The following is a 72,089-nucleotide window of genomic DNA, read 5'->3' as shown; positions in this document are numbered from 1 at the left end:
TAATTTAAGATATAACAGCTAGCCAATAAGAAGCATGAGCTAGTAGGCCAAGAAGCAATGTAATAATACAGTTTCTATATGCTTATTTTGGGTCTGGGTGACCAAGCATGAACAAGTAGCCTCTGACTACAATGTATCACTTATTTTATTTAAGCAAACTATTAAAATCTTAGCCACAGATATTCTGAAGGAAAGTAGTGGTACTTAATAAAGCTTTCATCTTTCTTATTGGGATAATTATTGAAAATAAACACAAAAATAAAAAGTAAAAATTTATAAGATCTTTAAATCTTACCAAGGAAAGCACACAATATACATTTAATTTCTCTATTATGCCCATATGGCATAATAAGCTAAAATTCAAAAAACAATGTTCAGAGTACCTGTGGTTGTCTATCCATTTAAATGATTTTAATATAATTACTGAAGGAAAATACACCTAATAATTTACTCTATTTAAACAATCAAAAAATTCTAAAAGAAATCATTCTCAAAGTAAATTACAGATAAATCTTTGTGTGAATATGTTGGAAATTTTGAAATGAATAATTAACAAGTTGTTTTCCAAACCATTAAACCATATTGACTAAGTAGGAATTTGCCATAAATGTAAAGAACATTGAACAATAATTTATATATAAACTTAATTATATAATTAAGATAAGATAAGCTTAAGCTGGTTATCATGTATAATAAAGAGAATTCAGGCCTAAAATTGTAAACTGAGCAAAATCTTTGAGGCTAGAAACTTTTAGAGGAGTATATGAATTAAAAATCCACAATTAGCGTCACTTTCCTAAGCCACTATACTCTCTGGTTATATTCTAAATGCACCTCACTATGTCTGTAGTAGTATATAGAGTTTAAAATAAGAACTATACATTACAAAAATGCATAGCAAAAACATTTTGAAAGTAAGTAAACTTTGAAGTTCTAAAAACATATACTAATGAAAGAAATCATTAAATAATAATCATGCTCCATCTAAAACAGTAAAAAAAATGCAAGCAAAATTATCACGCCAAGCCTATGGAATTACATTTCAGAACATCACTAGATAGCACTTGATGGCTTGAAACTGAAAGATAAATTCTGTGTGTGTGTGTGTGTGTGTGTGTGTGTGTGTGTGTGTGTGTGTGTGTTTTATGTGATCTTTGTCTAATCTTTTAACGGTCTTTTTTTTTTTTTGCCAAAATCATCTTCCCCTTTGCCTCATTATTTGGGAAGAAGTTTTCTCTACAGAGGTGCTCTCTGTCTTTGTCATTCTGGTATACACTATTCTTCATTACCGCCAATCCTTGAGCAGAAATGTATTAAAGCCACCTGAGCCTATACTTTGATGAATAGTTCCCCACAGAATCTGAGAATTGGTGTTTCATCAGAATATCTAGTTTCACTTTCTTCAAATTTCTATTTCCTTTTTATAATTAGTTAATAATGTGTAAAATTGATTGTTATTGTATTCTTGAGCCTGCATTATCGAGTCTCTGTACTCTAATATTTCCTGCTACTGTGAGTTTAATATTAAGCTACTTTCTCCCTACAAATCATACAAAAATATTATATCTGATGCTCTAAAGCATTTGAGAACCACTATATTTAATAATTATTATTATCTATTTTCTAATACTTTCCAGAATGTAAGTGGTTTTCTGTCTTTAGGTAAGTATTCCACTAATAATTTACAATCATATTATCATAATGTATTGAAAAATGTCACTATATGACTTGTGATGTAATGTATTTGGTTGTGGAAGTTATAATTATTTAAAAGATAAAAGCAAATGTTATAAATATATCAGTATTTATTTCAGTATTCTTTTCTATTGTATGTAATACCAGGCAACTCACAAGCTTTCAGATATGTTTCCTTATCCAGTGATATTGAAATAAACATTACTTCAGAAGTTATAAATAAAAATTTTTAAGAAAATTAACATTTTACTTGAATATACTTAGAATTACTTTGAAAGAAGTAAAAGTTGATGATAAGAATTTTTAAAAGATTAAAAAGGTCCAACATATAAAAGCCAACTGATGGAGTTATGTCTATGCATACACACATGTATCTATATTAATTAAAAGCCCTGATAAAATGACACTTATAAAACAATGGAGAGAGATATTGTTATACCTTGAATCTAAACATCACTCTAAGAAGGCTCAAACAGGGTTGGCTGCCAACTCATAGTACTTTATGAAATGTGGTCTAACTTTAGAACCTGGGACATAGCTGAAGGAAACAGGTCCCTGGGGCTTTAGTTGTTCCCTTCCCCTTAGGATACAGAAACTAGATGTCTTCTCCATTTCCTTCATTGCCTCTTTTATGCTTCTAGATATTATAATGTGGAGATACTCCTCCACTACATATACCTGTCATCATATGATTATATGGCCAACCAGATTCAGAGGTGTCAGAAAACATATGTGATGGAGGTGGGTCTTGTATTAATCTGTTGCTTTCATTGGTTAATTAATAAAGAAACTGCCTAGGTCCATTTGATAGGCCAACCCTTAGGTGGGTGGAGTAAACAGAACAGAATGCTGGGAGAAAGAAGCTGAGTCAGTGAGTCGCCAGGATTCTCCCACTCCAGACAGACACAGGTTAAGATCTTTCCTGGTAAGCCAACTCGTTGTGCTACACAGAATATTAGAAATGGGTTAGATCAATATGTAAGAGCTAGTCAATAAGAGGTTAGTACTAATGGGCCAGGAAGTGTTCAAAAGAATACAGTTTCCGTGTAATTATTTTGGGGCATAAGCCATGTGGGCGGCCGGGTGCCGGGGACGCAGCCCCGCCACTCTTATTACACATATGCCAAAAGAAATTCTCATTCCCTGAAATTGTTCATACCAGGTATTTGTGAGCTAGCAAAACTCTGTCTAGACTAATGGTAGAACTGCAAAATACAAGATAAAGTTAATAAGAGACAATAATTACAAATCACAGTAGTAGGGGAAGGAGCTAGCAAACAGCAAGGTGGAAAAGTAAGAAGGATTTTTCAGAAGCATTGGTATGTCAGTCCCTGAGAATACACTGTCTAATCACATTCAAACTAAGTGAAACATACAAGCACAAAATTATACAAATGCATGTGTGCATATACCCACATATGTGTAATTAAAATGAAATAAATTGAAAATGTTAAGCTCTGTTGAGGAAGTACAGCAATATTAGTTTAAATTGGTACTATAGAAATAGAAAACTGTGTGCCATTATATACTAAATTTAACTCTCTGTATATCCTAGCTTTTGGTTTTTTATTTTTTATTTTTTGAAATAGTTTTGCTGTTAAGTATATATGCAGAGGAAATATACAAACACACACATCAAAATGAAGGTAGATAATTGTGTATAGCAAGTCACTGGACTATAGGCAATTAAAAACAGAATCACATCCCTAATGAAAATTAACTCTTCCTACCCTAGGAACTTTGAACTGCCAACGTTCTTCAGCTATAGGTGGGAAATCTTGCAACTCTCTTGATCTATGACGGATCTTTGGTAGGCTTGTTGTTGTGTACTTACATCTTAAGCAGATGTTCTGGTTAGGATTTCTATCATTATGATGAAGCATAATTACCAAAAGCAAAGTTGAAGAAGAAAGGATTTATCTAGCTTACATACACCTCCATAGGCAGGAGCTGATGTAGAAGCCTTGAAGGAATGCTTTTTGTTTTTTATTTTTATTCTTTTTTAATTAAAGAAGGAATGCTTTTTAAAGGCTTATTTGTCATGGCTTCCTTGATTTCTTATATAACCCAGGGACACCAGTCCAGAGGCTTGGCTCTCCCTCATCAATCAATAATTAAGAAAATGCCCTATAGCTGGATCTTATAGAGGCATTTTCTCAATTGAGGTTTCCCACTTTCAGATAACTCCATCTTGTGTCAAGTTGACATGAGGCTAGCCAGTACAGCAATAATTACAGCTGCTGAGTTCATGACTTCAGTGACACTGTCTTCCTCAGAAAAGACTCTTTTCTGACAGCCCTTCAGTCTTTGACACTACAATCTTTCTTCCCTCTCTTGTTCAACAGTCTCTTAGCCATGTTGGAAGGAGGTTGATATCTCATTTAGGTCTAAACACTCGATAGTTGTTTGTTCTTAGAAATCTAACTAGCAGTGGGTCTTCATAATGATCTCTGCCTACTCCAAAATTAAGCTTGTATGATGAGCATTGAAATCTATGGAAAAGAGATACTGAGAAGATAAGCAATAAGAAGGCCCAGAAAACATAAATATAAATAATGTTATACAGAATGCACAATATTTTGGTACATATGAACATTTACATATACATAAATGAATAAAAAACATTTAATGAAAAGTGGACATGAATTTGAAGGAAAACCAGAATGGAGTCTTTGAAGGGAGGAAGCAGAAAGAAGCAATATTGTAATTACATTGAAATCTCAAAAATAAAATGAAAAAGTTCTGTTTAGTTAAACCAAAATAGGAGGTTCTTTCCCAGGATCTAAACAGCTATGGGTTCTAGGGAAGGTTTACTTATCAGGAGTAATTTATGTCTTCAGATTACACAAATGGAAAGACCATTTTGTTAAATCTGCTAATAAAATTTGGAAAAAAACTCTGCTTATTTAAAGACAAGAAAAAAACTAAAATATAAATTCGTTTTGAAAATTAATGGTAAGTACATATTTTAGCCAACTTTGTTCTAAAAGCAAAATATGAATTATGTTTCTTTTCCATTGTAAGTGAATGATGCCATTCACTTCTTTACCTCCAACAGAGAGTAATAATTATGCTAAACCCTTAAAGTCATTTATTTTATCATCTCTGTGTATCTTCCCGTGAATGTTCCCTTTCGCAAAAGGAGCCACCATCAGATCATTCAATCTCTACAGAGAATCAGGATTGCAAATGAACACTGGAAAATCATCTTGCCATTTGGCCATAAGCAATTTTGAAAGTAGAAAACAGCATATTTACCACACCTGGTGAGCATCTAATCACGATGGTCTATATTCATTGCTTACACACATTTGTCATTTTAATTAATTACTCAGGGCTCAATTCAATCCCTTTGCTATGTTAGAAAATTCCCCTTGATTTAAATATGTGTAATTGTTACTGTAAAGTAGCAGTCTTTGTGGAATCGGGAGTTCTCAGACAATCATAGAATATCATATAAAAGCCATCCCTGATGTGGAATTCAGGTTATTTCCATTTAGAATCATTATGCCTTTCTCTTTTCTGTGACTATGCACTTAGAAAGTCTATTATATGTTATAAACTATTTTTTAAAAGTCTGTCTTTAGTCACAACTTTCATCTTTAACATCGTAAGTTTTAAATTGGGATTTTTATTGCATTACATTAATGGGCATTTCAAGCATATATTAGAACCTCATTTGGTCCTCAGTTTGATTTTCCAGAAGGCAAATCAATCATAGAGAATACAAGATTAGTTTTCAAATATTAGGCAAACACCCTCAGTTATTTTTTCAATATCTTTTGATTGTTAGAGATTTTCACATATACTTATAATGATTCAACGATAAAATCTATCCCTTATTCATTTCCTTACAATTTCTTCCTTATCTCCTATTACCAACACTTCTTTTCCCTCCCAATTTCATGATCTCTTTATTTAAACAACTTATTCTACTTACAGATGTCAATAAGTGTGTGACTATAGGAACTGATTCTCAACCGTCTTAATGCTATGATTTTATAATACAGTTTCTCAAGTTCTCAAGTTTCTCAAGTTCTGACACTCCCTACCAAAAAAGTTACTCTGTTGCTACTTTGTAACTATAATTTTGCTACTGTTATAACTCATAATGCAAATATTTGTGCTTTCCAGTGGTCTTTGACCAACCACTCAATTAGATGCAAGCCAATCCCAATACTGGAAGTTCCATTTGATGATAAGAGATAGCCAGTTGGAATTCTGTGTCCTTCATTATCTGGCAATTTAATTTGTATCACCTTCACAGATGTATATATTTTAGGAAATTCCTACTGACTAAGTTTCTGTACTACACTCAAATGCTTCTTAATTTTAGCTGCTCCTCCCTACGTCCTCTCCCTCAGTCCCCTTTCCCTTCCTACTTCCCACTTTATCCACCTATCTTAGAGGCTACAAATATATCACTTTATGAAAGGAAAATAGAATAGACGCCTTTCTTCTTAGTCACTGCTGAGTTTTCACCTCCGGATAACCAGTATTAATCATCCCCATGAGGCGAAGTTGCCCCATACCATAGTTGTTACAGTATTTAATTAATCAAAGTTGATTTGTCAATCCCAAGTAACCAGAACTATGAATTCTTAACTCAAAATATCTCTGTTAAAGTCATTAAGGGACTCTCAATTTCTCCCTGAAACCTCATAAGCTAGGCCTTCATTGTCTGCATTGCTCTTAACATTCTTATGTTCCAAAGTCTAACAGAACAGCTTGTCAAGCTTTTAATATGCAAGATTTTTTTCTTGTCCAAAGTTTCAAATTCCTTCCATTCTACACCAGAAGTTTTCACAGAATCTTCCAGTTCTATGAAAGCTAATCAATCTATGAAATCTATGAAACTTTCAGGTCAATCCCAGTTGGATCGATCAGTGTCCTATGAATTAAGTATATGGTAAGTTACCAGAGAGACACAGTTTCTTACCATCAAGTTATAACAGGTTACCAAGAAAAATGGTAATAGGCTATATTTTGGAGAAGAATGTATGGGACTCCCATAACCAACAAGTCAAAAAGTGGAAAATGATGTATATTTGAAATTGTTTTTTGATTCTGCAATGTGTCAAGGTGAGGCATTGTCTGTCCGATAAACTCCTCTACAAGTGTAAATTTAAGTATATTATGAACATCTAGAATAGTAGGTTTCTGTATGTTTTATCCATACATCTTTAGTATTAATTATAACTCTTCTTGCTCCTTCCACTTCATCATACCCTCAATCCCCACCATCTAAATTTTTCCATTGAGTTCCATTATTCCATGTCCCCCTTTATATCACCTGAATTCTACCATGCTATCTAGAATCTAGCTATGGTCACTTATTAATGTCTTGTTTTCTATAGGTGCTCCAACTAAAAAAGACATGTCCCTAAAGATCCAGGGCTAATTTTCACATATGAAAGACAGCATACATAATTTGTGTTTCTGGTTCTGTGTTACCTAACTAAGGATGAATGTTTTCACCTTAGTTTTCACTATCTATTTCACTGTGATCTTTATAGCTTCACATTTTTATACATTTAATTAAAAATATAATTATATCAGTTTCTCCTTCTCCTTGCACATCACCTTTCAGCTATTCCCAAGTCCCCTTTGCAAGTCTTTTCATGTCCTCCCTCTGATGTGGATGACCTTCTATATATGTGTTGTTTAATTGGTTGTTGAATAAAGCTGTTTTGGCTAATGGCTTAGCAGAGTGAAACCAGGTGGGAAATCTGAACACAGATAAAGGAAGAGAGTAGGCAAAGTCAGAAAGATGAGATGTAGCTGCCAAAGGAGACAGACACCCAGAACCTTTACCAAAAAGCCACAATCTCACAGTGATATATAGATTAATATAAATGTTTAATTCAGGATACAAAAGCTAGCTAGAAATAAGCCTGAGTCATTGGCAAAGCATTGTTGTAATTAATAAAGTTTCTGTATGAGTATTCGGGTCTTTCTGACTCTGCCCTTCTTCCTCTTAGCATTCAGTTTAGTTTTCCCAACCTAGCTCTGTTCTACTTTATCAGGCCAAGCCAGTTTTTCTTATTCATTAATGGTAATCACAGCATACAGAGGGGAATCCCACATCAGTATACAAAATATTGCAAATAACAACAGCAAAGCAGAATGTTTGTCAAGGCTTTAAATAAGACTTGAATAAAATTTACATCAAAATTTATCATAACAATGATATATAGAAACGTATAAGAAGAATCTTTCCATGAAATAAATAAAGCCTGATTTCTAGTACATCAAATCTAGAATATTATACAGAGGAAATACACCTTGTTTCCTGGCAAAAGTTTCTTACTGTCTGACCATTTAGCAATGGGAAGATGGTTTTGATATGATAAAGAATAAATAAAAAGTAGACTCAATGATGAATATTTAACTGTTTGTTGCATTGTTTTTTATTTATTTATTTATTAAAGATTTCTGCCTTCTCCCCGCCACCACCTCCCATTTCCCTCTCCCTCCGCCATTAAGTCCCCCTCCCTCATCATCCTTAAGAGTAATCGGGTTCCCTGCCCTGTGGGAAGTCCAAGGGCCACCCACCTCCATCCAGGTCTAGTAAGGTGAGCATCCAAACTGCCTAGGCTCCCACAAAGCCAGTATGTTCAGTAGGATCAAAAACCCTGAATTTTGCAGGCAAATGGACGGAAATAGAAAACACTATCCTGAGTGAGGTGAGCTAGACCCAAAAAGAGGAACATGGGATGTACTCACTCATATTTGGTTACTAGCCATGAATAGGGGACGTTGGGCCTATTATGCGTGATCCTAGAGAAGCTAATTAAGAAGATGAACCCAAAGAAAAACAATTAGGCGATGAAAGGAGACAAAGACCCACATTGGAGCACCGGACTGAAATCTTAAGGTCCAAATCAAGAGCAGGAGACAGAGCACGAGCAAGGAACTCAGGACCGGGAGGGGTGCACCTACACACTGAGACAATGGGGATTTTCTATCAGGAACTCACCAAGGCCAGCTGGCCTGGGTCTGAAAAAGCATGGGATAAAACCGGACTTGCTGAACATAACGGATAATGAGGACTACTGAGAACTCAAGAACAATGTTTGTTGCATTGTTAACAAAAAGAAAACACTTACAAGCATTCTTTCTTCACAGCATGACTCTGGACATTGTAGCAAATACAAAATGTTAAGTATAAACAAACTTGCTCCTTTGGATCTTATTTTAAAATACAATAGGAAAGTACTATTTTGTATAAAATATTAAATAATCCATAGATATAATATGACATGAAAAACATGTCACATAAGAATATGAATGAAACTCAACACAAGAAAGTGTACTCACTCATAAGTAGATATTAGATATAAAACAAAGGACAACCAAACTAAAATACACAGCTCCTGATAAGATAGCTAACAAGGAAGATCTAAGAGGGACATATGGATTTCCCTGGGAATAGAAATTAGATGAGATCTCTTGGGTAAATTGGAGGTAAAGGGGGCAGTAAAGGGGAAGAGATAAAAAATGAGAACATGAGGGAACAGAATGGTCGAGGGGGAAAGGGACAGAGTGGGAGAATAGTAACAGAGTGGGGTTAGGGAGAAACATGGTGCTAGGGAAATTCCTAAGAATCCGCAAGGATGACCCCAGCTGAGACCCCTAGAAAAAGTGGAGTGAGTTCCAGAACTGACTTTTCCCTGTGGTCAGATTGGTAGATACTCCAACTATCATGATAGAGCCTTCATCCAATAAGTGATGGAACCAGATGCAGAAATCTACAACCAAGCAACAGGCTGGGCTCTGCTAATTTGATCAAAGAGAGAGAGAGAGAGAGGAATATATGAGCAATAGAGGCCAAGATAGTGAAAAGAAATCTACAGGGACACGTGAATCCTAGACTGAGAGCTGTGGAGTCTCCGTGGCACAGAACTAGGCACTCCATATGTGGGACACAGTGGTGAAGCATGGATTTTCTCAGGGCACCCTGGTAGTAAGACCAGGATTTATACTTGGTGTATGAGCTAGCTTGTTGGAGTCCATTTCCTGTCGTGGATGGGATGCCATGCTCAGTCATAACACAGGTAGGAGGGGCTTTGTACTTCCCCAACTTATTGTGCTAGACTTCGTTGACTCCCTGTTGGAGTCTTTAACCTTTGGGAGGGGTGGATGCTTGGTGGGCAGTGGGGGAGGCAAAGGTTTTGGGTAGGGGATGGAAGAAAAATCTATGGTTGGAATGTAAAACAAAATTTAAAAAAATTAATAATACATAAAATAAGTAAATAAAATATATAAAAAAAGGAAGATTAATTTGTCATTCATCTCGGAGATGCTCACGCTCTCTGAAAGTTACTAGAATGATTTAAGGAAGAACTTATCAGGAATGGTGGAAAAATAGCTAATTATTTAATTTTAATTGAACTATGATTGTATCACTTTCCTTCCCCTCTCTTTCCAACATCTCATGTCTCCTGCCTTGTCCCATCACATGTCCCTTTACCCCTTCTCATATTGATAATCTCTCTTTTTTTTTAAATTACAGGTTTAATTACATAGATACAACCTGCTGAAATCTTTTTTTCTATTATTACTCATGTTTTTATGATTTCAGAGCTGGCCAGTTTGTATTGAATAACCAATTACGGGCTCATCTTGAGAAGAACTAATTCTACCTCTTTCAACAGTCATCCATTGCCTGCAGTTCTTTTTTTTTTTTTTTTATGAAAAGAACCCTATGTACTTTTCCTCTTCCTTCTTATCCTCACAGCTGGAGAGATTGGAGATTGTTTCCTCCTTTGAGACTCCACACAGATCATTCTGTGACTATGAAAGCATCAGGAAAGAGAATTTCAGGTGTGATCCAGACCAAATATTTCATATCTTTCAAGGTGTCTGTCTAAAGTGTGAGTTCTCTTCAGCAATGGGCCATTACCTTCAACCTCTGGGAGGTAACCAAGATCAACGGCTGTAATTTATATAGTTCCTTATGCCTTATATGAATAGTTAAAGGCTTACTGTATTTAACACCTAGAAGCCACTGTTGAAGAAAAATATGTAATTTACCAAAAATAAACAATTCATACTCTCTTAAGTGTTGTATAAGAGAAGCGTTTGTTTGTCCCAACTGCCTGGCTAGCTTAGTCCCGTAATAACCACACAGAAATTGTATTAATTAAAACACTGCTTGGCCTATTTGCTCTAGCTAATGGCTAACTCTCACATCTTGATTTAACCCATTTCTATTAATCTGCATATGTGACAGTGGCTTACTGGGAAGGATTCAGCATGTCTAACTATGGTGGCTCCATGGCAGCTCTCTCACACTCTGCTTTCTTCCTCCTAATATTCAGTTTCATTTTCTCAACCTACCTAAGTTCCACCCCTATCATGCCAAGGCAATTTCTTTAATTAACCAATGAAAACAACACACAAACAGAAGGAACTCCTACACCACTTATGAGCCTAGGTCAGTGAGCTAACTTTCTGCAATAAGTCTGAACTGTGCAAAAGAGAAATAATAAAGATTGAAACAAAAATGCTTTTATACTGGCAACTTTATATGCAAGAAGAACTCATTTAAATTATGTAAAAATGTCATACTTCTATAGACCTCTTATTGCACTTCCCAAGGACGTGATTATAGAGTGATTGATAGACTACATTTTACCTTCACATTTTCTTTTCCAAAACCTACATTAATTTCTTCATAAACCAGGCTTCTTCATTTTATAATTATAAATTAGATAATTAAAATACTAAAACTTGGATTAAAATTTAATTACATTGTATTTTTAGAAGATTAGGACATATTCTAAAGCCCAATTTTTAATTGGATCTTAATGTAATTTTTCTTGAAATAAAAAATGTACTGATTTCTTTTTCATTGAGAAAAGGACTTTTTTATTACAATAGATGTCTTGAATTATTAATAGTGAATGAAATTATTCTCAGCTTTTTTATCATAAAAGCTAATAAACAATATTAATATTGCAATAAATTACAATTAGGAACTCAAAATTATTACCTGGCTCTACTAATTTTCTTTAATATATTATAGGTTTATTTTTTTCTTCTCCTTGCATGAATTTTTTGAAGAATGACCTAAAAATGCACACATACTAACCTTCAAACCTGTACTTCATTATAGCTTCTGAAAACATATTTTTCACAATATTGATCAATAAAACACAACATTTTTTTAAAGGACCAAATAATTACAGAGATTCAAATTTCTTATCAGTTATAAAAATTTCCTCAATGATTTTTATATTTATGTAGGTAAATCAGGATACCCCTACAATCTCTTTTTAAAGAATTATTAATATTGAAGTATTTATTTTTTATTTTTTTAAATTTATTTAACATTTCCACCTCCTCCCATCCTTCCTTTTCCCTCCCCCTTTCCCCTTCCCCTCCCCCCACTCTCCCGCACTCCCACTCCCTCACTCCCCGACCCCCTAGCTCTCCAGTCCTAAGAGAAGTACTTTAGTGTGTATGTGTAAGTACAGCATCTACACACAGTTTCGAAAAGAAGATAGAAGAGAGGAGCGGATGACCTGGAACTGGGTTTAAGGACAGCTATGAGCCACTTCCTGGTTTTGAAGTACAGAATCTAGGTCATTGTGTGAGCAACAAGAGCTCTTCACAGCTAGCCCTTCTCTCCAGACCATTTGTGTGTGTGTGTGTATGTGTGTGTGTGTGTGTGTAAGTGTGCATGCGCAGATTTCAGCCAGTGTGATTGCGCGTATTCAGATCGGAGTGCCTGATTCTCTAAAGCTAGAATTACACACAGTATACAAAACGTGGGTTTTGGAAACTGAATTTTGGGGTCCTCCATAAGAGTCATACATACACTTAATCACTATGCCTATTTTTTAGCCTTTTTAAGGCCTCTTTTAATTTTAAGCTGAACGTGAGCATTATAGAAATCTCTTTGGATATTGTCATTTTTTTAAAATAATTGTAGTCATTATTATTATTACTGAATCTGGGTCGGTATTACCGTTTTCAGTATTAATTTATTGCACCACACAATTAAGATCAAATGGACATTTATTTTGCCTTGAATCATACTTAGGTTAAATATTCTGAGCAACAGCAAACAAGTGTGAATGTCCTTCCTTAACATCAAAACAGTTATAATTAGTCATTGTTAATTGTCCTTTTTATGTTGCATTATGTTGAAGTTGAGATGAATGTGTTTTTATTGTTTGGAACATTCCGAGGTTGTATGAACTCTCTTAGTCTCTTTATGTTGTCTCTCAGGGAGCCTCCTAAGCAAATATCACAAGATTGATTTGTTAATTATACTCACTTTATCTATCTAAATTAAAATGTGCCAATAGGAGCTTTGCAACTTATAAATTCTTACTTTTTTCCAGAACTGTTCTTTCAGACTCTGAATTGTCTCTTTAACTCAATTCATACTGGCATCTTTTCATAGTCAAGGTATCTGAGGTAGGGTCAATAAGAAACTCTGACATTTGCACCTGAACTTTGATAGGACCTCTTTGCTGGCCTGGACATCATAGACTCTCACCCTCTGGAACAATAAGCCAGATAAACTCTATTTTCTATAAACGCAAAAAAAAAAAAATCGAGGCATCTTGTGTTACATATACCATTAATTTTAAAACACTATTAATGAAAACATTTTTTCCACAAAAATATTTTTGAAAAAACAATGCAATTAAGAAATGTATAGAGATATGTTTGAAATTGAAGACCTCACAATACTTTGTATTTGATATTTGAATCCTATGTTCATGATTTTTAAACAAGGCAAAATCTGAATCTTCAACTTTTTCATTCTGTTTGCTAAAAAGTTTCAAAATGAGAAACAGCTACACATACTGTCTATATATAGTGTGTTTAGATCTAGAATATATAAGAAATCATTTAAATGACTAGACATATAATACTGAGCTGAAGAAAACCTTACATACAATCCAATATATTTTATTCTTGAAACTTTTTAAGAGAATATGTTCAATAAAGATCTACTTTCCTATTTCTGAATTGAAAAAATTATGAACTTTTGTACAATTGGGTCAAATATCTTGATATAGGTAAGCTATAGAGTAGATGCTGTTATTCTATCTAAAATTGTGTTGTAATAATTTCTTCTGAATTAAAAATATTCTAAAATGTTATTATCATAAATGATAACCATTTACTTGAATTCAATTCAGAATTAGTATTTCTGATAGTAAAAATACATTTCATAATTGTACTTAGACATACGGTTGTTTTATTTTAAAGTATTATGTGTTATGTCAAATATGGCAACATATTGAAGAAAGCACAATTTCATGGCAATTCCTAATCTAACATTTTAATAAATATTCAACTACATTTTGTATGCAGAACATGAGCTTATTTATTAAGTTAAACTTATTGCTGTAAGAATTCTCTTTGACTTGAGACAGGCTGTTCCATGCAATCCTATGCTTCCAAATTTTGTGGAAAAATATTTTTTTCATCAAAAGCCTTATAAACATTGTTTCCTGCAGTAAATTATTATTGGTCAATTATAAAAGAACTTTTTTTCAATTATATATTTTGAAAGGTATTTTTTAGGTTCTGTTGTTTACAAGTTGAGAATTACCATATATAATAAACTATATTTACTATAACAAACACAATATAAGTTTTTTCTGCCAAAATTCCTTATATAGTACTCATGGGGGATTTATTATTTAACATAATAGTAAAATACATTTATTTGATTTCAAACACAAATATGTTTAAAATTTTTGAATGGCATTCAGCTAGCCACCCGTTTGTTACAGCTATTATATGTCACGTGGTTTTATTGAAATTCAATAAAACATAGCTACAGCTTAAATCTCAGAAGGATATAGTTGTGTCTGATTACCTGTAAAATGATCTGAGCACATAAAAAATATTGTTAATTATAAGTACTTTTCTCTAATTTACTCAAACATTACTTTTCAACCAAAAGAATAAATAATAATGTTGAATGGCAGAAAAGATATAGTAAATACATACAAATAGAAAAAAGACTGAATGTTAAAAATTAAAGAAATAAGCTAAATGAGAAAAAATTAAAATGTGAAAATGTATAAAATGATAGAAATGTACTATCATTTTTTGTGAGAAACAATATTTTCATAAATTCGAATTTTTTGAACTTATTTGCAGATAAGAAACCACAATTATAGTAGTAGAAAAGAAGTTGTTCCTAAAGTATCCTATAATTTCCCAGAATGAATCAAAGGAGTATTATACTGTAATTTTCATTTTGTAAATGAATCTATCTTTTCAATAAGAAATATAGGACTTCTGCAAATTATAAACAACTGTGGTTCAATTGCAAAGACATTAAGTTATATTCTTATTGCCAGGGCTCACTGTGAAGGAGATAGCATTTGTTATCTTCCTGAGAAAAAAATAATTCAAAGCTTGGAAGAACAACAAAGGGTTAAGGAATATGCAAGCATAGACGAACACCCAGTTTATTGTTTAAAGCCCACACATAAACTCTTAGTCACACTTATATATCACTTAAGGATATTGTGAGAGACTTGTGAACTAATAGGACATTTGTTTACATGTAATGGTAAGTCACATGTGGTCACACAATGCAGTGGCATCATTCCTGTAGAACACGAAAGACAGAGTTTCTTGCAGGCAGAACAATGAGCGGGAAGAAGATACATAGACTGAAGTTCCTTCCTTAGGAATTTCAAGGCTATGCTAGTTGAAGGGATTCTCTGGAAACAAATAAGACTGTCTCCCCTAAGAATACCCAGGCCAAACTACAACTCTCTCAAGAAAGAAAACCCCAGTGAATAAATTCCCTAAACAGAGTTTGTAAGTTCAATTAAAGACAAACAATTTTCACACAGGGAGGTATGACCAGTGAAAATCCATTTCAGTGGGACTGCTGATGGCATAATTATAGTAGATCCTGTTATTAAACACATTTCTCCTGTTCTTTTTAATTGATGTCTGTCTGAAGATGGTGGTATATTGAAAGAGAGGAGAAAGAAACAGCAAAGCATGTATTACTTTTTGGCCAATGCTCTTGGTTATTCCCCAGAACTTGATGGTAAAACCTTATTTCTGACAACCACTCATCTTTTAGCCACAGAACAGAGAAAAATATATGATTTTAATAAGCAAAATCTTACCAAATGTAAGAATGAACTATATTAAATTTTATAACAACATTTCCAAAGTTTGCCTCACTTGCTTTACTTCTTTGAACTAGTGGTGTTTTTGTTTGTTTGTTTGTTTTTGGTGTCTGCTTAAATTCATATTGCTTAAAAGTGCAAATAAATTCATATACTTTATAGATGGTGCCGACTACCTTGGACACATTAATGAATTTCTATTTTTTCCATGCACATCAGTAGTACTTTGAAATCAGATACAGTTAAAAAAAACATAGAAAGCTGAGTGGTTATTTAATCACGTATTTTTATGTCTTTGAAGGATCATCTTAAGCTTTCCGTCTTTGGAGTTTCATTGTCATTTTTCTTTTTAATTAACTGAGGTCCCCTTGAAAATAGCACCACATAGAATATATCATTCTCTTAGAAACATAAAATAAATCAGTTTATACTTTTCTACTTATTTTTATGCATTAAAGGCGTTTTGCCAAGCACAGAGAAATGAAGTTAGGCTTTATTTTCTGATAAGAATGGTTTACTTTATTCTGTTTAAAAAATAAAACATGGTGTGAAAAAATTCCTGATTTATGTGATGAAAGCAAGTTAGAAACTAAGTGATTTTGATATTTTGTGCTGTAACTTGGAAAATAAATGTTTCACGAAAGCGATTCCGTAGACACAAATAATAAGCTTTAGAATGAAGCTTAGTAGGCACAGTATATATTGAAACCCAAAGTTCAATATCTAATACTTCATTAACCAAGCATATCCATAATAGTTCAGTCTTGTCTCTTCAAATGTGGATGAAGGAGGTTCAGAAATTTAAAGGCATCTTTGGCTCTAGAGCTGGTTCAAGACAAGACTTGAATTCATAGAGCCCTGTGCTCTAGGAATTCCTACAGACAATAGCCTTTAAATTATCTTCCCACTTGGGCTTGGCCTCTTATACTATAAATGCTGATGTAAAGCTCGCATTTGGCTTTTTTTTTTCTGGCTGCATAATTCAGTTGTTCTTCCCTGTTTGAGCAGAGAACTGTGATCTGTGAGTCTACCCCCTAAATAGATAACCCTTTATTATACTCATTTCTGAGCTAGTGTGGAATTTTTTTTAGTGTCCGTCTTCAGCCTTGATTTTAAAAAATGTGTTTTTCTAAAAAGCATACACTTTTAACCCTATATTTAAAATCAAAACATGTGGTTACATGACTTTGTGTCACAACACATGCAAACAAACAGATATACACACAAATAAAATCATATATATGTGTGTGTATGCTATATGTATTATATGTTTTCTCTGAATTACTTTGAAAATAAAACATTGGATTTACCACTAAGTCTATTTTGAATTACACAGAATGTTGCCACAACTGAACACAAAATAAATACATACACACACATGAATACACCACACACATGCACACACACATATGTAGAGGGAGCAAGAGAACAAGAGAGAGGTTGAGAGCGACACAAATTATAATGTATATAGCATGACTAGCTTACACCTGGGAATCCTGTAAACTCTAAATATGTTCACTCAACTCCAAATAGGTTAGACTGTACCAACTAAAAGCAAACTACTGAGAGTAGTTCATTTCTACATAGAAAGACAAAACAGTGGCATTTTTTCCTTAATTTAGAGACTCTAAATTATTCTAGTCAGTGTCTTAACCACACAATATAACCAGTTACCAGGAACATGTTTCTTTGCGGAAGTAATACTAATTTAAATTTTCTAATTTTTTAAGTAATTAGCCAATCTTTGTTTTAATTTTCAATGTAAAGTACCATTTCTTTCTACTAATTTCTGTCGGTTGTCAAAATGTCACATCAGAACTAAGTTATATACCTTTAATTTTACTTTTACAATTTTCAACATACATTAGTACTGTATTTGCCCTGGTAAGTAAAGTATAATTTAGACAAATAATAATTAACTTTTAGAATATTGATAAGTTCTGACAACAGAATAGTAGTGTCTCTATTTTCATGACTTCAATATTAATAGTATCAAGTATTTTTTTTCTGTGAAGATAGAATACACATTCCTATGTAACTCTCAATAGATTTTATGTTTATTTCACATGATGCAAAATGTCAACCACTTGAATTTCATTTTCACTATTTTGGAAAAAAATGATAGATTAGAAATTAGGTATGGACAAGTCATTTGCAAGCATGTGGAACTTCATTCTAAACACATTAACTGTAATTTTTGAGACTAAATTCTGTGTATTAGAGGTTGCTGTGACTTCCTTCCTTGGCCATTCAGAGTCAATTGAATTTTCATGTTTCAATAGACTCCAGTAGTTAGAAGAGATTTCTGGACAATTTTAATGACCTTGACAACTTTAGGGAGTAGTGATCCTCTCAATGTTGGAATTTTCCTCAGGCTCAGAAGAAGTCTATAGTTAGTGAAGGAAGGTCACTGAATTAAAGTACCATGCTCATTGCATCATAGCAAGGGTCTTCTGCCAACATGATGTATGACTGTTAACTTTGTCCTTTATCATCTGCTGAGAAACATTTGTCTTGTCTCTCCACTGCAAAGTTACTGTCCTTAATCTCGTATCTGTTCTGGACACTTTGGAAGGATGCTACTATCTGCGGCAGGCACATGGGAGTAGACTGGGGTAACTCTCTCTGAAGTTACAATTTCCACAAAAAATATTTAGAATTCTTTATACATGGAGATTTTTCATCACTTTAATTAGTTTATTAATAAATTATTTATAATTTTTGCATTTACTACTTCATCCCTAAAATATCTTTTTCCTGGTGTCATGGGCCATTTTTGCCCCAGAATGATATTACAAACTGTGACCTAACTTTCAGGTTTGCCAGTTACTACTGACATATTATTTATCTCATGCTTGCTCGACTAACTGGGTTAAAGATTACACTTGTATACATGTATGTAAGTGAAAGCATTTAAGTATGTAGCCAGTACTGTAATGAAAGAAAAACATTATACAGTCAGAATATCAGTCAAGGTAGATGGTATTGCCTTTTCAGTTGCCTGCAATGAAGTCATAACTCATTCCTTTTTCTACTTGTGTTATGAATTCTTCAAGTGCTTCTGTAAATTCTGACTTTTATCATGTATTATTTTTTACTATTTTTACCAAAAGATTTATGCAGAAATCTTAACTAGCTGAACAAACAATATTTCCTGTGCACATATTTTAAAGGAATACAATTGGTACATTTTCTGCTGTTTTATTTAAGTGTTTGTGCCGCCCATGTCATCACCACTTTTCACAAGCCTGGTAAACACATTTATATAATGTATTATATGTCTTTCTGGGCCCTATTTTAATTATAACTCTTCAAGTTAAGAAACCTGAATCCAACACATCAATTTTATGTGCAACCAGACAATTGTTGAGAGATAAAAAAATATATTTTTTTAATGTCATTTCTCATGCTGCAACAAAATATCCTGATAAACGAAACATTAGGGGAGAAAGGTTTATTGGTCATAATCCAATGTTAGAGTCTAGCACTGTGTGGAGTCCAAGGCAGGAACTTGAAACAGCAAATTATAATCATGAACAGAAAACAATGAGTGGATACATGTTTGGTCCTCAGTTTTCACTACTCCTTATGTCTATGGACCATATCAGGGAACAGCCATATACTTCAAGCAAGGTCTTCTCACATCAGTCAGGTAAAACAATGCCTCAGAGACATGGCCAATGCACAATCTGATTGAAACAAATACATTTTGAGACTTTTTCCAGGTGAATCTAGATTATGTCAAGTTAACAATTAAAATCTTGTATCATATAGGTATTTTTATTCTTGCTCATAGAAATACACACACATACACATACATACATATATACACACATACATACATATATATTGTATTGTTATATGTTCATATTTATACATGCAGCAGAGCACTTATGTTCTACAAAAATATTATATAATGAGAAAATTAATAATGAGAAACTATCAGGTAGAAAAAGGATGATAATTTGTTTAAAGTGTAGCAGCTACTAATCTACTTTTCTAAATAATATTAATTTATAATTAATATTGTAACTTAATTCATTGATCAGATATATCTTTTTGTTTTAATATTACAAATTGTTTTATTTCCTCTGTTATTATGAAAACTTAATATTCAGACCATATTGATCATATAGTTGCATCTATTTTTTGTCAAGATTCTCATGCATTATGATATAAGAATATTACATTTCTTAGTAACATAGTTTTTAAAAGATTATAATTTCATTTAAGTGTTTTCATATGTAAATGTATCCCGTTTTCTGATCAAAGATGTTTACTTTTTATAGCCTTAGAAACAGGATGTAATGTCACAGAATAATTCATGTATTTATGCCTCTGAAAACAATTAATTAAAATTTCATCTAAAAGATTGCACTGCAGCTCTATTGGTCACATCAAGAGCACTTTCCAGGCTTTAGAGGTGAATGTGTGCTCAAATAAACTTATTACTGAATGCCACCTTCATACAGTCAAGGTCCTTTGAAAGGGATGTTCCAAGCGCTGCTTTACCACAAGTTGTAGATGTCAAATGATTGCCTGCAGGATTTCAAAAAATGGGTGAAGAAAATGCTTCTAAAGAAAAAGTATAAGCTTCAGGATTTGCATATATCAAGAAAATATATAAGGCAGTAGATGATATATCTATGAATGCTTTTACATAAAAAATACCAAATTGCAAAGATTTTTAAAATTATTTTATTGTAATTTTCTGGTAGAAGTTATACCAGAGGCTCTGTTTCTTTAATTATTTAGAATTATTTTGGGTAATTTTCAATATATTATGAAATATTTTCACATGCACTAATATTATTACTAATATTAGTACTCTTTAGGGAAGAATGAGGAGTGAGAGACTGTCAAATTGCCCTTTACTTATTAAAGATTATTGACCATATCATTAATGAATAAAGAATGTATTGTTTAAAATAAGCAACAAATGCATAGAATATTTTTCATATTGTCATTCCAGTCTACCTCATTACATACAAAGCCATGTTTTGATAGCAAAAATGGGGCCAGGAAATTCTCTGCTAGAAGACAATATAATTTAAGCATTATTCAATTTTATCTACATATAAGGACTGGACAAAGAGCATGAAAGCCATGTTTTTCCTTATTATTGACCATTGAATGAAGTTCAAAATGTGATTTTTTTTCTTAAAATCGCTTTCAGTTTTACAGATTACGACGAACAGTAGTAGCATAACAAATACTACACTGTTTTTAAAGAGAGTTCTAGCATAATCGTCATGTGGTAGCTGATACTGAAATATTCTTCAACTGATAAAACATTAGCTGGATTAGTTGAAAACACGATAAGATCTTAGAAAACTTCTAGTCACTAACTGTTGCAGTTTAAAATACAAGCAAACAAAAACAGAGCAATTGGTCCTTTTACACAGTATATATTCAAAATATTAACAAAATGCAATGACTTTTTTTAAATTTTAAATTCAGAGTATGTATACCTTGCTTATTAATATTTTCTATTCAATGCAGCTTGAATATGGAGCTTTGTGTGATTACACCTATGTGAAGAAGTTGAGATATACAAACAATATGCTCTTGTGCATGGGAAACGAATGACCAAAGTATTGCACCTTGGTATCACTTTTCCAGATACAATTCCCTTTATGAATGTATTTTATTTTAATTAAAATGTAATTACCTCACTTCTCCCCTTCCTTTAATCCTTCCCAGCTTTGTTATCTCATATTGCCTCACTCCAACCTCTGTTAGACACTACCTCAAGCCCTCGAATTGGTGGCCTGTTTTCCTCTGATTATCATTGCATTTCATTTTAAAACTTTCATCTTAAGCTTTAGCAAGATAATTTGATATAGAAAGAAGCACATGAACATGAGCAAAAAATCAGGACCACGAGGGATGCACCCACCCACTGTGACAGTGGAACTGATTTATTGGGAGCCCACCAAGGCCAGCTGGTCTGGGACTGAATAAGCATGGGTTGATTCCGGACTCTCTGAGCATGGCGGTCAATGAAGGCTGATGAGAAGCCAAGGACAATGGCACTAGGTTTCGATCCTAATACATGAACTGGCTTTGTGGGAGCTTAGCCTGTTTGGACGCTCACCTTTCTGGACGTAGATAGAAGGACCTTGGTCTTCCCGCAGGGCAGAGAATTTGGACTGCTCTTCAGTATCGAGAGGGAGGGGGAATGGAGTGGGGGGAGGAGAAGAGGAGTGGGGATAGGGGGAGGGAAGTGGGGGGAGGGCAATATGTGGGAGGAGGGGGAGGGAAATGGGAAATGGGGAGCAGGTGGAAATTTTAATTAAAAAAGAATAAAAAAAAAGAAAAAAAAAAAAAGAAGCACAGAGACCTCTGTACCTAGTGTCACAATTTCAAATAATTTGGCATCTTCAGCACAGATGGGAGAAACAGGAACAATAAGGAAACTCTTTTATATTATAAACATGATTTCAAATTTTCTGGAAAGCATTATTCTTACACATAAGAGATCAGTGGTGAAAAATAAAGTGTTTTTAGAGAAGACGGTAGTGGCTGTAGGAGAACAGGGTCTGTGTCCCAACACTGCCCGATACATACTAACTGTGATACATACTGTGCAGCCCTGAATTACAGACCTCAACAAATGCCCATGTAATATGTATATTCCATTGAGTGAGGAGAGTAATATGTTATTCAAAGCAAATATCTAATTGAATACCCTCCCCTCTGCTTACATTTTATAAGGAAATGAAGGACCATACTAATGAAAAGAATTAATGGCCAATGCATATTTTTCTGGACATTTACATATGTAGGTAGATATAGTCATAGATATTTGGAGAGACAGATAATTAGATAGATGATATGATAGGTGACTAATAGATCAGTAATATACAGGTGAGGGATGGTAGATAGGTAGATATATGATAGATAGATAGATAGATAGATAGATAGATAGATAGATAGATAGATAGATAGATAATGATGATGATGATGATGATTATGATGATGAAGATAGATAGATAGATAGATAGATAGATAGATAGATAGATAGATAGATAGATAGAGAGATAGAGAGATAGAGAGATAGATAGATATAGTAGATAGATAAAAATAAGATAAATAGATAGATAGAAAGATAGACAGATAGGAAGATAGGAAGACAGAAAGAACGTTGATTTTCTTTTTCCCTTAAAGAGTATGTGAAGCCTGCCGATGTGGTAGATCTTTTGCAGTGGCGCTATGTACAGCCACTATTACTTGAAAAAAGCCTCTTAGAAAATTAGGCCTTTTTTTTCTCGCATATCCTCATTCTCTATCCCAGAAGAGATGCATTGTAGATAATAAGAGTTCTAATACACAATTTTTAAAAATGAGATACATTTGCTTCTCCTCTGTTATATGAATAGAAGATTTATCCTGGCTCTCTCTCTGATTCTGCACAAAATTAATCCAGGCTCCTTTTAGACATAAATAATATTTTATAAAAAAGGAAACAATCAAATCAGAGGTCACTATGGTTTACTTCCTTGTGGAATCTGAAGAGTTGTATTGTGCACACAAATTTTGTGAAGTGGGAACAAGGAAGGACATTCTTTTAAAATACAAAATAAACACTTTGTAGAAACTCTTCCTGATCTATCTCTGAGATTAAATAAACTTAAAACACAAAAGTAAAATTAATGTTCATAATATAATGTACCCTTAAGAAATAAACCCCAATTATATTATTATAACTTATTTTTTCCCAAGAGAAAATTGACTTAATAATTTTTAAGATCTATGTCTTTTCTAATCTGTGCTTCTATAACAAAATCCTACTGACTTCATAGTTTGCAGAGAATAAAAAGGTATTTCTCTGGAGTCTGGAGCCTAAGAAACGAAAAATCTAAGTGTTGGCAGTTTTCTTGTCTGAGAGAAGTCAATCTTTGTTAAGATGGACCCTTGAAAACAACATCCTCATAAAGAGAGAAGCTTTGTGTTCTTTGAAGGGAGGGATAAAGGCGTGAGCTTCCACTAATTTTGTATGAGTTCCTAATATAATAAAGTTAAAACTAAAAATAATTATGTAAGAGAAGAAAGAGGATGTCATCATCCACCAACATGACATTGCCCCCGCCTTGAGGATATCTCCTTGACCTAGTTAGATATAATTGTCCACTTTGCACACTTGAGACTCACATGGAAGGCGAGTGTTGGTTAGGCAGCTGGCTAGAGCAGATAGCTCTGTGCACATGTCTGTAGGTGTGGTCTTGATGATTAACTGATGCAGAGAGCAGTCCATAGTGGAAAATGTCATTTCCTGAGAATGTGGCCTGAGCTCTATAAAAAATGCTGGATAGGCATAGTCTCTGTGCTAGCCAAAGGCCAAGCCAGCATTCCAGGTTCTTCATGGTCCCTGCCTTGTCTTTCCCTAGTGACTGGTCTTAATTCAGAAATATCAACCAAGTTAACTCTTTAGTTCTCAAATTGTTATTGGTCAAAGTGTTTTGTCGTGGAAAGAAAAGGAAACTAGAGCCTAATTCCTAATGATATTACATTTCTCACTGAATTTCATTACCTCTTTTTTGGAACAGACACACTGAAGTCATAAAACCTTGTTTTAATAATGTTTCATAAGGCTGTATCTATTAGTGACTTACTTAGAGTAAAATATTTAACTATACAAGGCAATTAATATACTATGATAGAAGTATCTTGGATAAAATTGAAATTTACAATGAAAGTACCAATAGCTTTTGTTATTTATGTATATGTTTATTTTTACGTTTATATATGTTTATGAATATACATAACCCATTTTTGCTTGCTTGTATTAACAAAAAGAAAAACAATGTTGCATGTCTGTGAAAGATGTCAGAGGTGGATAATTTACTTAAAAGCTATGACCGTAAAAGTCTTGAGTTTTTATAGTGGGACAAAGTAAGAAGCCTGCATCTCATTTGATTAAAGGGAGATGAAGACAAATTTGCTGTTTCCAAGATGATCCGTTTCAGCAAGTACTGCTCCAACGTTATGCAAAGTCACGTTTTCAGTTCACTTTAACAGTCTCTAGTGTTGTTCTTGCTTTCAATAGCAGGTAATTGGAAGAGGCAAAATGCATTTTACAAATGTTTTCCCTCAGATTTCTGATAAGGTGACTTAAAAAAAAAAAAAAGTAAGCCAAAGCAGTTCCCAGTCACTGAAATCTCATGTAATTAAAGACTCCAGCTGCATGCATTTTTTAATACCACAGACAACAGTGTAATTGACATATGCAATTCTGGATCACACTTCAGATTTGAAATTATTTTAGTCTGCTGAAATGTGTTTAAGTGCACTAACCAGATATGCTTTCAGTAATTTGGCTTTTAATGACTATCCTTCACTTCAGAACTACCTTTGATGTTAAAATAGACCAAAAATAATATAATTTCCCCACATGCTGGTTGGGTTAGAGTCAGATGTTTCTTAAATATTTCATGTAGGAACTCTCCCTGACCCCTACCACTGTGAGAATGTGAGGAGATTTTCCTAACAATAATTTTATATCTTGTAGTTCACTGAATTAACTGGAATGATCAGGACCTCAACTGAAATTGATTGCTGAGCCTAAAATAAGATCAAAGCAATGAATCAAAAGGATATAGCAGATATAAAAATACAAATTATAACTCTAAGTTCAGAATAATTAATATTTGTAAAATAATTAATATTTGCTGAAGACCTCAGAAAGTGTAAAACTCACCACATTAAAATGTAAAATTTTAAATAGGTCTGTGAACCCAGAAAAGACTCCTAATTCTTACTTATTAGCTGGGAAACCAAAAGGCATAGTTCCACTGAGCTTTATTAACAATCACAGCATCTAATTTCTCTGCACACTTCCTCCAGTGCATTAAACTTTCTACCGCTAACTGCTGAATGCTCCAGCCCATACAGCAGCATTCAGACAGTTCTAGTTACCTCCTAAAATCTCTGTCAAGGTCATACTTCCTTCGATTATCTTTTATTTTATTAACTATAAAACTATGTCAAACAATATATACAAAAATTTGGCTTTATACTCAATAAGTATTTGTTAAAATCCACTTTTTTTCAAAGAATGTCATAAGGACATTTTCCAGACTAACAATTAATATCCTTGTTACTTTACAACTGATAACTACTAGTTCACAAAGGGAAAAAATATTAGAATTTTTCCAACTTTAGCATTTTGAGAAATACGAAATAGCTTTTATTATAATTCATGTATTGCTTCTAGTATTAAGGTTTAAAATTAAATTATTTTTTGTTCAATAAAGTAACAGTTTTAAGCCAATCCTTGATACAAAATAAGAAATCAGAACAGCAAATAATTTCTGAAACATTCAAACAAATAGAAAGAAAAGACCCGAGGTGGGGGATAGGCTCAGTGCTCTGAAAGAATGAAGAACTGAGTGCACAGCATCCAAATACAAAGCTATCTGATTCATTCAACCCTTCACTGGGGAAGGATAGTGCAGGTGGCAGAGACAGGTGGATCCACACATCTCTATAGCCAGCCAGTCTAGTGAAATGGTGACCCGGTGGTTCAGTGAAATACACTGATTGAAGAAATTAGGTTGAATAAGCTTTACCGAAAAGTACTTGTCATTCTGTCCTGGCCTCTTCCTGTGAGTGCATAGGCATGCACACTCATGTTCAAATGTGAATCTACAAATACACTGTCATAGTAATTGGGAAAAAAAAACTAAAATGAAAGAGTAGTAAATTTCAAAATTTCTTAACATAGATGAGATTGAAGGATATTACACTTAGTGTAATACCATCCCACAACAAAGACAAATAGTGTATTATTCCTGCTGAACTGGGTTCATGGAACAAAGTCATAAATACAGAAGAAACAGTGCCAAAGGGGAAGGGATATGCTGCAATTATCCAGTGAGTGCAGAGTTTCAGTTCGAGGTGATGATTACTTTCTAGAGGTGGACTGTGACGACAGACAAGTAGTGTAACTAAACCCACTGGACTGTACAAGCAAAAACCTAAATGTAAGCAGAACTTTCTGGGACATACATATAACTATAAAGGATTATATAAATGAGATGACAGACGAAGTAACAAAAATATTCCATATTATTTCTTATATGTGGATATAGTATATCCATATTTATATATAAAAGTAATGGTGATTGGGGCTGGAGAGATGGCTCAGAGGTTAAGAGCATTGCCTGCTCTTCCAAAGGTCCTGAGTTCAATTCCCAGCAACCACATGGTGACTCACAACCATCTGTAATGGGGTCTGGTGCCCTCTTCTGGCCTGCAGGCATACACACAGACAGAATAATGTATACATAATAAATAAATAAACATTTTAAAAAGAGTAATGGTGATTGGATATAAGCTATTGAACTAGAAAGGGATAACAAGAAGGGAGAGTTGAGGATGTAGGGAAAGTACACAACAAAAAAGACATGAGTGCACATGAGGAATTTATGATTGGGGAACATAATACAGAGGGAAGGCAAACAAGACACGAGAAAGAATCGACATATCAATCAATATATATTCAACGTATTAAAAACATATTAAATAAAAAGGCAAGGGAGACATTGGAAAGACATGAAAAAATCAATGTATTTATCAACATACTAATGTATAACCATATTTAGTTAGAAAATGTCAAAATGAAGCATAATACTGCATATGTTAATAAGTATTTTTTCAAGCTGAGCCTTCCTAGGTGCATGCTAACACACAACCCCTAGGGCAGTGACCCTTTACTTCAGTCTCTCATGTGGTGGTGACCCTCACCTATAAAATTACCTGTTGCTACTTCATAAATGTAATTTTGCTACTGCTATAAATCATAATGCAAACATCTGTGTTTTCCAGTGGTTTTAGGAGACCTCTGTGAAAGGGTTGTCTGACCCTCTAAGGGGTCATGAGCCACCAGGTGAGAATCTCAGCTTCTGAAATCTCCATTTCAGAAGCATTTGGTGAGCAGTGGATTTGAGATCTGTTAATGTACGTATATACACAAGTGTTTACAAATGTGCACACTTACACATAGGGACACCAAATATCCTGCTTGATCACAGATCAAATGGGAACACCAAGTGTCCTATTCTGCCAATTTCTACTGTTTTCGTTGAGACAGAGTTTCTTGCTGAACCTGGAGCTAGACTGGAGGTCATAAATGTCTAGGGATTCTCCCTTCTCAGTCCCCATAGCACTGGGGTTACAGTCACATGTGGCCACTCCTGCTCCTTAATTTGTTTTACTTTGAATGTAGGTGTTAGGATCCTAGTCAAATCCTCATGCTTGAGCAGCAAATTTTCCTACCCATATGAGCCATTCCTCTAGGTCCTCTCAAAACCATTATACTCAGTCTAATACCCACTCTTTTGATGCAATAACCTCAGAATCCAGACGTATCCATTATATTCCAGTTCTCATAGTCATGTGTTAGACTAATTATTCACCTGTTTTCTAAAGGAGATAACATCTGCTCAGATAACTTGAGGTTTCTACAATAATCAATTTCTTTACTTCCTTTTCAGATTCCCTTTCAATTTGGTTCTACAAACAAGCAAACAACACACACACAAATAATAATAAAATAAGCCTCTCAAGGATAGAGTTTAGTTCTTAGAGTGCTTGCTTGGCATGCTCAAAGGGTTCGTTCTGCAGTGCATCTTAAGCTAGGCATGGCAGTGCATGACTGTAATGTCAGCCCTGGATAGGAGGAACCATGAAGATCCAAAACGTAAGGTCATCCCTGGTATATAGTGAGTTCTAGAACAGCCTGCACATGAGACCCCCACCCTATTTCTATTCGCCAAATTGACCTCTAATTGAGTAGTTTTGCCTAATATGGGACCAATGTATTTTGGTTAATTAGTAGCATTTAAGGAATGTATGTACATATCCATTTACATATATTTCATTAATAACTGTAAGAAAATTGTTTTTTCCATTTAGCCTAAGAATAACCTCTGGCATAGAGAAGTTAATTAAGCTTGAAACACATTTTTCCCCTACTGGTAAAGTAAAATTTCTCCTGTACTGAAGAACGAAATTTATGTTTCAGAGAACCCAAATTGATTAACTTCACTTCCCACCACTGTCCAACATCGTTGTCCTGGGTCTATTTACATAACTCCCAAGAGCAATGTGAAGTATTGTGAAAAATCTCAGTGTTGGAAAACAAGCAGGAAGCTGGGTGTGTTGGTGAGTGCCTTTAATTACAGCCCTCAGTAGACCAAAGCAGGCAGATCTATCCAAATTCAAGGTCTGTATAGTGACTTGCAGATCAGTCAGAGATGTTCAGAGAGACCTTCTGTCAAGAAAAAAAAAGGACTAAATAAATAGGAACTTCACACATATATGGTACACATACCTATGTATAATAAGTACATATACATATATGTAAAGAATCACTGAGCTAAACATACTAAGCTCACAGGCCAGGGAAGCAGGTAGAATAACTGCAGAACTTCATCTTTCCTCCCAATTCAATTCCACCCTCCAACCCCAGCTCTGTAGCAGCAGACCTGCTATGTTTCACTTCCCTCCCTGCCCCATCTCCAGTGGAGCACCCAGATCTTCCCCTCTAACACCCCACCCCCCACCCATACAGCCTTTTATTCCAGGCCACAGCAGGAATTATCCAGGGAATGAAAGGCCACTCCTGTTTCTCTGAAAAACAAAGAAAGAAAAATGTAGAAATAAGGTGACTCCTAATGACATTCTATTATAATCATGTCAGTGCCTTTTCAACCACCACCAAAGAAGATTTCTCCTGCAGCAGATGGGAACACATACAGAAACCCACATCCATATATTATGTGTGTGAGAGAGAGAAAGAGCTGGGGACAGTCAACCCTAAAGGGGGAGGTTTCTCTCAAATCTTTCTCTTTAGGGTTTAGGGAAACCCACAAAAGAGGAGGCAGAAAGAATTTAAGAACCAAAATAGACAGAGGGCACCAAGTAAAAGAGGCTTCTGTCTTAGGTTGGGTTTCCATTGCTGGGATAAAACATCATGAAGAAAAGCATGTTGGAGATGAAAGGGTTTACTGGGCTTACACTTCCATAGTAATTAATTATTTTGGTGTCTGTGCTACTGGTATTATATTCAGGAAGTTGTCTCCTGTGCCAATCCCTTCAAGGCTGCTCCCCACTGTCTCTTCTGTCAGATTCAGTATATCCAATTTTGTGTCATAGTGTTTGATCCACTTGGATTTGAGTTTTGTGCAGGGTGATAGATATTAATCTATTTGCATTCTTCTACATGTTAACATTTATATGTCAAAAATTACACTTCATCATCAAAGAAAGTCATGACAGGAACTCAAACAGGCCCACAACCTGGAGGTATGAACTGATGCAGAGGCCATGGAGACGTGTTACTTATTGGCTTGTTCCCCACTGGCTTGCTCAGCCTGCTTTCTTTTGAACCCAGGACTACCAGCTTAGCAATGGCACCAATTCAGTGGACTGTGCACTCCACATTCAATCACCAATTAAGAAAATACCGTACAGGCATTAGAGGCATTTTCTTTTCCTGTCTTTCCCCTTTTGCTTTGTTTGTTGTTGCTGTTTTATTTTGTTTGTTGGTTTGTATATCAAAAGTGGTATATCAGGATCTTGAAGTATATTGATTCCCAATTATCTGAGTTACCAACATAGTGATTTCCAAAATGCCTGTACAAGTTTGTTCTTCCAACAGTGTTGAAGGAATGTTCTCTTTGCTCCACTTCCTTGTCAGCATAGCTTTCACCTGTATGTGTGTGATTTTAGTCATTCGGGCGGGTGTCAGAGTCCTTTTGATTTTCATTTCCCTGACGGCTAAGTATGTTGAACATCTTTTCATATCTGCACCCCATTTTTAATTGAATATTTTGGTTTGTTAATGTCTAGTTTATTGAGCTAAAAACCTGTATGACAAAAACTTCAAATTTTTGAAGAAAGAAATTGGAGAAGATACCAGAAGATGAAAAGAACTCCTATGCTCATGAATCAATAGCTTAGTAAAAATGGCCATCTTACCAAAAACAATCTATAGATTCAAGGCAATTCCCATCAAAATTCCAACACAATTCTCTAGAGACCTTAAAAAAACAATACTTAATTTCATATGCCAAAACAACAACCAAAAAAACAGGATCTAATAAAGGAACTTCTAGAGTCATGATCATCTCTGATTTCAAGCTCTAGTAATAGAGAAATCATAATAAAAATCCCTTTTTGTTGTTTGGTTTCTAAGACAGAGTTTCTTTTCAGCTTTGGATCCTGTCTGGAATTCTCTCTGTAGACTAGGTTTGCCTTGAACTCAAAAAGAAGAGGCTACCTCTGCTTCCCAAGTGCTGGAATTAAAGGCTTGTTCCACCATAAACCAGCAGGAAAGAAACTGAAAGATTGATTTTCTTTATTTCTCTCTTTTTCTATCTATCTATCTATCTATCTATCTATCTGTCTGTCTGTCTGTCTGTCTGTCTGTCTGTCTATCTGTTTGTATGTCTGTATGTTTTTCAGTCTATCTGTCTATCCTTCCTTCCTTCCTTCCTTCCTTCCTTCCTTCCTTCCTTCCTTCCTTCCTTCCTTCCTTCCTTCCTTTATCTCTCTCTCTCTTTCTTAGTATTTCAAGACAGGATTTCTCTGTGTAGCTTTGGAGACTGTCCTGGAACTAACTCTCTCTGTAGACCATGCTGGCCTTCAACTCACAGAGATCTGCCTGCATAAAACTCAAATCCAAGTATATCAAAGACTCAACATAAAACTGGATTTACTGAACCTGATAGAAGAGAAAGTGGGGAATAGCCTTTATGTCATTGGATCAGGAGACAACTTCCTAAACAGAACACCAGTAGCATAGGCACTAAGATCAACAATTAATAAATGAAGCTGAAAAGATTTTGTAAAGCAAAAGACACGTTAAAGAATAAAACAGCCACATACAAAGTGCAAAAGGTTTCATCAATCCTACATTTGACAGAGGGCTGATATCCAGGTATGCAGATACTTTCTTAATTGAGGTTCCCTCCTCTAGGATGACTTTAGCTTATGTAAAGTTCACATAAAAGTGTCCAACATAATTGTCTAAATCAACATGTTTGGTGCACACATGAGGATGATATGCTAATGTCATCTGTATGTGTGTTCTAAATTCTTACTATCCTGTTTTTGTTTTAGTTTGCAAGTGGCAAAGCTTTGTCTAACCAGTCACAAAAGTGAACTGAAACCTGAGAAGACAGAGAAGTTCTGCTGTCCGCTGCAGTTGGACAACTAGAGCAGATGAGTCTGTTGTGCAGCCTTAAACATTATTATTTATTTTTCAACTACATATGCATATGTAATATTTTGTCCCTAACCACTTCCATTGCTGTTTAATCAACTCCCATTGTATTCCTCTTAACAACTACTCCTCCTATTTTTATCGTGTGTGTGTATGTGTATGTGAGAGAGAGAGACAAAGAGAGAGAGACACAGAGAGAGACACAGAGACAGAGAGAGAGAGAGAAAGAGAAAGATTGATCCACTGAATTTAATTAGATATAGCACTTGGCAAGAACAGGTAGGGAGGTAATTATAGAAGAAATGGTAACTCGACAGTGCTAATCCACTGAAGAAGAGTCCTCCTCCCTCTTTCCAACAATCAACCAATAGCTCCTTAGACAGGAATAGGCATCATAATTCTCTCCCTGGTCCATGAGAGATCGTGATGACACCAGTCTTTCGTAAGTCTTGCAAAAGTAACCTCAGCTGTGGTGAGTTCACATTTACCATACTCTCCTCAGACTTAGAAGACTGCATTTACCATGTTCTTTACTGTGTCCCAGGTCTAATGTTTTTTTTCCTCCCTCTTCTTTCATTTTTCTTAAGCACTGGAAGGGAGAGTGTAGATATCACATTTAAAGATGAACATCACTTACCCTTGGGCCCTTTGCCGGTTATAGGTTTCTTCATTGACCACATCCACTGACAAAGGATCTTCTCCAACCAAGACTAAGACCCATACAGATCCATGGGTATAAATGTGAGTATTTCACAAAATCTTGACAAAGTGGCAGTTTACTCTACACTTTTTAAAAGTAGGAAGAAAAAAACTTTCAGTGCAATCATCATCAAAACATTATTGCTGTTTGAGGAGAGAGATGTGTTTGGTCTGATTGTACAAAATCCCGTTTCCAATGTTTTCTTACATCTCATGGTACTATGAATACATGTATATATTCATGTATAAGTAAAAAAAATAAAAAAGAATATAAGGTAGTGTGCAATATTTCGTATGATATGTTTTAGTCTTCAAGAAATATTTGGTTATGAGTTCTAGTCAATAGTTGAGCCAATTTCATGGTTCCAACTCAGTGGATTTACAAAGCTTTTAAAGGCTTGGTTGACATTCTATGAAGAGGGTACATTTTAAATTCACACTTCACTTAGAAATACATAGAATATACAGTTTGTTTTATTCCACATTGATTAGACTTCAAATTGGTTAATTTTATAAACCTTCTTTGTTTGATGTACAAATTTTAATTTGATGTAACATGTGTTAGTGGTCACAAATCAAATTAATTTGTTTTCAGTGTTACACATAAAGGAGAGGTGAATGATGCAATCTATGATATCATTTTAAAATGGTGCTGAACACTGGACTACCAATTAGTGCTTTGAAAGTTATTTTGGAGTAGCTGGTTTCTATTCAGGTGATTATACCCAGTTTTGTTGATTTGACAGAAAAATAAGTTGATACCTACTGTAATGCCAGGAAGAGAATGAGCTCAATAGAATATATTTAAATATGTCTAACAAAGAATAATTTCCTTTATTATGTTGTCTTATCACCATGACTTCCCAGTTGTGAACAAGCATAACAGAAATGGACTTGCTATAGAGGACGGAGAAAAGCCCATGAGACCTCAAAAAACTATTCATGACTTAGGACAGCTGGTAATGGGAGAGGTGGTCTTCTTAAAGAGAAGTACCACAATTGGTTGTCCAGTGCCAAATGGTCTTGCCTGAATACATACATATAAAAGTAATTATACAGACTAAAAAGTTTATATTTTTGAATATATGTATATACATATCCATATATGCATACTATAGCAATTATTTACAAACAAGGCCAGGATTCAAAGGAAAGAGTAGGAGGGCATGTGGGAGGGTTAAGAGATGAAAGGGGAAAGATACTGTAACGAAAGTATAACCTCAAAAACTAAAGTTCTAGATCAAGAAAAAAATGCCCTTCACATCTCTATAATTATGGTACATTTGTGGTTTTTCTAAAGCATTGCTTCTTTTTCTATCACAAAAAAAGTCAGTCAACTTTTTATTAACAAAATTACTAATGTCCATGTTAAAGTATGAATGTTCTCACTTTTTAATTATATTAAAAATGAAAATTCAAAGTGAATTATGTAGCAACAGAAAATTAGTCTGAACTAGGCATTTGGTTTTAGATAGAAAACACAGCAATGCTGGCTAAAACTTCTGATTGGAAAGGAGGCGCAGTGTAAAGAACCTTGAGCTAAACGTAGGTCATGCAACAATTTGAGCATGCGGAATCCGTATAGCTCCACCAAGCAACAGACAAGCTATTACAATGTTATTGTTTCAGGGTATAAGCCTATTATGTTCTGTAAAAGAAGATACTGACATTTTGCTGCATTGGTTAAAAAGATTAACAGTTCATAAAGAACAGTACCAACTGTGCCAAATTAAATAGATTAAAATATGAAGGCTTAATGTTCCCTGTGCCCTCTACTGTAAGTGCACTTACAGTGTTGTTTAAATGGCCCCAGGGCTCTGCTGATAACATACTAGCACACTAGTTTGGAGAAACAATTTACATTTCTGGCACCTGGTAATAAACCATGGAAAGGTATTTTTACCTAAGTTACTAAAATGTATGTGTGGAGGCGGTGAAAGAGTGAAGGATATTATATTTAGAATAGTGATTATTTTCCTTTTAGGTGGTTCATTTCAGGAGATACAGGTAAATATTAAAGTATTTAATTAATATACTTGAACTTTTTGTGTTCATTTATTTTGTGCATATATGTGCATGTATTTAAGTATGTGTGGATGCACACAGAAGGCAGAGGACTACATTCTCGAGTCAAATATTCCCGTCCACTAGTTTGGTCTAATGATCAGTCCATCTGAATCTGTCAGACCTGGAGGCAAGCACCTTAGTCATTGAGCCATCTCACTGGCCACTAGTAACATAATTTAAACCTTTGAAAAACGTGTGCTTTTAAAATTCATCTTGAATCCTAAGAGTATTTCTCTTTCCTTCTCTTTTTCATTTAGAAATTTCTTTTATTTGGTCACATATTTTCATTTGAAATAACATATCTCCCTTTAAATGAACAGAGATTCGTGGAATTGTAAGTAGTTTTATCTTTTCCAGCATCATTTTATCATACATGACTAAAACCATTTAACTATTAGTATTAGAGCCAGAGTTTTGTCATGAACATTACTCAATATAATGTTTTACAGGTTATATGTTACAATTTTCTACTATTTGTAGCTACAAATTTTTAAAACAATAATGCTTATGGCAATGATAGTCTGGACCCCACTTTCCCACATGTACTCACATGATATTGAGCAAACAATACTTCAGAATTTGACATATTTCCTGGGCTCCAGAAAATATACCTCACCTTGCTCAATTGTTTTTCTATGCCACAGCAATGACAATCTGTCATTTTAACTGACCTTTATTTTTTCACCTATGATGACAAAACTTGTCAGTATATTTTACTTTCTGTATAAGAAAAACACACTCTCTAAAGACTTGCCCACCTGCCCTGGTGAGCCATAGAAAGCCTTTTGGCTTCAGGCTTCCAGTCTCCCGGGAAAAAATAGCAAGCATCTCACCTACAAACATGCCTGGTCTCACTTTGTACTTGTTCGTTTCTACTTAATTCAGGAATTCTTCTTAATATTTGACATAATGCTTTATCCAGGGGCTTATATTACCATAACTAGCAGAGGTCATAGTTCTATTATGTTGGCTATCCTAATCATATATCTTAATAAAATTAGATATTTGATATCATATAGCCATGACATGAACTACTCAATTGGATAAGTAATAAAAGGTCTGAAGTAAATTATATTAATAGTAAAAACGCATTGACCCTAATTTATTATATAACTGATTTTAATATCAAAAGCAAGAAGTGCATCAAACAAAGGAAGACTCTACCTATCATTTGAGAAGAAATTCATTGTCACAATCCCAGGCTGGTACTAAACCTATCAAAACCTCTCTAAAACTTCCCCACAAGAAGACAATTGAACAATTTAGTGACAGCTCAATCCATATTTTTAGTAAAAGTAAAAATATCTTTTAATGAAAAGCATAAAACATAGTATGATGAACATACTAGTGTTTTACTCTTTATGTGGAGGGGCACAGAATAGTAAGAATATTAAATCGCAGGAAACTAAATACTGTGCACAGCCTTATATCAGCATATATATTGGGATTCTCTTCTGGGGACCTCAAAGGCTGACTGTACCTGAAACAATAAATGTAAAGTTAGATCTAGAATGCTTCATTCTTTAAAGTCAATCATGAAAGAACTCTTCTTTCTTTACAATAAAATTTTCAGACTAAAATAAACAAAATACTGGATAAAATACATTTCAGGAAATAGCTGCTAGAAAAGATTGAGAGGAGTTGAATCAGATTCCAAACAGAAGGTGCCATTCCTTTGCACTGAATGACGATGAGAGCAGAGATAGATAACTTTGAAATTTTTGGTTTATGTACCTAGTTAGTCATGAAGTGCTGAGTGTTCAGTGTGTGAGACATACTAACACAGGCTCTCGATAAAACTGGTTGGAGAACAGAAAGATCTTGGCATTAAGAAATTTGAAGTATGGGTGCAAGGGAGATGGTTTAGCAACTAAGAATGTGTACTGTTCTTTCACAGGACCTGAGTTTGGTTCCTAGCACCTGGTTAGGAAGCTCACAATAACCTATGAGTCCTACTCCAGCAAATGTAATATGTCTGGCCTCTGTGGACACCAGCACCCATGTGCATACATCACACACACACATACACACACACACACACACACACACACATTTAAAAATGTAATAAATCATTTTTTAATAAATCTTTTTTAAAAGACACATTGAAACCTTTCACAGTATTGTGTATACATAACCTTGAAGAAGATTTGATTTGATGTCCATACAGTTTTTAAAATTTTAAATACTTTTAATGATCAAAACAAACAAGATGTTCAAGTATATTTGGTGATCATTTATCATGAAGGAAATTCAAGTCAAACCTAAAGTGAAATATTGTCCATCCAATAAGAATGGCTAAATAAGAATGATTAAAACTAGCAAATGTTGATCAAGACACTTGTAGATACGGTCAAAAACTCAGAAGTCTCTGCAAAATGGTACATTAGTTTTACACATTATGGAAAATACCATGCTACATCTTTTTTTTTTAAAGGCAATTCTATTATTCACCAATAACACTGTGTGATATTTACAAAGAGAAAATGACATCAGCAAATTGAAGTCTCACATATTCATTGAAGCACTATTCCTAATAACAATTATGTAATCAACCTAAGTGTTTATCAGTGGGTGAATAGATAAGATAAACACAGTAAACAAACACTACAGAATACCACCCAGACAAGAAAAAGAATAGGAAATTTTGTTTGTGGCAACATGAATGGGACAAAAGAAGAGTATGCTAAGGAGAATAATCCATGAACTGAAAGACCACAGGGTCCCTCTTGTCTGTCCAACTAAGACAATAATAGTGCTAGAAGATAGAGTGAAATAATGCTTAACAGAGACTGGAAAAAAGAATAAGTCATATACGAGAGAGGATGGGCAAGATGGACAACAGGGGAAGGAATTGCTAGCGCTCCATAGCACCACAGAGTATCAGTCGTTGCCAAAAATTTCTAGAAATGAGCTAGAAAAGAGGATGTTGAGAGTTTCCTATGCAAAGAAATGACAAATGTATGAGGTGATAGGTACACTAATTACCTTGATCTAATAATTACAAGTTAAATGTGTCCTGAGATGTCACATTAGACTCTCTTTATATATACACAATGTTATGTGACTTCCAAATATTCTAAATATTTTCAAGGAAACTGATGATTATCAAAAAGCTCAATATAAAAATTACAAAATGAAGAGGGCATAATAGATTAAAGGAGCTAAGTTCTTTGCAAATGACTTTGACAGATGTTTTTATTACTATGGGCTTTTATAGAAGTACTCATCTTCATGCTAATATATTATTATGAATGACTGATAACTGAAGAATTTCTCTGTACTACTGAACTTCTAAATTTATATATTTCAAACCAGAACCAATTTATCTCAGCATTTTTCAAATAATTGAGCTTTCAGATATGTCTATCTTCTATAGCAATAAAATCACTAATAATTTAACCTTTTAAAACACTATTTCATTTTATACAATTTATATTTTAGTTTTCTCTTTGAAAACATTGCAAATGTTAATATTTTGATAGAACCTATTATAAAAATAAAAGTGTTTTTTTCACACTAAGATGTGCAAAGGTGCTAGGATTTTTAAACATTTATATTTTTATAATTATGATTAGTAGTAGCATGTACTGCATAAAGAAAAAGGGTGCATGTGTGAGTAATGATCACGTATTTTAAAATCTTATTTGGAGAATTATGTTTTTGAAAATTATATTTGGAATTAAGTAAAATCAACATAAACTACAACTATAAATACTAATATTTAGATAAAATATTATAATATAAAAGATATGATCATTATGATTATTTCTTACATAAATGTGAGTATTTCTCCATAAAAGTTCTGGCTTGGCTAAAATTATTGCAGAGAGAATCCTACATCTCTTTCACCCAGATGGATGGCTCATAAACGTTTATCTCTGCAAGACTACTTAGAACGAGTATTGCAAACAATGCTGTCCCAGAAAGGTCCAGAAGGGAAGGTTAGAATGGAAAGAGATGACCAGTGTGTGTGTGTGTGTGTGTGTGTGTGCAAATTAAGATCAAGTAGGTTTGTTTTTACTTAGTTAAACAAAAATTCATAAATCAAAGAAAAATAAACACACTTTTGGACATAAAAACAAATTTCTCTTGACAATAAATATAATTGACCGAAATAACCAATAAAAATTTTTGTCAAAAGGGCAGAAAATTTTCAGATAAAGAAGCTAAATTTAAGCAGACAGATTAAAGAAAATGTTGCTGAACATACAGGACATTGAAAATTTTCTCACATATTAATAATTATATATGTGAGCCAGAGGCAATAAAGAAAACGAAAAAGAACACACAAAAGTGCAGCAAGTAAGATATGCGTGAGCTGTGATTCAGAGCATCCAAAGCGGAACTGACAGCCAAGGTAAGGTCACCCTAATAACACCGATATTAATGTATAAGCACAGTGCAGGAAAACAAGAGTGTGTATCTGAGACTATTACAAGCATGTCCTCTTCCCGCAGACTCAGTAAGTTTGAAAAATTTCATGGACTAATTTTTCTCAACCTCACTCTCTCACGAACAAATTAGGGAGAACAGTTCTTGTTATTTGGAGCTTGGCTGTTGTTGATGCTTAGTTTTGCTCAGAAATCTTCACATTTATTTTTTCAGGGTTTAGGTGAGTTGTTTTTGTGGTGCCCTTTGCTAACTTTATGAATTGTTTTCCTTGGTAGAAGAGATCACAGGTCTTACAAACACAATGCCTCATTCCAGCTGCTATATCCCCTGCAGTGAAGAACCTGTTTTATCTTCCAGATCAGCAGGATAAATATGAATAGAACAAAATGCATTGTATGAACAGGAGTGCCAGATAGCTTTGCATTGCCAAAAGGCTACGATTGAAAGATCTATCCTGAATTTCTTTGTCTTAACTTTAGCTACTGAACGTTCCATAACAAAATTGAAAATCCAACCTGATAAAAATATACTTAATAAAAAACTTTATAGATATGAATGAAAATGAAAACACTGAAAATTATACAAACAAGAGATTCCTCTTTTGTTTAAGCACTACCGTGGTGTTACAAAGATCGATTTCTTTTCACAGAGTGGAATTGAACAGAGTGACATTGTCTGAGCAAAACAGAATTTTACCTGTGAATACTTCATATTAATCTCTGATTTACTAGTTCATTGTTTATCCGTTTAACTAACAGATTCATGGGAATAAATATAACAAATATTATATTAGGTCTTGAACCTAAGAATATATTTGGTTTCTTGAGGTATGCAGAATTCTTTTTTGATTAATTTTTCAATTTGACCTAAGTAATGAATTGATTTTATTTTGTCATTTTCATTTGTATATGGCATTGTATTTTGTTCTTGTTCATCATCCTATTCCAGTATTCTCTATTCCCCACCATCTTGTTGTGAAGCAGTTTTTTCTGACTTGAAGAAATTCCTCTAGGGAGGAGAGAAGATTCAAGAGACTGAGGAAATTAAATATATACATCTTCCTAAGAAATAAAGACTAAGTGAGTCTTTTGAGCAAATGGTGTTGTGTCGAGTCCAAACATTTACTGAGATTATGGATAATGTGGGAAAGACTACCCAAAGAGAAAAGTAAGGCAATAGAATTACCCCAAGATTGTGATTTGTCATTTACAAAGTTTGGAAGGTTAGAAGCTTCCAATCTTGATTCTCACACAAAAAGTCATGAAAGCAATAGAAGGGTACTATTTAACATTTTTAGAACTGAATGAATTTTCCACAGCCATAATCAGTCAAGGTAAATTTTTATGCTTCTTTTATTTTGAGGACCTTCTCATGTGGCAAGAAATAAGCCTGAAATGAAGATAACTCCTGCTAACGACAACTGTGTATGTTACCAATGAGACTCAGAGTGCTCCCAAAAGGGGTCCTCTGAAAAGTGGGGTGCCTTACTTGTAATCATTAATTCTGTAATAAAATACACTAACCAAAGGACCTTAAGACAAAAAGGACTTATTTGGCTCATAATTCCAGGTTACAAGTCAATTATTATGGGGAAATTAAAGCCACAGGACTTGAATCTATATCATGCTCAAAGTCAAGAGCAGAGTGCATGAATGTATGCAAGCTTCTACTCAGCTGACTTTATCCTATGCAGCTCAGGAAGGCCTACCCAGGAAATGGTACTAACAACACCATTTGTACCATAATAAAGTACAGATCTTCTTATCAGAATCAAGATGAATCATACACAGATGCCAATAAGACAGTCTTATCCAGACTAGTTAATAATGAAAACTAATCTTATATACTGTTTGATGAATAGCAGCACAGAGGGGAATCACACCACTAATCCGCATCATAGTAGAAAGCTCAAGCAGAGAAGCCTCAGTGGCAGTTAGTAAATGAGTAACTAGCGAGGGTCCAGGGTAACAATTTGTAGGCTGTGGAGGACACAAATGGTGAGATTAGCACCATTCAGGAAAGACTTTGTGTGCAGCTTACTACGCCATTACTCACTGCCTTCATTCCAACAAGGGAAGTTTGGGAGGAATCAGATAAGTGGATATGCAGTTTGCCATGTCTGTTCCCAAGTAACAGACAACCTGCATATGGCCAAGCTTACACTCACAAGGACATTTAAACTCAGTTCCTAGTTATGAGGGTTGAGTATCCCTCCACACTCTTAGCATCCATTCCAGTTGTTGATTGTGTATTCTGTTTGTGTTGAGGAATACGGAGAACAACAGTACTTCTCAAGACTCACCAATTAGAGATGTGACTGAGTTCAATCTTTGTTTAGACAATAAAGAATTCTTTTCCCCACTGAAAAACTTTGAAGAGAGAAAAGGAACAGATAATAGGCAGACACATTAAAGAATTTCACCTAATGTTTCTGCGATACCTAGGTGCCATTTGCATGAAGGAATCATTGTCATGTCTTTCGAAGTTGGATAAGATGTAGTTCAAACTTTGCATCAATTGATTTTCTCTATAAAGACAGTGAAATGAGGAGGCAAACACTTATAGAAGTTTTTGTTTTGTGTTGTGGGTTTTTTTTTTCTGTCCTCAGTGTAACCATCTGGCAGCTATCCTGTGGCAATTACTGTAAAAAAGAGTGGCTCTTATCCCAACAGTCATTGACACACACAATAGACATTTAGAAGAAAGAGAATCTCCAATCACAGGCAACACAGATGTCAGAAATGTAAAGTGGATGGACAGAGCGTTACTTCTTTATTCAGCTAAATTTCACAAAACAAACAACAGCTTTGGATCAGGCAGCTTCTCAGTGCAGTGATTAGTCTGAAGCGTAGTTTCTGCACAGGATACTCCTAGTTGGGAATGAAGAATATTTTACCTCAGCCTGTGTATTGTCGGAAGAGAGCAGTACCTTGACCTCTATGATTCGTTTCTGGTATCACACTCTAAATGGAACAACTAAAAGTGTCAGCAGACACTGCATAGTCTCCCCAAAGCAGAGATATTACTTATTTCCAACTTTCCATGATAATCACCAATCTAAAGCAGTCACATAACACACAAGTCTTGGTTCTCCACCAAAGTATTGGATACTTTATTTTCATTTAACATTTAAAAAAGCATATAATTTGGCACAAAATCACAACTCTTAGTAAAGGATATCTGAAGAATATTGGAATTAGATAATGCTCTCAGAACTCTTCAAAGATACAAATTCTTTATGGAACTATGATGATTTGTGACATTTTCGTTATGATGAAAGCCTGGTGAGTATTTATTTACACATACCCAAACTTGTTGAGTTTATGCTATGAAAGTGTATTTTTTTGCATGACAAATGTACCTACATAAAACTATCAAATGTTTTTAAAGATAAATATATATATATATATATAAATATAACGACCACAGTTTCCCCTCCCCTTTCTCCTCCTTGTCCTTCCTTCCTCATCTACCTTATGCACCCCATTTACTCCTCCTCACTTTCTATTCAGAAAAGAGCAGGCTTGCCATGGATATCAACCAAACATGACAAATCAAGTTGCAGCAAGACTAGGCACCTACTCTTATATTAATGCTGAGCAAGATGACCCAGTATAGGAATAGGGTCCCAAAAGCTGGCAAAAGAATGAGAGTCAGCACCTACTATCACTGTTAGGAGTTCTACAAGAAGACCAAGTTACCCAACTCTGACATATATGAAGAGGACCGAGGCCAATCACATGCAGATTCTCTTGTGGTCACTTTGGTCTCTGAGAGACCCTATGAACCCAGATTAGTAGACTTTTTGGTTTTCTGTGTACTTGACCCCTCTGACTGATAAAAAAAAAAAAAAAGAAAGAAAAGAAAAACAAAAACCTAAGCAAAGTGCCATGAATTTTATAAGACACAAACCACTTCTATGAACTCTTATCTCACTCAAAATGCAATGAAACTATTTCTCAATGCTATGACTATAATACATTATAAAGAGGAGGAAAATGTTGCTAATCACAGAACAAAAGTAGTGAGGCTCTTACCTCTTAAAGATCATATAAGGACCTCTGTGAAGGACAATTTTTTTCAGCTAGGATGCGTTTTGCTACCTTTGTAAGCAGCCATGACAAAATACTATTTATTAATTAATATATTCTTCTAATAATATTAAGGTTACCCTTTGTGGTATTATAAATAAAATTAATCATTTATAACTTAGAATGTAAACTTTGTTGATTCCTTAAATAAATGCCACAAGGTGTTGGAAACTTTCTCAAGTTAATCTAATCATTTTGTTAGTTGCAAGTAGAACAGGCCAGTATTAAAGAGGCATTGTCGAAATTAAGACTCCTTCTTTCTAATTAAACCATTTTTAAAAAAGTTTTTATTGTTGCTATAATAGGAATTAAATATCTATAAAGTATAGTTTAAAAGAGTTCGACATACAAGTAGTACAGGTATAGTAATACACTTCTATGACGCTGATACACTTGCATTGATAAAAACAAACACTTTCACATTTTGATAGATTACTTTTCATAGAAACAAAATAAGCTCAGAAGCCGGGCGGTGGTGGCGCACGCCTTTAATCCCAGCACTTGGGAGGCAGAGGCAGGAGGATCTCTGTGAGTTCGAGACCAGCCTGGTCTACAAGAGCTAGTTCCAGGACAGGCTCCAAAACCACAGAGAAACCCTGTCTCGAAAAAAAAACCAAAAAAAAAAAAAAAAAAAAGCTCAGATTAGTTAATTATAAAGATTTTAAAGGCTCCTTTTATAGTGGAGTTAATATTCCCTAGAGGAAGAAAAAGGCATGGGATGCTAACCGGAGGGGCTCTTGAACTCAGGAACTAGAGACCAGTTGGGCAACATTATAACATTCCATCTCAAAATGAATTAATAAAAATTATGCCAAGACTCCTCTTAAAAAATAAGTGAATGGGCAGATAAAAATCCCATTGAAACATGAATTCAGTTTAAAAGGTTATGTTATTCTATAATTTACATTACTTCATGCAAGGTTAGACTATCAGAAAGAAGACCAATAATATGATTGATATATATCACTAAATGCATCCCTATTAAACCATAAGTTTTTCTTTCTTGTTAATATACAGAATGCCATGTTAACTCCATAATATAAAAAACTATATAACTTAAAAAGTCAAATCGTGTTTTAAAATATCAACCATTTAAAATGCTTTAAATCTCTTTGAATTTTGATTCTTGTAAAATATCTAAAAATGTAAATACATTACCGGCCCTCTCCACTGAGCCACAGTGCAGATGACTGGAGGACACCAGGAGAACATGGGCTGTCAAAACTGCCAAACGGCTTATGTCGGTTCACCAAGACTAAAGAGGCAAGCATAGCTTGCATGGGTCTACACCAGGTCCTCTGCTTGCATGTTATGACTGTTAACTTGGTGTTTTGTGGGACTCCTTACTGTTGGGGCAGATGTATCTCTGACTCTTGTTTGTCCTTGGTAATTTCCCTCCTATTGGGTTACCTATTCCAGCTTCGAGATGAGGAATTTTGTTTTGTATTGTTGTATCTTATTTTGTCCTGTTGGACTGTTGTTTCTTGGAGGTCTGCTCTTTTCTGAAGGAAAATGGAGGGGGAGTGGTTCTAGGGGTGAGGAGATGTGGAGGGAGCGGCTGTGAAGAGTGGAGAGAGGGGAAACAATGGTTGGGATGTATTGTTTGAGAGAATAATCTATTTTCAATTAAAAACAAACAAATAAATAAATAGATGAACAAATAAATAACTAAATAAAGCTTTCCTACCACAAAAGGTAAGAAACAGCATAAAAAAGCAATCACATTTAAGGAAAACCAAAATCTAGCAAAATATCCATTCTGATAATTCAATGTCTGACATCTGGCACCTATGATGTTCTGGGCTTCAAACAACGTAGGTAGATGGAATTCACTTTCTCTGCTGTATGCAACACACAAAGCTTAATCGAGAAGCTCAGCCCCACACCACACAATACCCAACAGATCTCCATTAGGCAAAGGTTTCCTCTACAACTGAGGCTGCACCTTCATCAATGGCCATTGGATCTTCTTCAGGGAATCTGACCCTTCCACACAGTCAGTGCAAAGAAAGCTTCAGTTTCTCTCCATAACCCTTCTGTTCTTGAGTTCCAGGACAACTGAAGCTATAACTTCACTAAAGACCTCTACTCTATTCTTACAGTACCAAGTCTCAGCTTCTTTCATGATCTCTTCCATCCTTTAGCTTTTGTGCCACGAAAACCAATACCACATAGGAAACACCGACACATGACCATGCCTGATTGCCAGAATGCGCTGCACCCTGGAACCTGTCTGGATTGCAGATGCTGTTTGTTGACCCTGAGAAATAGTTCTCAGGAGATTCCAGCTGACCATGCCAAGTTAAGCAAAGGTTTCACTTTCAAAGATTTCTAATTCAAATATCAAATGAATAATCAAATATCAAATATTAACATTCTTTTCTTCTAAGCTTTCATAGAACAGCCCATTTTTCTATGAGCACACAATGATCTTTTTAGCCAATGCTTCAATTATTTCAACAATCTACCCAAGAACCAATATGGTCAGGCCCATCACAGCAACACTCCATATCCTTGGTACTAACTTCTGTCATTGTTTACAGAAAATTCTGATTGACAGGCACACAGGTCGAACTGATAGAAACAATTCCTCAACTAAGAACCACTCTTTGTAAATATGTCTAGGTTCCTGTGAAGGCAACAAAAATTAGCACAGAAATTAAATCTTCCAGGGCTTCCAGTGTGTAACAAAATTTTCCCACACAGTTGTAGTTTTATTTTCTTTCTAACTGATGGTTGCATCTACAGTTCCTGAGAAATATCATCTAAAATTCCTACATTGGATTCCAGTAAATGACCAGGAGACACATAATAATTTAAGATGAACTGAAATGTTAGGTGCTTTTTAAATATTGTGTCAGCATAGTTCAGTGTCCCATAGACCACTTTGTATCTGAGTGGAGAAGTCATTTTCAACATAATACAGATAACACAGTGGTAATAGCGGAGTGAAGGAGAAAATAGTTCTACGGAACACTGTCGTGACACAGCAACAAAGGGACATTACAGGGAGCTGAACTCACTCTCATTAAGCCGGTACGAAATCGTGTCACCAGACAAAGGCATTGTTATAGTCAAAAATTCAGACTTAAATTAGACAATCACCATTCACTCCTGTGACAAGGCTTAGAGCTTATTTAATAAATTTCCAATGAAATATTTATAAATGGATACAAATTCTAATTAACCAAGAGACATTTTACAAAGGGAAACTAATAACTAGTCTTTCCACCCACGCCTTCCCTCTCAGTGTTTGACAAGCAATCATATGGAGCATATTTCTAGTTGGGAAAAATATAATAGATGTTTGGTAATACTATAACTGACATCATCTAATAAGGAAAATGAGCCATGGCCTTCTCTTTTTACTACAATAATTGGTAATTGTTGAGACTTCCTTGTGTCAGATTTTAAAATATGTAATGCCAGTCTTTAAGACACATTATATTAGAAATAAAATAACCAGGGGTTAGAAACATGGTGTGTGGGGGATATTATATAGCTTTTCATCACAAAACCACCGGTTAATTGTGATCATTTCAAAGCAAATATTATTTGTATGATAGCATAATAAATATAGCAAACAAAACTATATACTTTAAGAAATATTGTAATAGTACAAAATTATTATTAAGTACTTATAATCAAAACTGTAGTGTTTATCAATGTGGAATAAACAAAATTATACAGAAAATATTTAACTATAGAAGCAAAAAACTCTATTTTTGTTTAATAGAGTTGTTATATTGTCTTATATTTTCTTGTATTGTCAAGCTCATGTGTAATGTTTTGTACATGGAATAGAGAAGAGCCAACCGTATGGCTGAGGTAACCGGGTAGTCTGCATTATTTTTTCTGGTATTTTGGCTTCTCCTATCACTGGGAATCTGGGTCATGCTTCTGTATTTTGGCTGCTAAAGTGTCAGCCTTGCTGTAAGTGACTCCATTGAGTCAAACTCTATACTCTAGTATTGCTTCCCCCTCACTGACTGCCTAGTGTCAGTTAGATAACCTTTGCCCTTTCACCTCTGACTTCTTGAATTTACATGTTTCCCTGTCAGTCCTGTCAGTGAAACTGACAAAAACACCTCGATTTAAATAATTTTTTTTTTTACTTTCTGAGGTACTTCTTATAAGAAATAACATATATTTCTACAATTAGGGTGACCTCTGATGATTGTTCAGAGGAGGTGAACTCGATAAGCAATCTGAAAGGAAAGAATAGAATTGTTATCCTTTTCCTTATGCGGCTGGGATAAGAACCATGACCAAAAGCAACTTGCAGAGGGTGGGGGCTATTTCATATTATTTCTTGTACTCCGTCATGAAGGTAAGTCTTAGCAGAAACTCAAGGCAAGGAATTGGAGAAAAGAACTGAAAGAGAGACCATGGAGGAGGGTGTTCACTGGTTCACTGGCTTGTTCATCAGGTTTATATTCTTTTAACTAGCAGGACCACCTCCTGCCCAAGGACAGCACCACCGGAATGGGCTGGACCCTCCTCCCGCAAGCTTTAATAAATACAATGCCCCCATTGACTTGCTGTCTGTCTGATGAAAGCACTTGCTCAATTAAGATTCTTTCTTCCCAGATAACTTTAACATGTGTCAAGATAACAAAAACAAAACAAAGCAAAAACAACCCCAAATTTAAAAAGTCAGAAAACCAGAAAATCAGCACTAGAATCAAGGTGATATCTCTCTGGAAAAAAACAGGATATATATGAAAACCTTACAGTCTGGACTTTTGTTCATGATCTACAGAATAGCAAGAACACAGATAACAACTATAGCGGCATTAAAACTGAAAAGCAGTCAGAGAAGTTACCAATGGGCACAGAAGAAAGAAAGGGAAACTCTGAAAGAGCAAATCACAGTGATAAAAGTAATAAGGACAATCTGAATAACTTTCTGCTCATCAGAAGAAAGCCATGAAAAGGCTCTGTACACAGTAACTCCCCAAATCCTTATTTACACTGCTAAGTTAGATGGCACTTCATTATAGCATGATAATTAAATTAGATATATCAAACGAACTACTACTTGATCATGACAGTAGATACAATTGTCAGCCATATTTACTAGTATTGATATTACTATTATTAATACCAGGAGAGTATATTACTAAGGGCAAGAAGGAATGATCAGAGTTCATACAGCCAAATTCCACACATGAAAGACTTGTGTCATACTAAATTTCTGTAAAGAAATTTCTGAGTTCTAGAAATGGAGGAAGCAAGCATAGACCTAAAGGTTCATAAGAGGTTTTCACTGTGCTATAGAAAGACGTTGGTGCTTTGAGCTCCTGATAAAATTAATGTCGTGTGGAAAGATTCCCTGTATATATGCAAGCTAAAGACAAGATTTATAATTAGCATTCACGTAATTTGATCCAAGCATAATAATCATTTGAAAACCATATGTAGGTAGGAACTAAGAAATTTCAGAATAAATAATGAATCTTTTTTCCTTTAGCTTAAGTCTAATATATATATATATATATTCCCATGGTTTTCAACTCAAGATGATCTTCATTATCCAACATCAGCAGTCACAAGGTAGAATTCCAATTTCTCCAGTTCTATAGAATCATAACTTTTGGAAAGGTGATCAGAAAATTATGATTTCAGATACTCAACTGTGTTTGCCAGCTATTTTCCAAAGCATTCAACAATATGTATGATGAATGTGAATGTGTAGGTACAGCTATAAAGTCAAAGAAAACTGACTCACTGTGTTTGGGATCCATGCAGAGAATCTGTGTGTCAGAGAATATTTCACAAGAGGAAAATGTAAGCAGCCTTGAAGCATAAATGGTAACTTCTCAATGGACAAAAATGAATTTTGACAATCACAGAAGGAGATCTCACACCAAGAATGGAGAAAGATTAACTTTAGATTAACTAAAGATTCTCAATAGGTCCATTCTCTTTCTGCATTCAAAGGAACGAGATGTAACTAAAAATACATTTGACGTAAGGACAGATATCTAGGTTTAAATTTGTTGGCCCGAGTCATCTCTGCAGAGCAGAAGGTGTGTGAATTTGCCTACTGAGAACACATATCATGATGGGTTAGGCTAGAGATTTTAGGTCAACGGAAAGATTCCTTATTGTTTCTGCTACTATTGATGCTGTTTTGATCAAAAGAAGCAAACAAGAAAAATTAGGGCACAGGTAAAATATTTGAGAATAAATTACAATGTGCAACACCCATAATAAATTCTATTTTAATGCAGGCAGCTGTGCTATACTTCTGTTTTACTCTGCAAGCTTTGGTGAGAAGCAAGAAATGGTACTGAGAGATGATCCAAATATGAGAATTTGTTAGGTTTGGAAAGTAGTTAAGGTGAACTTAAATAAAAAATTTCAATATATTGATTTTTACATTTTAAAAAATGATAGATAATAAATACACTTTATATAATTAATAATACTAGTCAATAATAATATCAATAATAATTTTGTACCTCTAGGCTTCCCATTTATTTATTGAGATAAAGCATAACTCATATTATAGATAAGATTAGCTCAGATCAACCAAATGGATTACTGGAAAAAATCAGCGGTACCTGGTGACAATCAACATTGGTAAGCAGTAGCAGTGTTAATAATGGTATGATAATACATTTGAGATGGAATAGTAGACAGCCAACCAGAGTTCAGAAGTCCAAGAATCATGACAATAGTATTTTGGAATGCTCACATAATCATTGAAGTATCAAAAATATTGGCAGGAAACTTAATTAGTAAACATGAAAATTACATATAATAAGGTTTTCTTATCTGTCATCACCTCATTCATAAAGATTACTACCAGAAAGGGAGCAGGAACTACACATAGTATGTTTTATCCTGCTCAAGACCATCATAGAGCTCATACCTGATTCATAACTGAAACATGGTAAAGCAAACTTAAATGTTGCAAATAAATGTATATACAAGTATATAAAATATACACACTTATGTTCATATGTCCTTTGGCTAACAAACAGCAAAATGAGTTTAAAGTAATTGTTTTTTGAAAATATTCTCTAACGATGTATTGACCTAAATTTGCAGTTTGCATTATCTTTGATGTGTATTTTCATCTCAGAATCCAGATTCTAAACTACCGAACTCAAGCATGAAAGATAGATAAGAGGAATGTCTACATCTTGTATAATATTTGGTTAAGATAATATTAATACCAAATACTTTTAAGAATAATTTTCCTGTACATTGTCTACCTTAGTAGAAACTCATTAAACATTAAGCACAGAATTTAGAACTGAACCTCCTTTTTAGTCTTTAAGTAAAGTCTTAATATTCAGGGCATATTTTAGAGAAATGTTGTGTTTGTCAAATCCCTAGTGAATACATTCAGGCTTACCTATTCCTATGAAAGAGTAGAAAATGCATCATGCAGCCAAAGAAATTTATTTTTAATAACAAAAATATTTTACCTAGATATAAAATTTCTCTTAAAACTAATATGGCACTTTTGAAAAACACAATATATTTCCCTGAAAATGTTTTTTATTGTAAATCACCACAAAATAACAACTTCAGTTTTTTGTAAATTTCTGGCTTTTTTCCCTCTGAGAAGTTTTTGATGCATCATTTTTATAACATAAATAAGTATATTAAAAAAAACTGTGACTTAAAATCTCAAAAGATAGATTTGTGTCCCTCAAGATATCTTTCCAAGATGTTCAAAAATCAACACAGTCAAAACTGGATTTTTTTAAATAGAAAAATATCATGGAAAATTAACATATAAGCCTGCCACTAAGGCAGGCCATTCAGTTGTCAGTCATTGCCCATCGCAAAACTGAAATTACATGTGAATATCTTTCCAAATGCAATTTCTTGGTTTTTCCTGAACAAAGAAAATCTGATTGATTGCAATCATTTACCCAGCTAGACAAGAGAAGAATATGAACAGAACATTTATACATATCATTTTTAGCTTCTATGCATAAAGCTGGAGAAGCAAACTAAAACGGAAAGCCTCACACTGCTTCTCAAGTGCACACACCAGCTGTGGATTCACATCCACATTTCAGCTTTCGTTTTGATGCGCATTCCTTTGAAACCCAGAATAAAATATATTTGTAATTTCTAAAAGAACTGTTTCAGAGGTAAAAGAAATCCAAATATTGTTCTGTGGAGAAAAAATGTACAATATCCATGGTATTTGTCTGTGAATTGATGATCCATTACTAAGAATACAGAAACATCAGTCCTATATAACTTGTAAGAGTATAGCATTGGGACTATATTAGCACAAATCTTTTTTTATTTTCTCATGGAAATTTAAAGCATTTCATTCCATTATATAGTATTTCTTTTTGTTTCCCCATTTTCCTGCACTCTTCCCACTGAAATTTTTTTCTTCAGTAAAATGTAAAACAGAAGAGAAGAATATAATTATAAAGCAAACCAAACTGGAGCAAAATGTATAATCAATTCTCTAAGTAGATTTATTTTAATGTAAATGAAGCTTACATCCATACCACCCGAAGATTTTCTAAAAATTAGAAATAGATTGATTTTATTTTGTTGTTGATGAGTTCTTCCAGATAAGCTGTAGAGCAAACAATAACAAATAGACAATATGAAAAATAAACATAAGCAGCAGTGAGTTTTATCCTGGCATTTTCTCTATGCACTGTTGAAGAATTATTTTATTTGAATTACTTATGGGCACATCACTATCAACATTTAAAGAGAAGAAAACTGAAAGTTCTAAGTTGTTTTAACAAAAGACAAAGGGAGACTTGACAAGTTTCATTCATAAATAATCTGATATCAATAACAGATTTTAAAACTGTTGTATTTGGGTGTTTTTAAGTAATTCTGTGAAAAGATTTACAGATTGTTCAAAGACATCATGTCTTTTATTTCTATTGTGACAGGCTAATGTTACATATTATGTGCTTACACATTGTCAGCAGGAAATATAAAGAATAAAGAGTTAGAGGTTGACTGGGAAGAGATGTTTCTATATGCTAAAGGCATTATATCATCAGTTTGTTTCTAAAGGCTGTGATGGTTTTCATTTCTGTCTTATAGAAAAGAGCATGAACACCATTTGACTCTAAATGGATCCTTCTTCATATGTTACCAGTGGCAATTTATTCTGAAATAAAAGAAGGGATCATGACCGTAAATAGTGAAAGTCAGTAGATGTAAAAGTTGATGTGTTTATCATATGATTGCTGTTCTATTATTTATTTAAAGTAAGCTACATATACAATAGAACTTTTGTCCCTAAGATGTAGGGAACATTGAGGAAGAGAGAGCAGGAATATTTTGAGAGCCAGAAGAACAGAAAATATGTTTGAGAAGTGTGTGTGTGTGTGTGTGTGTGTATGTGTGTGTGTGTTTAACAATAATAATCGGAAAAAAAGAAGATAGGCTGTCAGTTGTAAAGAGAGTTTGGAGATGTTTGAGGAGGCATGGAAGTAATTGCAGTGAGATAAAATAAGAAGGCAAGTAATCTAAATGCATTTTAATAAAAATATTTGAAAAATGAAATTGAAACAATTTAGCCAAACACATAAGGCAAGTTCACAAATTTAAATTTAATTAATGATGAATAATATTTTCAATGTAACTAAAATTAATTTTCTTCTGATTAAATTTAGAAATGATTTGTCATTCATTTGAAAATTATTGAAAATCAAGAGTGTAAGTACTTTCAAAATAACAACATCTACTATCTCTTTTGGATTTTTTTCACATGAATGTGAAATTATATTAGATTTCTGCATTTTTGTTATTAGTTTTATCTAGTGGGAATAAGGCAAAATGCTCAATTTTGTTTGAAAAACTTTATAGAAGCAAAGATTTTAGAATACAAAATTATCCCCTTGATTTCAAGTAGGTGTTCACAGCTAATTTAGCAAAATATATGTATAACTAAGATGTTCTAAGTCGCTTCTTGGACACTGAAGAAAATGATCAAACTATTACAAGACCTTTGAATAGGAAAATCAGAAAACCACATCAGAAATGAAGTGCTATTGGTGAACATTTAGTATAGGCAGTGCCTATACTAAAAGGGGGGGGGGGCTGTTAATGGTCCTAAATAGAGTTGTATGGCTATCTGAAAACTTAATTTTTAAATATGCATTTCCTTTTTCTTTTAGAAAGTAAGTGAGTAGTTCTTTGACATAAATATATTTTATCTTGTACACTCTGACAACAATAAACTAGTGTAACCTTTAGGTTAATTGGTTTTCTACTTTTTTTATACTAAACATTATAGAGTATCACAATATTGTCTTTCTTGGCTTATAAAATATGACTAAAACGTTCTAACAAAATAACATTAAGTTTTGTGAAGAGAATTCTTTTTCAAACTCTATCATGTTAATTGGACCTCAATAAAATCTTGCCAATCCATTCTGAAATTATACATTTTACAATGAAAATAATGAATTTCTGTGTTATGGTTTACTCTTAAAACACTGTTAGCTCTTTCTCTATGAAGTTTGTTATAATACAAGACCTGATTGCATAAACAACTCAGTTTTATCACTGTATCTCATAACTTTACAGATATTTTTTGAAGCATCTGATTCTCCTTAAGCCAATGTGCACAGTAAACAAACACGTGAACACATGAGAAGCACAGATAAGCAAAAGAGGCTTTGGAGTCAACCTGTCAAAAACAGAAAATCTGCATCAGAGGCCATGACTCATCTAATGGTCTTAAATTTTTGTCTTTTAAAAATGACTTACTGTAAACACACTTTGAATGACCCTGTCAGTTAGAATATTTATGCAAGATGACACAAGAGATTCAGAAAAATTGTTTTCCAATATCTCCTATTCACAATTCATTTCTTCCGGTGCCTCCTAGATACATTTTATTTTCAGCTCACCAAATATGCACTATACTATTTCAATTACTGCACATTTATCACTGAATAAAGCAGTCTAAGGTCCTGCTGTTGTGTGCTAGCGTTCTACGGCAAAAGAAAAAGTAATAAAGTGGACTGTTAAGGCTACAGAAGTCCCTCAACAATGACTATTTTGTAAGTCATGCAAGTGACTTATTTTTGTTAATACCACACCAAACATTTTTTCTAACATTGTAACATGGATCCACAATGATAGGAAAATATTTAAATATTTATCATTTCAATGCTTGTCCTCCATCAATCTCAGCAACTTGTCTTAAACTATATGTTGTACCAATAAATAGGAAAAAAATTTAAAGAACAAAATTCTGGGAAATTCTAGTTTTATAGTCCTTGTGTAAAGGTGTTCTTTTTTATTGAGTATTGATGATAGAAAAGGACTTGTACTGCCTGAATATAATCTTTCTCAGTGGATTTTATCCTAATAAAACATTTATTTTCATGCAGTATACACTATGCTATGGAAGGTGTTTGCACTTTATTTTTATGCCACTAAATAGTAAATTGCTCCATCAGTCATCCTGTTGGTAAAGATGTCTGTGTGAAGCTGGAGTTGAGGTTCTGTTTATTAGTCAAGTGGAAAGAATCCTCTAGAGTGAAATTATCCCCTTCCCCACTACTAAACAGAATAGACAAAAGTGATTTTTCAGGTGGATGGTGCAGCTGAGACCTGTAGAGAATAATAGCATATGAGCTATAGAAAGTGGAGGGCTGAGCAATATTCCTCAGTGAATACAGTGTGTAGAAGGCTAATTAAGCATTCATGCACCACTGATAAAAATCAGTTCGTTTAATACTATATACAGCAGTGTGAGTGTCTAGTACTTCAGAAAAACTCGAATACAACAGAGTTATCTGTGAATATAAGATAAATACAATACTTCTAATTCTTGGTTAGGTTTTGGTCATTCCATATTGATGTTTTACAGCACGTTTAAATTCAAATGGGACACATTTCAAAAAATTCTTGAAAATCAAATTTTCATTTAAAATAGAGGCTGAGAAGATATTTTAACCAAATATCCTGTAATCATCACTTATGTAAGAATGAAAAAACCTATGCACATACATTGACAGGAAATTATTCTAATTTCTATATTGAAATAGTTTATGCACAGAAGTTTTAAAAATTAAGATACCCAAGGACCACACACACTCCAAATACCTACAAAGAAAAGCATCAAATGTAGAAGAATCTGCATATACAGTATGATGTATACATAATATGGGTATTACTTATGAGTTTGAAACTTGTTTGCTACATTGTATGTTTGAAGTATATATGTAAGATGTGTTTAAGACATGAGTTTTTGTACATGTGGGTACATGTGCATATGAGGTTTGTGTGTAAAGTATCTGCAAGATGCTTGTCATTGAGGTGTGTATTTAGAGGGTGTGCTGTATTGAGTGAGGTGAGTGTGGAGTGTCTTTGCAACACATTCAGGTGTGAGTGGTAGATAAGCACTACTCATGAAAGCAATACAGCAACACTAAAACTTTTATTATGGATGAAATAAATACTAATATTGCAGAAATACAAAAAAACAGGGGAAATAAAAAATGATTAAGTGAAAGGGTATGAATATTAACTCAGAAGATGACAAACAGAAAGGAAAGAGGAAGCCAAGAAATAAAATATTTTATAGCAATCAGTCAACAACAAATGTGTTAATGTGAAGTTGTTTTAACACCTTGTTATTCTCACAATCCTGACACATCTCTAGTGTCCTTCTTCCCACACTGATACAGAGCAGGGGAAATTTGATAAAGCTTTTTATTTGTTTTGCTTACATTCAGTATAGCTGTAGGTTCATTAGTAGAAACTTAGGAAAACATTATAGCAAATCTAAATTGAGGTTAATTCAGGGAGAAGAAGTAAACCTTGGTTGGTTATAAACAAATATAATGAAAGCTGTAGTGTTAAAATATTTATTTATTCAGTAGTTAATTATTAGATGGGTAAAAGATAAATGGGAGCAAGAACAATCACCTGACACTGCTCCAGATCTATTTGCAATGATCTTTTCAAGGGACTCAGTACTCTAGAAATTACTTCACAGAACAGAATTGCAGAGTAATCTCTCATAACCACACTCCATAACAAAGCAAAGAATTAACTTCATGCTGATATGAAGAGAAAGTGGGAAGTAGACTGCAACACATGGGCACAGGAGACCACTTTCTACGTATAACCCCAGTAGCACAGACAATAAGAGCAACATTGAATAAATGGGACCTCCTAAAACTGAGAAGATTCTGTAAAGCAAGGGACACTGTCATTAAGATAAAAAGGCATCCTACTGAATAGAAGTTTTTCACCAACCCCACATCAGACAAAAGTCTGATCTCCAAAATATATGAAGAACGCAAGAAACAAGATTTTAAAATTCTAATTAACCCAATTAAAAATGGGGCACTGAACTGAACAGAGAATTTTCAACAGAAGTCCAAATGGCCAAGAGACACTTAAGATCATGTTCAACTTCCTTAGCAATCAGGGAAATGCAAATCAAAACTACTTTGAGATACCATCTTACACCTGTCAGAATGGCTAAAACTGAAAACACCAACGATGCAAGGGAACTAATACACTGGAGTACAACTTCTTGGTGTACTTCTTTTGTTTTTATTTGTTTGTTTTTAAATTCATCAATCTAGCTAAGCCTTGTATTTAAAGTGCTCTAATTTACAATTCTGCAGGGAACAGTCCTGTGGTTATTGGTTCCCATCCACCCAGCCAGCTTATACCAGAAATAATCACAAAGAAATAATACTATTTAAATTACTGCTTGGCCCATTAGCTTTAGCTTCTTATTGTCTAACTCTTATATATTAATTTAACCCATTTCCATTCATCTGTGTGTCACCACGTGGCAGTGGCTTATTGGCAAAGTTTCGGCATGTCTGACTCGGGCAGCGGCGCCATGGCATCTATCTGACTCCATCCTTCTTTCTCCCAGAATTCCATTTAGTTATCCCCACCTAACTCTGTTCCCCTACAGCTTTGCTATAGGCCCAAAGCAGCTCCTTTATTCATTAATGGTGATCCCAACATATAAAGGGAAATCCCACAACATCTCCCCTTTTCTATTTAAATAAAAAAGGAAGGTTTTAACTTTAACATAGTAAACTTACATATAGCAATACAAACATCAAGCAAGAATTACAGTAACAATATTTATACCCACTTCATCTTTTATCATAACTAAGGAAAACTATAACTACAAATTCTTCAACTCCATCAAAGACTCTGGAAGAATATAACATTACATAAGTAAACAGGAAGTGCATTATAAGCAACTTCTAAAACTCTATAAATGACAGAGACATTTCATGGCTGCTGCATTCTGAGTGTATTCACTTGTTTCATCTATTGGAGGCAAAAAGGTAGCATTATTCATTTATTGACTCATTTACTCATTTATCCTGCTAAAAAGGACTAACCAAGTGATGATCAATCTGCTTCAAGCACATGTGACACTGTGAAATAAAAGAAAAAGCAAAACAAACAAAACAAACAACTAGGGGTAACTTTTTCCCAGCAATCGATATTTTTGAGGCTTAATCTTCCTGGAAAGTTTTAGAACAAAAATTTGGAGAGGGGAAAAATGTCAAGAAAGAAGGATGGAAATGAGGAAGCAAAGAAGAGAAAGACAAAAGAACAGGGAGATAAAGAAAAGGGGAGGAGTGGAGAAAGAGGAAGGGAGAGGGAAGAAGAAAGGAAAACAGAGGAAAGAAGTGAAATCAGTAAATGAAAAGTACAGAACTGAAAACCCCTCTAGCAACTGAGCTCTTGAGCTTCTTCTTAAAGGTCATCTTCTTTGTTGTACTTAGAATGAAATACTATTTATTACCACAGACATTTGGTAAAATTTCAGAAAAGATCAGCACTTTTATTTTCTTCTAGAAATCATGAAATAATTCAAAAATGAAAAATATCATAATTAAAAATATTCACTTGAAAATGATGTTTTGAAGAAAAAACAAGTTATGTCTGTGGCACTTTGAGGTCTTTGGTTCAAAAAGATATTCAGTGGGTTTCAAAGAATTGAAAAGCGGCAAATCTCTTTACTTAGGAAAGCATGTATGGCACAGAGCTTAACAGTAATTCGACAAATGAGGAAACACATATATAATGTTCTACAGACATTGTTTATCAATGTATTCATGTATTCAAGAATCTTTTTCATCAATATTATTTCTGCATCAGTATCAGTTTATATCAAAATGGCCTTTAAAATTACCTCATAGTATGAATATTATCATTCTAATTTAAAATCTAAACTAATTTTTACATTTCTATCCATTTACAAATACTTCCAGTAAGTACATGTTCAGTATTGTAGTTATTAAGTCATTTGCTTTTATAGTGATGAGACTCCATTTTAATATAACTGAAAATATGGTGCACATATCCATCTTCAGAACACTTGTCTCTTTCAGGCTATACATCTGGGACATTTATAATATCTTTAAATATAATTGATAACCATTTACAAGGTTTCCTTGGGAATTTTAGAAACATAATCAACTTTCCTTTGAGAATGTGATTGAGGGATTTGAGGTGATAGATACATCAGAACTATTTGTCCTGCACGTACTACATTTGAACTAGATTGTACACTAACAAAAATTGCGAACGGGCTGGGCAGTAGTGGCACGTGCCTTTAACCCTAGCATTCAGGAAGGAGAGGCAGGCAGATCTCTGTGAGTTCCAGGACAGCCTGGTACACAAGAGCTAGTTCCAGTACAGGCTTCAAAGTTACAGAGAAATTCTGTCTAGAAAAACAAAACAAAACAACAATAACAAAAAAAGATTGGAAATGGACATAAAGCTTAACATGTTGGTTATATTTCCTTTTCAAATTTTCACACCACTTCTAAGATTGGAAAATATCCTTGTATTTTAAAAGTTAGAACCAGAGATAAAATTTAGTCTTTTTGTTTGATTTTCCTTCTAAAAAAACAGGATTTGTTTGAGGTAATTTTATCAAATACCATAATAAGAGGATTAGCAGGTCTATCAACTTGAATCATGAATGTTACTACTTGAACCTGATTTTCTAACTGCAAGATTTCATTAAAATATTTTAAATAAAACATTAAAACCAATTCTCACGTATGCTATTAAATTTCTTTTATCATTTCAATTTCTATGAACTATAAAAAGAAAAATGCATTTCAGTTGTATGAGTAGACCTATTATGCAAAGGGCATAAAATTTCCAACTGTGTTATTAATTTAAGCTTTAATGTTTTTTGTTTATTTGTCTTTTAAGAGAGGGAAAGTTTTAACTTTTGCTCCAAATACTACTACTATTAGAAAAGAAGACTGAACATGTGGACATTTATTTAGAAACATTATAGAATGAGTAACTGGTCACCATTAATCATAGAATCCTAAGACTAAATAATCAAATTTTAAATTCAAAATGGAAGAACTATTGTTTTTTTCATCCACTTCCTGTATCAGCAGAATTCACGTTGAGAATTTAATACCTTAAAAAACCCAGCTAGATTTCAAAGATGTGTGCATATTTAATTGGGCTTAGTTGATAATGATATCTTGACAATCCTTAATTTAGTGATGTGGAAACATTACTGCAATGCCATTTAGGCTTTCTTTCCCAATTTTTCTATTCATAGAGTGAAAGGGTGCTGTATTGAGTTCATGAAGAAAATAAGTACGATCTCAAGGGAATGCATTTTATTGATTATAGCAAAGATGGAGGGGCAGGTTCAATTGGTTCACACTGCTTAGTCTGCATGGAGATGAGACTTTGCTAAGAAAACAAAATGAGTATGAGGTAATGCCATCATAAATAATTGCTTAAGTCATCTCAGCACTATGAAATTCTGTAAAAGCAGAAAGCCACGTGAATACAAGACCAGAGTGGGAGCAGCTTTCAAGGTAAGTGGGGGATTTCCATGTGGCTTTGAATTCAAATTGTGGCACCCACTAGTTAATAACTACAGATCAAAGCAACTCTTACATTTTCATTAGTTATTAGAGGATGATAACTTTCCCATCCCATTCAGAGCAGGGACGCACTTAGAAGGGGTTGTTTATGACAAATCACACCAAAGTTTATAAATGTGTTTGCTATCTAAGTGCTGAAATCTGGATAGATCTATGTATATGTAAAAAAGGAGCAATTTCACAATTAATTCAGTGGTAACTATTAAAATGGACAGATTAAAGTTGAAGATTTATTCTTAAATGGTTTTTATAAAAGGACCCATAATAAATGCATAAAATAATTAAAACAATTTTACATTATGTAATTAGTCAATTGTTTTTTATTTAGCAATACATTATTGACTTCCAATAGTAATATGTGTTTGTACTTTCCATGTTAAACATATCATGCCATAACTATGAATGCAGAAAAGCTTTTAAATTATTACTTCCCAAAGTTGGAGATTTTTCTAAAGTATAACCTAGTAAAGAATTACAATAATTCAGAAGAAAATGAAAATTAGAGATCCTAAGGCATACGCTATCAGATCTCCAACTTTCAGCACATGAAATGTTTTATTTCAAGTAAAAGATAATGTTTTGGAATTTAAAATGAGTAAAAACACCTAAAATATCCTTCACACCTCATTTATCAGATTGTACTTTTCAAATAATTCTTTTTTAAAATATTTCCTCCTAAACTAAAGGCCTCTGCTTGCTCTCTCCTCACTAAAACTACTTTCAAATCACATATTGCAAATTAATATTAGCCTCACATTAATGTAATATCACATAGTTATGAATGTTCCCTTATGCTTTAAAATGTTAGAAGAAATATGAGAATTAATTTATTCAAAGACACAGGGGTAAAATAACATTACTAAATACAATATCTAAATTTGTCAATAAAACATCTTTTTCACCGTTTATTCAATAATGTATTTTGTTGTATCAGGCAATAACTATTTTTAATTGTTTAAGATACAGTGAGAATACATAACAAATTGTCTTTGTGACATAAGACTAAAGCTCCCTTTTATTTATTAAACTTATGGATCAATTAATAGATAATATATAAAAAATTAAACAAAAAATTAGCAAATATTAATAAGAATATTAATATAAACAACACAGATCTAACCTGTAATCCCAACGCATGAGAGTCTGATGCAAAGGATTCTCAAATTTGAAGTCAGCATGGGATCCATTGAGACATATTGTCTTTAAAAATAAATACCTTAGTAAAATAAGATCAAGAACATATCCATCATTCTATATTTTTAAAAAAAAATGGAGTATGCTTGATAGAACCAAACAGTAAGGGTTGAGGAAAAAGAGCCTCTTGGTAATTTAAAAGAAGTGAGTGTGAGCAATATCATTTAGTTTGCTTTCCACACAGTGTGTGTGTTTGTGCTCGTGTATGTGTGCATAAATGTTTATCTATTTTGTATGCAAATGTATATATATTCATCATATTGACACTGTGCATTTAACTATGTATGTGTACGCAGCACTGAAAAGTTTAGAGTGGTAGACAAGTTCAAGAACGCATACCCTCAAAACCTCCAAACAGTAAGTAAGCAAAAGTTGATAGTTCAGTTGTGTTTGGGTAAGTTAGGACACTTATAATCAGCTAAGAGTAGTAATAAAGTGCTTCAAATTTAAGAGGCCTCAAAACAGTGATCCTATGAAATTTGGGGTTTTCTGTTTACTTGTTTTTTCAAGACAGGGTCTCTCTGTGTCACTTTGGAGCCTGTCCTGGAACTAGCTCTTGTACACCAGGCTGGCCTCAAACCCACAGGGATCCGCCTACCTCTGCCTCCTGAGTGCTGGGATTAAAGGTGAGCACCACAACCACTCAGCTTACAGTAGGTTTTTACAAACAGGTATGTTCCTCAGATTCCTTCAGTCATTGTTGATGAAAATCAAGAGCAGGAAAATGTCCAAATCAGGGGGTGAGGGATAGGGAAAGGTCATGTATACAATGCTATTATACAATTATGGTTCATATTTTCTACTACTTTTAATAAGCAAAAAATAAATATCTTTCAAATAAGAGATAAAATGTATTTGAAAACATGCTTTATTTGAAATTTTTATACTAAAATATTTGCATGCATTTAGAATGTAAAATAGATGCCAGTTTATCTGCCTTCTCCCTGATACGTTTAGTAGTTGTCAAGATCAATGATGGGACCATATCTTTTGATTCCTCTGGTAATGGTTGTAAGCAGTCATATTACTCAAGAAAGATATTAAAGGCATACAATGAAATCTGGCTGGAGATTTCCAAACATTAGACTCTAAAAGGATGTAGAATAATTGAGTACCTGTCGTGGGTGGCATACTCCTCTCCAGTCATGAAACAGATTAAAAAGACTTTCTAAATCTTGAAGGATTATTCCCTATAATGTAAAGCATTATACATTTAAACAACACTTATTTTAGTGATTTAAAATTAGCAATTGGATTATACTGGTCTATATACAATAAGTGTCTTTGTTATTATAAAACACAGACTTTGGGGGTTTGAAGAAAAACACTTATCTGGATTTTAAAGAAATGGATTTTATGTAAACTAGCAAGAAGTCACACTATGTCTTTCCTTTTTAGTAAATTAATTAATTGCCATTATAAAAGTCAAGTATTTTTCTATGTAAGTGAATTCTATTAAATCTCAAAAAATCTTAAATAATTTTACACAAAATTCAGGATTCCATGCTGAAATCTCTGTAGAGCATATAAATTTCTAATGTGTCTTAGAAATAGTCTATTTTTTCCAAAAGAATATTTCCTTCATAGAGTAAACTGGATCCAAAGAAGAGTTTTAAATACTTTTGTACCTCTGGATACATCATTGCCAGCAGGGGAAATTTATTTTTGGTTTTTGTTTTTGTTTTTTTGTTTTTCGAGGCAGGGTTTCTCTGTGGCTTTGGAGCCTGTCCTGGAGCTAGCTCTGTAGACCAGGTTGGTCTCGAACTCACAGAGATCCACCTGCCTCTGCCTCCCAAGTGCTGGGATTAAAGGCGTGCGCCACCATCGCCCGGCGAAATTTATTTTTGGTGTTTTTGTATAAGACATTTCAAAATAATATTGGCTCCAGTCCCTGCCCTGGACCGCTCTCTAGAATTTTGAGATGGTATTCATGAAGATAGCACACCCTTCATACCCACGACTGAAGGAATTCAACTGCTCCTGCCTGAATTCTCCTCCCTAAGAGTTAGTGCTTGCAATGAAGGAAGGCACTATGCAAGCTGCTAAGGGTGAAAGTACATGATTGGCCTACCCAGCTGTAACACTTGTGAATCATAAGGATATTTTATGATATCAAAGACCCACCACTTTTCTTCTTTTAACTTCAGTCCAACAAAATGTGTGCCATATGTAGAAACCCTGGCTATATAGAGCACCACATTCCCCATTATTGATGGGGTAATGTAATAGCGAGCATACTGGTAGTGCATGACATCAGCAACATTTTCATAAAGTCATACCTATCTTTGGAAGGAATGGTCATACTTAAAATTTATGTCTTTTTTTTTTTAAGAACTAACACACACCTGTGCCTCTCCCACTCAGTAGGGTTTCCTACACCGTGCACTGCTGTATGTTCTTCTCGGTTACATTTACATCTGTTACCCCACCTTGTAGGAATGAATGAGGTATGAGAAAGGCTTGTGGGGGGAAACCAATTAGTAATTCAAATGCAAGCAAAATTGATAGACATTGACACTTGGAGTTTTTTATTGCCTATGTGATCTCCCATTTTTATGTGGGTTTCCTTCACCAAAGGTGAAGTGTATTATTTTCTTCTACATTATAATACTAAAACTTTTAAAGTTTATTGTAGTCTGGTAATAGTTTTTAAATTATCTTTTAATGATCAAGTTTTCTCCCAATCAATTGGTAAGATCAATATGAAAATTTTAAGTGTAAATTTAATATGCAAATTTTTAACCTGTAGCAACAATTCATTTTGGGAACATCACCCAACTTACAAAACTGTAAAATGTTCTTCTGTTTAATTGTTTAATTCAAACAGGCTGGAAACGGAGACTTTGAGGAAGCACTGGAGGTGATTAACCGTAGTGGCAACCACCTCTGTGGCCTGAGATGCACCTGTTCTCTTCTTCCTGTGGTTTTTCATTAATATTGCACTAGGTTCAGCAAGACTCAGACTTGCTGGTAACAGGTTAACAGTCTCCTACAGAGAAAAACCATTCATTCAGCTGTCAGGTCTATAGCAGCAGGTTGCAAGTTAAGTTATTGCAATCTTTCCTAACATCTTTTTTCTTCCTACCAAGCAACACACAGACAGCTGATAGCCTTGAAAGAGAATGCTCTCTGTATAGTGAGAAATCCGTCACCTGAACTCTCTTGAGGTGTCCAGTTACACAGCAACATTGAAAATATCCTACCCATACCAGATCGTATGTAGAATATGCGAGAAGGAAATTTATATGACACCACAAGTAGTCACAGACACAAAAGACATACATTTCGATGTGTAGTATTCTTATTATACTGTGATCTGTATTTGTGTGTAAACTGAAATATATAATCATCATCTGATTGCTGACTGGAATAAGAGAAAAATTTTAAGCACACTGTTGGTTGCTAAAAGCTTCCTTGAGAATATATTATTTGAGTTGACAAGATCATTTCGCTTATACACTTACAAAGGAATAAAATATTTCAATTCTGCCACCCATTTACATAGTATGTATCTTATTTTTGTTATCTAAGTTCGAACGTCTGGTTTTCATAAGTGAGTAATAGAAAACTTTTCACATTAGTCATATAATCCCATTGCTAATTGTGATCAAACTGGAAGGTAAATTCTGATCTGTCGATTTCAGTCCTGTGAATTTGTTTTCTGCATGGCCTTCAACTACCTCTATTGCACATCCTCGTTCTTATTTTTTTCCCAAACATAATTTATTTTATAAATTTTGAGCTCTCAAAAACCTGAATCTATTTCTCATTTTCACTTCTGAGATAAAATAATTTATTTCAGAATGCAGGAACTTATCAGAAAATTAGGCATTGAGCCTAACCAAATTAAAGTTTGGTGCCTGTATTACATCTAGACTATGAAGATATTTTCTCAATTTCTTTTTCCTCTTTTATCAGGGAATGTAGTTCTTAACTGTGTATAAATTCTTTGTATCTGAAACAGGAAAAAAAGTTCAGCAATGTGCTGAGTAAACAATCATTTGATATAATACCGGCATAAATACTTTTAAATTAAATTACCTAAACTGCCTTAATCTTTCCATTCTCAGTCCCCAGACTATCTTTGAGAAAAGCACTTTGAGTATAACAATGCTCATAATACGCTAGTTATTACCAGTGCTTAAAATCCTTACAAGTAATGAAAGCTCACAGTGCTTCTGTTTGCTAAGAAATAATAGCAAGAATTGAATATTTTATGTTTATGTAAATATAAACTGTCTATTGTTATCACCAATTTCAATAAGAAAACAATTACAATCACTTCTTAAAGGGATTGCAAACCCTTAAAATATCTATGAAAGAACTCATTTTAACATAATATTACTAATACTATTGTTTTCTTTCCTTTCCTTTTAAAAATAGATTCCAAAGGAAACATTGTTTTATGTAATCTTGCAAAATCTGCAACTATCTCATAGAGAATTTTAAAAATGAAAGAGAAATAGGTAATGAAAATCCTAAAACTATAAAAATTAATAATCAAATTAATTCATTCTTTTTACAATATGAAGTTTGATTTGTGCAATGTCACTATCCACATCACTGAAATATACTTAGAAGGATGTACTCCATAGGTTGACAAGAATAGCAATAAAACCAGTATTTGTCACATTTTTAAAATTAAGTTTTTTTAATTATTTAAAAATATTTATCCAAGAAAGAGATAGATACAAGCAATCATTCCAAGCTCATCCTATTACATAACGTTCCATGGAGGTTTTGGAGACAGTTCTTTCAGTGCTATCAAAAGGACAGACCCAAACATGTCCACCAGTGAGAAAAGGTGGGAATCAATCTACTTCAAGACCAAGCAATACCACTCTTGGGCATATACCCAAAACTGAACACTTGTACAACAAAGACCTTTGCTCAACTCAATAATGCACTCTCAATAAACAGTAAAATAACTGAACAGAGAACCTGACGCTATAAGAAACATGAATGAAACTTAATAAAGATGTAAAACCTTCTGCTAACCACAGTGGGATATACAACTTATTTAGTAGATGTTCTTCAAGATTAAAATATACCAAATCATGAAACAATTCTAAACCAATTTCCAGAGATTTAAAATCATACAATATTTTCCTTAGCAAATGTCATTAAATAAATGTGTAGTGATGAAGGAGACTTAACAAATGTATTGCAATTAAACAATATATTATTATCAGTTTGCTCAAGAATGAATTAGGATACTGTATAAAACCTAAAGATAGCCCAAACTTCACCACTGTCTCCCGCATATGGAGGGCCTATCTGTGAGGCAACTGGCAGTAGGACCAGCATCTAACCTTGGTGCATGAGCTGGTTTATTGGAGCCCATTCCATATGCCATGCTCAGCATTAATGCAGGGGGAAGGAGCTAGTTCCTATCCCAACAGACTGTGTTGACTTTCTGTAGGAGCCCTTACTTGTTTGCAGGGGTGGGTGGGGGTGGGCTGGGGGGATCATGGGGGGAAAGCAGAAGGAGGGGTCAGGGAAGAACTATGGATGGCATGTAAAATGAAATTAAAAATAAAATAAAAAGTATAAAATATATAAAACCTAAAGAGAAGAAATTTAAAATAACATTTATTTTGACATCTGACATTAAAAATAATAGAAAACTGAACATATATTAAATAGAGAGGACTTGTGAGTTCAGAATGAAAAAAGAAGCAAAATAACAAAAACATTAGAGGAAATTGCTAATTAAAAACCCAGAAATTGTGCATATGAGCAACATTATATGGTCTGAAGAGTTTATATTTGAGAACATAATATAAAAACAAAATATAAATATAAAATACATATAGATATAGAATCACAATTGTAGAGGTAGAATGTGGAGCAGAGTGGAGATGGGTATATGGAAGGGTTAGAGCGAGGAAAGAGAAGTGAGAAAGTTAATTAAAACACAATCTCAAACTAAAAAAAAAAACAACAACAAAGCTAACATTTAAAAATTGCAAAAAAAATGGGTTAAATAAAGTTGAATATTTTTCAGCTATCTCTTACATGAAGAAACAAAGAATGACTCAAATACTAAATTTAGCCATCATAAAGAATCAATAAATGCCAAATGGCTTGGCAATAAAAGACTTCGTAGCTTATACTGGTTCCTTTCTGTTACAGTGATAAAAGAACAAGGAAACAGATTTTAAAGAGTTTCTCTTGGCTAATGCCATCAGATGTAGAATCCATGACTGTAGGGAAGGCGTGGTTTGGTACCAGGAGCAGGAATATAATGAGTCACATTTTTATCTGCACATGGGAATCAGAGATAGTGGACAGTAGACCCTGGCTACAAACCCTCCATACTGCCAAGATGCACTTCTTCCAAAAAGAAAGAAGTTAAATGTTAGAAATTAACCTGTTAAACATTACCTAACCTCAAAAATAAGATAACAACTGGATTTTTGGAGGACAGTTTTCATTCACACCTCCACACTGCTCTGAAAGAAAAGCAGAGACGGGTTCACAGTACCCATGTCAGGGTCTCAGCACCACAAATATCTCCAGATCTATGGTATCCAGGCCAAAATTTTTAAAACAGTCTACCTAAAGCTTCACAAAGAATTCAAAGTCTTGTCACACTGTCTCAGCTTCATACTAGAGATTACTGTCTTTACTGTCTATACTCATAAAAGGACACAATGCATGTGTGCTGGAAGATAAACCAGAGAAGAATTCTCATCACTGTATGTCAGGTATATAATAGGCTAATTGCAATGCGTTATAAATAATGTGTACAAATGTCATAATGAAACTTTTACTTAGTACTGTCAATGGACACCATGAAAATGAATGAGATGGTTTAGAAAATGCAAAACCCAAAGGAATTTATCAATATGAAACAAACTTTTAGAGTCAATATTTCATTTTATTTTCCTGTTTCTATGATAGCTTGACAAAAGCAACTGAAATAAGAAACCAACAACAAACAAACAAAAACCCAGAAAACTTCTTCTTACTGAACGTTCTAGATACAGACCATCTAGGCAAGGCAAAATGAACACGAAACAACTGCATCCAGTCAAGAAATAAAGAAAAACGAATGCCTTCTGATGATCGGCTTTATTTCTCCAGTTTAACTAGCACAGGGGCTCCTGTCCAGGAAAGACTGGCATGCCACCCTTTATCAAATGCTCCAAACTCCATAAATTAGCACAATTTAGACAAGCCTACACAGCATCCCCAGACGTCATCTCCTCACAGATGATTCTAGATTCTGTGAAATCGATGACACTAAGAATATATATATATATATATATATATATATATATATATATATAGTATCATTTTACAAAGGTTATAGGATACAAAGCCAAAATGCAAGAATACACCAAGTATCTGCATACAAGAAATGACCAAAGGCCATATATCAATTTATTTGAAAAATAAAAAAAAAATTAATCCATATAATTACAATAAATAAAGAACTTAGAAAACACTGATCAAAAGAAGTGTAAATCTTCAGGTGACCAAAGGAAGGATTTTTTGAAAAGCATTGAAGATATCTTAAACAAATAAGAATTAAATTTACACTGATGGATTAGAAGTCATGATATATTAAAACTGGCAATGCACACCAAATTAAAATACATGCTTGATTTAACTGAACTCAGCTAGCTTGATATCCTATAGAAATCAACAAGTGGGTCCTAAAATTGATATGTAAATGAAAGAGATACAAACAACTAAAAATAGCTCAAAATAAGAGACCAAACTGGGAAGTTTCAGAGTTCCTAATTAAAAACACAGCTGGAATCATCATGCCAGTGTGGTATGGCATAGAAAATTATGAATTCAATAGAACTGAGAATCAAGTAAATCCTCCCACTGTAATACTACACTGAATTTTGAGACAATTTCAAAGGGAATGGAGAAATGCCTTTTCATAATATGTTGGTATGAAAACAGGGCATACACATCCGTAAGAGGAACACCAGAACTCTCCTTAGAACACTTTCAGAATGTCCTCAAAAATTTGACTGAAGTCCTAAATTGGACACTACAAAAATTAAAAATACTGTGTTTTAAATAGGCCCATTCACTAAAGTGAAATAACAATACACAAAATAGCACCCAATTAAATAGAACTCAATTAGAGAGTAATTAACAAGATCCAATTAAAATTGGACAAAACAATTTGCATAGATCTTTTCTAAAAATGTTCAAATGGATGATACACATTGTCAAACTGCTCAAAATTGTTAATAATGGAGAAATTCAAATAAAAACCACTCAGAGACATTTTTTTTTCATACTAGTGGAAATAATCAAAGGGGGCTTGCTGGGTGGTGGTCTCTGTCAGCTTGGAAATTAGAATCCCATGAGCATCATATATCATGCTCTCTGTCAGGAGGCACCTGTTTCTGATTATCTTTCAGCTGCTATAAATTGAGATCCATTATCTAAAAGTGCCTATCAGTTACCTACATGTACCACTATCAAATTAAACATCAAGAGAGTTAGACTTTTCATTAAGAGACCCCTTCTTGCTGTCTAGCTCGGTCCTCAAATAAAATTAATTTCCTTGCTTCAGCATTTACTCTTTCACTTTAATTGAACTGCCATGGGTGAGTAGTCAGACTCAATAGTATCCAAACTTAAGAAACACAAAAACCTAACTTATTTGTCCATCAATGAATGAGAAAACAAAATGGACCACACACATATATACATTATATATGTATAATGATATTTAATGAAACTCTTGCAGTAAAATAAGGCTGACTCTTGGAAACATTTTTGATGGAAAAAATCTACATATGGAAATCATATATTAGATTACTGCTAAAATAATGAAGTGTTCCAAAATATAAAGCTACCAGTATATTTTAAGTATATTTTTCAGGATCTAGATTTCAAATGAAATGAATGATGATGCTAATGATTATAAAACAACTTCTTAGATTGGACAAAAATATTTGCATGGTAATAAAACTAGGTAGTAGTAACTGTTGCATAATTTATGAACATGTCAAATGAGTTTGTATTGTATGTGCTATGAAAATTAATTCTAGAATTTATAAATTATGTAAGTATAAAAACTCATCTTTAACATTAATATTAGTTTTAAATTTTTTAATGTTTTGAGAATTTTATATTTTGATTGCATTAATTATCCACTAAACCCTCTGACTTTTCTCAGATGCACTCCCCCCTACACATCCTTCAAAATATCATGTTCTTTTCTCTCTTTAATAACTCATTGTCCAGTTTGTGCTGGTTATATGCTCCAGGGTGTGGGACCATTTCCTGGACAGGGTCCGTGTACTAGGGTCTATCCTAGAGAAAACTGATTCTCCTTGCACTAGAAGCCATCACCTGCTCATACCACCTCAGGTAGAGTGGCTTCTCATGTCTTTCTTCCATGTTCATGCTAGATGTTGACTAGCTTTTATGGCTGGGAGCAACCACAGCTGCTGTAAGTTAGTGAGTTCAGAAGTCCTGTCATGCCTAGAAGATAATGTTTCCTTTCTCTAGTCCCCGATAGCTGATTCTTAGAAGCCTTCTGGGGCCTGTTTTCTAATGGTTCCTGAACAGCTGAACAATGGTGAAAGCATCACAATCATGGTTTCTGGTGAATCTACTGACAGTTCTTCTTTGCATTTCTGTGAGTTGTGAGTTTCTTCATTGACCACTATACATTGTATAAAAAAACTACTGTAATAACATCTGAGAACCAAACTAGTCTACACAGAGAGATAGGAAATTAGAGGGCAGTTTGGTACTACATCCTTATAGCAAGATAATAGTATTAGCCTCTTTCTTGAGGCATGTTTGCTCCTAAACCATGAACTCATGGTCTGTGTTTACAGTACCAGGTTTGCAGTTCCTCTTCTATAGTGGGTATTGGATTCAGCCGTAATTAGTTGGTAACCACATAACAATAATGCAATGATTACACTCAAGGACATATCACTGTAATTCAGTCAATTAAGACTATTTTCTATCAGCATTTTAGGTGTCTTAACTTATAATTGAGTAATGATTCTCTATTGACCAAGAATACAGAAAGTAAAATGTGATGATTTTATACATGGGTATATCAGTGTTTATTACAGTATAGTAAAATATATCATCATTAAAGAAGTCCACATGCCAAATGAATATGATTTCTTTGTTTTCTATCCCAGTTTTAATAACTTTTGCATTATAACAATGGTGCAAGAAAACTCCAGTCTCTCCTGATTTCCAGCAATGAATCTTGCTCTCATTTGAAATGGGTTAAAGTATTCTGAAGCCTTGCATTTTGGGGATCTGACTGTTTGTTCTGGAACAAAAACAGGGCTTAAAATTCTATCAGAATTTCAAATCAGATATCTGTAAGATTTAGATAATGGTCATTCTAGCTGTAATTGTTGTGATAGCTTGCTTATTACCAATAGAACCAGAGCACTGCTTACCTAGATCATATTTCTGTTTTTGAACATAGATTTGCTCATGTTCAATATTTGGTGTCTCTTCTGCCTCAGTACTGTAACCTGTAACTGACTTGCCTCACAGCTTTGACTGGAGCTCTGTGCTTATCTGATTATTGTCTTTCCTTTTTATTTGTTTTTTGTCCTGTTTAAGAAGATCTGTGGCCCAGAGCAGTTCTGCCTTAATTCTCATTTCATGTATTTATCAAATTGAGTCACATTCATCTAACGTAAAATAAGAATGAATAATTTCTCAACCCAAGTAGAAA

This window comes from Chionomys nivalis, chromosome 20, assembly GCF_950005125.1.
Source record: "Chionomys nivalis chromosome 20, mChiNiv1.1, whole genome shotgun sequence".
NCBI classification, from domain to species: domain Eukaryota; kingdom Metazoa; phylum Chordata; class Mammalia; order Rodentia; family Cricetidae; genus Chionomys; species Chionomys nivalis.
The sequence above is the reverse complement of the archived record's forward strand: the minus strand, read 5'-3'. Positions refer to the sequence as shown.